The 72,089-nt window shown below is 36.3% G+C and overlaps 2 protein-coding genes across 3 annotated transcripts; one reads left to right on the forward strand and one right to left on the reverse strand.

The window, feature by feature from the left end:
- Positions 1 to 13,622: 13,622 nt before the first annotated feature.
- On the forward strand, positions 13,623 to 17,926 carry LOC113732522 (F-box protein SKIP5-like). Its single transcript, XM_027258347.2, has 5 exons — positions 13,623 to 14,046; positions 14,962 to 15,106; positions 15,197 to 15,275; positions 16,234 to 16,292; positions 17,441 to 17,926. Exons 1-5 carry the CDS (start codon positions 13,926 to 13,928, stop codon positions 17,799 to 17,801), a joined length of 765 nt encoding a protein of 254 aa, XP_027114148.1. The 5' UTR covers positions 13,623 to 13,925; the 3' UTR covers positions 17,802 to 17,926.
- Positions 17,927 to 19,017: 1,091 nt separating this feature from the next.
- LOC113732523 (uncharacterized) lies at positions 19,018 to 33,882 on the reverse strand. 2 transcript variants are annotated; one of them, XM_027258349.2, is made up of 11 exons: positions 33,710 to 33,882; positions 33,528 to 33,602; positions 33,268 to 33,422; positions 32,543 to 32,830; positions 32,166 to 32,295; positions 29,227 to 29,334; positions 29,014 to 29,116; positions 28,801 to 28,926; positions 23,011 to 23,204; positions 22,696 to 22,823; positions 19,018 to 19,438 (listed from the first exon to the last, which is right to left on the reverse strand). In XM_027258349.2, the coding sequence occupies exons 2-10, from the start codon at positions 33,578 to 33,580 to the stop codon at positions 22,733 to 22,735; spliced, it is 1,248 nt and encodes a 415-aa protein (XP_027114150.1). In that variant the 5' UTR covers positions 33,581 to 33,602; positions 33,710 to 33,882; the 3' UTR covers positions 19,018 to 19,438; positions 22,696 to 22,732. The 2 variants fall into 2 exon arrangements, with proteins under 2 accessions (XP_027114150.1, XP_027114151.1); XM_027258350.2 differs by having other exon boundaries at positions 19,266 to 19,423.
- Between the last annotated feature and the right edge of the window lie 38,207 nt (positions 33,883 to 72,089).

A 72,089-nucleotide genomic window follows, 5' to 3' on the forward strand; every position in this document is an offset into this window, starting at 1 on the left:
TGGAAGGAATCGAAGAAAGTGGAGTCTACGGTATTGGTTACTCCTTTAGCGTTGACGGAGTGTCAACTATTATTTCGATCAAGCTTCGATGATGCTAATGGGAATTTGGCTCCTGAGAGCCACCTGTATCCTTCTGATTTGAATCATTGGTTCATTTACTTTACATCTGGTATGTGTACCTGATTTGTTAAATGTGAAATGCCATGATTTTACTGCTATATGTCTGGTACCTCATTGAGCGCAAGCTCACCCCTTTCTGTTCCTTTTTGTTTTCCTTACAGGAAAATAAATACTTTTGGACTGGATGTGACAATTGGCTGCCAAATTGAGCTAGTTGATCATATCTTTTGTATAACTCATGTATTGAAACCCTAAATGTACTTTTGGGACCGTTTTACTTTTGATTTGGCAAACCAGACATGTATCCACTTTTGAATACTTTTGTATGCCACTTTGGCTTGTAAACGCTAAGTTTCAAGATGTGAATGTTTGCTTGATATTTGGTTGGGTTCTGACGGGTCGGTTACTATTCATAGCCGACTTCGGTTTCCTTTTTTTTTATTTTAACATTTTGATTTGTTTACCCGCGTTGGTAAGCTCCGGAATGTATTAGCTCGTTCTATACCGAACCGTTAGTCCTGGCGAGAGTTGGGCAGGCAGTTCGCTAACCCCTTTGGTTCGCCTTAGGGGAAGGTGGGGCTGTCACAGGTGGTATCAGAGCCACTTCGCGTGGTCTCTGCGCGGAGTGAGCTTAGGGCCAAGTGGTGTTATGGTCCTGCTTTCGTGAAAGGTATAAGTGCTCTTTTGAGTATAAGCTATGAACTGTGCATGTTATAAGAGTAAGGATCATTATCATGGGACTTGAGGAAGCTAGGTATGTATGTCGGGTAGGAATCTTTAATATGGATGATTTACTCTTGGGACCGGCCGGCTCGAGTTGTGAATTATCTTATTTGGAATTCTCGTGCCCGACTACTAACTCAATGAGAGCCTAGGTTAGAAAGGACTTAGGCGAACTAGAAAGGCGATTCTATGGAACTTCATATGGTCTGTTCGGGTGTGGTTAAGCGTGATCAACCTTGATTAAGATATAAATGGTGTTGTTCTCGTGGATGTTGGATAGAGCCCTGGGGAGGAAAGAAAGTTTTTCGTGAGTTCTTTTGTACTCGTGACCTAGTCTGTCTATAGTACTTTTGGAGGACCCTTTTGTTTTATGGGATGACTTTGTATGTACCTGACTGACTGTTCTGTATAATTGTTGATCCTGTTATGTGTTCTCTGTATATGTGTTATGTGTTTACATGTTCTACGAGGGAGTTGTTTAGTTAATTGTTCTTGTTTACTGGTTCCTGTTTAGTGCTACGAAAAGGAGGGTTAGGTGCCCTTTAACAGTATATTTATTTTGTGATCTAGATCGACTTAGATTTAATGGAAGGCACACGTAGTGGCCGGGGACGTGGGCGCGGGAATAGGCAACCTACGCCTGAAAGGGGCACTGAGGAAACCTCCTCTGGACCTAACCCTGAACCGAGAGTTGACCCCAACGTGCAGATAGCTGCCGCTATGCAGCAAATGACCAACCTGCTGGCACAAGTGGTGCAGCAACAAGGCCAAACCCCAAACCCTAATCCTGGAAATTCGGGCAATCATGTCGAAAGCGACGATAGGGCACTTGAGAGGTTCCAGAAGTTCGTACCACCGAAATTTATTGGGGAACCCGATCCGGATGTCGCCGAAAGGTGGCTCGAGAAAATGGTAGACATTTTCGCTGCCCTGCACTACACCGAAGAACGGCAGGTGACTTTCGCCGTTTTCCAGTTGGAAGGGGCGGCCCGTTCCTGGTGGAACGTCATACAACAAAACTGGGAACGGGAACAGACGCCCAGGACTTGGGTGAATTTTATGCGGGAGTTCAACGCGAAATTCTTCCCCCCTCTAGTCCAGGAGCGGAAGGAAGATGAGTTTATCCGACTTCGCCAAGGGGCCCAGTCTGTCGCGGAATACGAGAGCCAGTTCACCCGCCTATCCAAATTTGCCCCTGAACTGATCATGACCGAGCAGCGGCGAATAAGGCTTTTTATCCAGGGTTTGAACGTAGAAATTCAGAAGGACCTCGCGGTGGCCCAGATTAATGCTTTTAACGAGGCCGTAGAGAAGACGCAACGAGTAGAAAATGCTAGGCTACAGGTGAAAAACTTTCAAGCCAAGAAAAGGGGCTTTCCTGGGAGTAGCTCTGAGCAAGAAGGTACAAGTACGCCCCTAAGATGGGAAAGGGAAACGGAGGAGTACGACAACCAAGGGTGTCGCGTGATGTCCCTCAGGGAGGACCGGTCTCTGTTACTCGTGGTCCCTGTGGATATTGCGGAGGGCCAAATCATACGGAGGCAAATTGTTGGAAGAAAGAGGGAAAATGTCTGCGCTGCGGAAGTGCCGATCATCGGATTGCTGACTGCCCAATTCGATTGCGAAAAGGAAAAGGGACCCTACAACCAACTAAGACTAACCCTGGACAGTCGGAAAAGGAAGGGACTGAATCCAAGGCACCGGCTCAGGTGTATTCTTTAGAACACCATCAGGATCCTGACTCGTCTGAGGACGTAGAAGGTATGGTCCGTTGGGTACCATAGATTTTGATAGATTCCGTTGATAAGAAAATTTCGAGGGCGAAATTTCTTTAAGGGGGAGAGAGTGTGAGAACCCGTAACTTTTCCATTTTCTAGCTTTTATTATCTTTCTAGGTTTTCTTATCTTCAATGGCTTGTTTTCTGCACTTTCTGTATCCGGAAATTTTTCTAGATAATTTTTATGAGTAAATATAGTTTTTAGATGATTTTTCTAGTATCAAATAGTTTTTGAGAAATTAAGAGCGTATACCGGACGTGGGACCCACTAGTGCGAAAAGTTCGAAAAAATTCGGCCAATTAGGTTAAGTTTCGGATACTGGATTTAATTTACCGGGTGTTAAGAGATAATTAGAGGAAGCTATTTGGATTGATGTGAGAGGGAACAAAGTGATAGACTTGCATTAAATAAGTGACAAGTGTCACCATTTGATTGGAGGAACTTGTAAGACCACTATTCATTTTCTTACCATTGACCAAATAAATCAAAAATTCACCAAACATTCCTCATTTTTGTCTTCCTCTTGGCCGAACCACTTCCTACAAGAAAAGAAAGAAAAGCTTCCAAGTTTCTTGCTCCAATCTTGCCCAATCTCACAAACTAACCGTTTCATCTTGAATTCCTTCCATAAAACCTCTTCAATTAGTGTTAGTGAGTTGATTTGTGGAGTTATTTGGAAAGCTAAGAGGACCTATTGCTCTCTCTCTCTTGTTTCTAAGGTGAGTTGTGAAGAACCACCCTCCTCCCTTAATTGATGCTTAAATCATGATTAGTGGTAGTATGAGATGCAATATTATGGATTATTTCTTGATTTGTGGTTGAAGTGATGAAGTTTTATTATTTTTGGGAATTTTTCTGTTTTAATATAAGCATGGTTGTGTGGCTATCTATGATGATTGGAAATGGTATATAATGATTCTAGAAGGTGGAAAAAGTGGATAATTGCAATCAATTTCTGTTTTGGAAGAAATTTCAGAAAATTAGGTTTTGTGAAGGAACATTTTGCCCAAATTTTTAGCTCCTATTTAGAGGCCGAATTGGCCTTGTATTAAAACATGAAAGTTGTAGGGAATGACATTTTAGAGGTGCCTACAAAATTTCAGGTCAATCGGAGTAGCGTAGAGTGAGAAAAATCAAAATTACTATTGTTATTCTGGTTTTACCCGAATATAAGAATTGCACCTATAATTGGTTGTTTTGGCTGGAATTGCTTCCGAATTGGTTGTTGAGTCCTTCTGATGAAATTTATCCCTGTTTCTTAGCTTTCAGCTGGTTTTGGAATTTCTGAATTTGGACTTGGAGAGCCTGAGTTATGATGTTTCCGCTAGAATGCGTTCTGTGAATCTGTTTTTGTGATTCTGGTATGGTATCTTGCATTTTTGACCTGGTTACACTCGAAACTGGGTTGAGTGACCTTCTGTAATGTTGTAGCCCTATTTCTTAGCTTCGAAACGGTGGGTCTTGCACCTTCATCCGATAATTGTAGTGCCTTTGGCACCAATACCGTAAAATGAGGACAAAAACTATTTTTTTTCAGGGCTAAAGCTAAATCATTTCCGGATTTTTCTGGTTTTCTCTATTGTTTGTGTATGCTTAGGGAACCCTGTTTTGGTAGTATGTAGAATTGGTTTATGACTTGTAATCGAGTCTTATTGTGTTTATTTGAATAGTTTAGGGCTTGACTTTCATATCCGGTCATTTCCTAACTAAATTTTGTACTTGAATGCCTTTAAGCCTAGTGAACGGCTTTTGGGAATGAGATTAGTTTTGTACGAGATGTTGGGACTGATTTGAGGAAATAATGAAGCCATGATGGCTGGAAATTAGGTAAACACAAGGGATATGCTGCCGAAATTTTACTTGAAAGCTAGTTGGATTTACTTGTGATTTGAGCGAAGGACTTTTGGGTTGTTTGAGCCTAGGTCTTCATTTTACCTTTTCGGTTCCAAAAAATTCATGTTTTGCACCCTTGCTTTAATCATTATTTGGCGAGGCATACGACCAGTAGTCGAGCCTCACATGTGCATTCTGTATACTCGATTTTGAAAGTGGAACCTTCAATTATTTTCTTTAGATTATCTTAGGGTTTCTTGGTGATTAAAGCTCTCTTTTGGGAGGTATCTGTACTGACCCCGGTGAGTGTTCCACCACCTGCTACCCGTTATGTGAAATATCTGAATATCTGAATACTTGATTTATGACTGTTGGAGCCAAATACTGTTTTGATAAAAGGGAGGCGAGGGTGTACTTTATCACACTCGTTCTCTGGTCTGTTCATATGCCAATTTTGAACGCGTATCTGAATCTGCTATCTGTATCTGTATCTGTATCTGTATCTGTTATCTGTATCTGGATCTATATCTGTTCTGACGTCGTTTGGAAGCTTGTGTCCAATGACCTTTCTGTGACCTCTGAGCTCAACACCTGTGGCCAGTTACTCGAGTCGGGCCGGCAAGGGCCTGGTCGATTAGATAACGAACCACGGTAGTCTGTTTTGGGATCTTTGGGTATTGAGACCCTTGATTCCGGGTATACTCGAGTATTACCTTTTCTGATCTGATTGGATTTCGGGCCCGGTGGGGTATGTGAGGTGGAAGGAATCGAAGAAAGTGGAGTCTACGGTATTGGTTACTCCTTTAGCGTTGACGGAGTGTCAACTATTATTTCGATCAAGCTTCGATGATGCTAATGGGAATTTGGCTCCTGAGAGCCACCTGTATCCTTCTGATTTGAATCATTGGTTCATTTACTTTACATTTGGCATGTGTACCTGATTTGTTAAATGTGAAATGCCATGATTTTACTGCTATATGTCTGGTACCTCATTGAGCGCAAGCTCACCCCTTTCTGTTCCTTTTTGTTTTCCTTACAGGAAAATAAATACTTTTGGACTGGATGTGACAATTGGCTGCGAAATTGAGCTAGTTGATCATATCTTTTGTATAGCTCATGTATTGAAACCCTAAATGTACTTTTGGGACCGTTTTCCTTTTGATTTGGCAAACCAGACATGTATCCACTTTTGAATACTTTTGTATGCCACTTTGGCTTGTAAACGCTAAGTTTCAAGATGTGAATGTTTGCTTGATATTTGGTTGGGTTCTGACGGGTCGGTTACTATTCATAGCCGACTTCGGTTTCCTTTTTTTTTATTTTAACATTTTGATTTGTTTACCCGCGTTGGTAAGCTCCGGAATGTATTAGCTCGTTCTATACCGAACCGTTAGTCCTGGCGAGAGTTGGGCAGGCAGTTCGCTAACCCCTTTGATTCGCCTTAGGGGAAGGTGGGGCTGTCACATATATATATTATATTAATTATATATTATAATATATACATATATTATAATATATTATAATTATAATATTAGTACATTATATAAATATATATTATAATTATTTAGTTAAATATAATTATATTCATATAATATATATTATAAATTTATTAATATTATATAATAATATATTTATAATATATATGTATATTTATAAATGCATATTATATGTGTATATATAGATTCGTTTGCATGTTTAACATGGTAATTTTGACTTTATTTATTTTTATTGCTTTGATTTTAAAGTATTTCATAAATAGCGGTACATTTTCTCATTTGTTCATGTTTTGAGTGACATATAGGAGACATTGTATCTATCTTACCTCACCACCTCAAAAGAGAGGTATTCCTATAATTCCTTAAATTCCCCAAATACATACTCCTATGTGCTCCTACTTGCTTATATGCTTTACATGATTCTTGTGTCATTTATTTTGTTTACATTAGTCTTTGTTTATTTATTTTTATGATTTTTAACTTAGTTTAAGCTTTCTTTTATTTTTAGGATACTTGAATACCCAAAAGATAAGTTATATTTTCTTGCATTTAAGAAAGTTTTAGTTAGGTTTATTTTTCCCTTCAAATATATAGATAAGTTAGATAAGCTTATGCTCTTATCTTTCTGCCATTTTAGATTGTAGTTAGGTCCCCCAATATAATAGATAGATTTTGCTTGTCTTATGTGGTTTATGTGCTTATGTGCTTATGTTTCTTGACTTTTGCATTTAGATATCATGCTTATGTGATCTTATGAGTTTACATATTTTAATTCATACTTTATTTCTTTATAATTATACAAATGAATTTATGACATCACCACACTAGTCTAATACTAGTTGTAACTTTTTCCCCATTTCTTTACCAATCTAATAATATTGAGGACTTGTAGAAGTGGATTACTCCAACGTTAGACTAGTATGCCCGTTAGCGTGTTAGATTCATGTATCGCATGCCATGCATTTCATTTTCATGTATATTTTTTCTATTTTTAGAATCTTTTCTCCTTTGCATTTCCCCCCTATTTTATGTCCTATCCCATATGTGTTTCAATCATTTCACTTAGATTTGCATTTCATATAGGAATTTAGAAATTAGGCAGTTCTTTTGCTTGTTTAGGCCAGAAGAATTAGCCTTTGTGTATGAAAATGAGCGATTATGGTTAGTACTTCATTAATTTTGTATGAAAAAGGAGATGGTGTTATAAGTCTAAGTCCTTCATACCGGTTATGTTATATTCCTTTTCTTTGGTCACTTATACCTACATATAGATATTATAATGTTTATCTTTTTGAGTCTCATTTTGCATTGCTCAAAACCCTTTCAAAGGATTAACTTGGACTTTTCACAATTCATGCATTGACACCAATTAAATCTTGAAAGGATAATTCATCCTTCTCGATACTCTTAGATTTAGATTTGCAGTCATTTAGGTGACATTCAAATGTGATAAGTTCAAGGGTTATCTTAGAAAAATTAGAATAAATCTCACAACTAACTTTGGCTAACTATGAAAGGGTGCCTAGGGTTCGAACAATCGCATTTTAGTCTTCCTTTACCACAACTGACTCCCAAACCTTTTTCTTTTATTTTCAAAGACTAGGAATTCTTTAAAAAGGGTTTTTCCTTCTTTTACCTTCTCAAATTATTTTTCATGGTGATTTTGTATACCTAAAATCAGTACCAACTGACAGCTCCTTTTTTTACCTTTGAAAAACATTTTTTTTAAACTAGTTTTTTGGCCAAATTTTTACACTTTTTGAAGTTCTATTTTAGGCCTTTTTCCTTTTTTCAAAACCATTTCTCTTTCAACAAATGATTTCAAAATTTCTTCTATTCAATCGAAAAAGGGGTGCAACAATATTTATGTTAATATTACCTAAAAGATTGGTTGGAATAAATGTTATTCCATTTTTGAATTTGATAGTATGTTTTATTTTTTTTATATTTGATAAGTTGTTTTCATCTTATTGTTACCAATTTGAAAGGTTTCAAATATTATTTCCTTATTAACAATAGTCATTTGTAAGTATGGTACTGTGTTAGTGTGTTAAGTTTAGTTAATGTTTTTAGAAATGTTACTCATTGATAAATGCCTACATGTTAAGTACGTAATTTCAAATTGTGCTGATATCTTGGATGTTGTTAATCTGTTGGAAATGTAATTTGCTCATAACCACATACAACATGGTAAGTATGTAATCCAAAAATTGAAAGTTGTTTATCTAATTAAAATAAATAAAAATATAAGAAAAAGGGATAGGGAGATGGGACTTGGGAGCTCTCTAAAGGGGTCAGTACTAAAAATCCCTTTGGAATACACACGCGCACATGCACATACATAGACTCTAGCAGCGGTTTCATTAGATTTATTCTTATATTTTGTAAAACAAATTAAATAAGTAAAATAAAGTTAGATTACCAAAAAGCAAATAAGGACTTCTATACATATAATTTTAAGATTTCACCCACTGAAAGCAATTGAAAATCATGACATGTTTAAATATGGGAATTCCTAAAATCAAAGAAGTAGACCATCATTTTAGTTTTTTTACTTGAATGGGACTGTACATAATTTGTTGAAAGATTTTGTAAATTTGAAAATCAATTTTTCAAATTAATAAATTGATTGAAAGTTGATTGATAAAAAGATTTAGTAGCGCATAATTGATATGAATGTATACACAGAAATTAATAAATTAATAAAAAGTTGCTATAAATAAGGAAGTGAGAAGGGAATAGAGTTAATTGTTTAAAAAAACTGGAACAGAATTAAAAAATAAAAAAAGCAAACATTAAGAAATCCACATAGCAAAAAGATAGATAGTCCATTTGGCAAAATGTTAGATTAGTCAATTTGTGACAGCCCCACCTTCCCCTAAGGCGAACCAAAGGGGTTAGCGGACTGCCTGCCCAGCTCTCACCAGGACTACGGCACAGTTTACGTCGATCTATAACGTTCCGGAACATACCATAGCACGCAAACAAGTCAAAAGAGTCAAAATAAAAAAAACGAAAATTTGCGCCGAAGATGAATAGTGCAGGCCACGTCAGAATCCGGCCAGAATCTGGCCGGATTTCCGGCCGGATTCTCGGCCGGATACAAGGCAGAGAGCAATCCGAAATTTTTTTCAAACCCTTCACAATCCGGCCGACAATCCGGCCAGTTTCTGGCCGGATTCCTGGCCGGATTCAGTCCAGTGCCTTTTCGTTCAAAATTTTTCTTTTGCCGTTTGAAAGCCGAATCGTTCCGAAGTTCATCCAAACATCAATTTAACATATACACATTGAAATCCAACATTGTCAAGCCAAAATGGCATACCAAAATAGCTATTTAGTTCATACATAAACAAGTAGCCATTTACACACCAAACATTGGTGAATCAAAACACTTAGGGTTTTCACCCTCAAGGAGCTAAGCAAAATACATATACATGAGCTCAACTTGTCATAACCGTTTCCAATTCCTGTAAGGAAAACAAATAACACGGAATGAGCTAAAGCCCAGTGGTACACTACTACATAAGCAACCAAAGTCACATAAGGATGAACTTTTATTTAAAGTGCACAAATAAGCAGTAAAGCAAAACGGTAAAAGGATACGGTCGGCTCTCAAGAGCCCAATTCCACGCTTGCCATCTTGATCCAATCTCATTGACCCTCCGTCAATGTTAAGAGTACCAAACCGTAGACCTCACTATACTTCCATTCCTTCCACCCAACATACCCCAACCGGGCCCGCACTCCAATTCAGTAGTTTTTGGTAATACTCGAGTTTACCGGAACCAAGGGTCTCATTACCACAAGGTTCCCCAGTACAGTCCCCGTGGCAATTCAATCTTCACGACCAAGCCCTCGCCGGCTCGATCCAATTGACTACCAAACGGGGTTGAGCTCAGTAATACAGTAAGGTCGTTGGACATCGTCCAAACAACACCAAATCAGTTTCCATAAAATGGAATTCACCAACCAATATATCAAGTTCAGTAATGCAGTAAAACGGTAGCCAATCAGTGACAATATCAAAAGAGGTGAGGGCGGTCAAGTACACCCTCACCTTAATCAATTTCAATATCCAAGTAAGCCTTCAAGGCATCACTACACATAGCACAAAGCCACATTATAACAAGTAAGTGAGTAGTATACTCACCAAGCAAGAAAGTGGTGTTTCATACACCGTGGTCACCAAGACGTCATGAGCTACCGTCACGTCCTAACACATGTAACACATTCAATGAGACTCGATTCCGAGCCATATAGCAATGCCAATCATAACCCTAATAGGGTTTTACAACCATATACAAGCATGATAGCAAACCAGAAATTAAGAAAGGCTTTAATGTAAGCCTTGATAAGAAAACCGGTTTTGACGTCATAATGCGGTAATGGCACAACTCTCACTACAATTATCGGTTAGGGGTGTAAAACCCACCATTTCGAAGCTATGAAACAGGGCTACAACAATGTAGAAGGCCACTCCGTCCAGATCCTAGCACAACTAGGTCAAATACGCCAAATACTAAACCAGCATTACCAAAACAGGTTTGCAAAACACACAAAACTGTAATGAACACAACTCAGGCTATACATGTCCAAATGCCGAAATTCCAAAGGCATAAGTTAGCTAAGATATCCAGCTACATTTCATCAGAAGACACCAACTTCAAAATCCAAACCAAATCCAGTCAAAACAGGCAATTACTATCGCAGTTCGGACATTCTGTTCACCAAAAACAGCAACAGTAAAAACGGCATAACTCTCTCTATACTACTCCAAATTCCCTGAAATTTTGTAGGCATATCAAACTCATCAATACCTACAACTTTCATGTTTTAAGCAAAGTCCAATTCGGCCTCTATCTATGACCTAAAATTTCGGACAGTTTAGGGGTTCATGAACCCTAACTTCTCACATTTCATTCCAAATCCAAAATTGATTGCATTTCACAACAATTCACACCTACTAGAGCCAAAGCCCCTTATTACCAACCATCATACTAGTCCACAACATAAAAATCATATGAAACCAGAAAATTCCTCATAAAATGGAAAACTTCACCAAATCAAGCCAAACCAAGAAATAAATCATATATTCCAACACTCAAGCCACTTCTAAGCATAATATAACCATCATTAGGTGTAGTAGAGGTTCAAGCATCACTTACCAAGTATCAAGAGATGTAGAGAGGTGTTGGCCACCTTAGAGCTTCAAACAAACTTCACTAATACACTTACTATCACTAGAAGGAAAGATTGTATGGAGTAAAAACTAAGTTAAACACTTGATTTGGTGGATTGGACAAGTTGGAAGCTTGAAATGTTGAAGAACTTTCTTCCTCCTTGCAAGAGAGAGGTTCGGCCACAATGAGAAGAAAAATGGTGAATTTTGTGAAATTTTTGGAGATATTAACTAATTTTGGTCAAAAGTAAAAAATGTGAATAGTGTTTCTTAAAGTCCAACCAATGAGAAGATGACACTTGTCACCTCATTAAATGCATTCTTATCATTCTTTTCTCTCTCACATCAATCACTTCACACACACTACTTATCTCTTAACACCCGATAAAATTTTCACAGTATCCGAAACTTAACCTTATTGGCCGAATTTTCCCGAACTTATCGCACTCGTGGGTCCCACGTCCAATATATATTCTTAATTTTTTAAAAATTCACCAATACTAGAAAAATCATCTTAAAACTATAATTGCTCATAAAATCCACCAAGAAAATATTCCTAGGCCAGAAAATGCAGAAAACATGAAATTTAAGGGAAAAAAACCCTAGAAAAAAAAAATTAGGGTAAATCTGGGTTCTCACACAATTCAGCAACTTTCCAAAATAAAAATTGAATATTGTTTTATTATATATACTATGCACAAGTTCTTTTTATCTCAAGATTTTGTTTTTAGACGAGCATGAATAAAGAACTAAAATAACAAAATTATTAAATTTTGAAACACTAAACATAAGACAAACACTGAAATTAAATAATATAAAAATACATCAATGGTGATAAAGTATCATGTGGGAAAAGTAAATATATTAGAGAATATTATCAATATTTGATTAATTGTTTAGAAAATGTAAAGAAAAGAAATTAATAAGAAAAATTCTTTAAAGGAAAAAGAGCAAAAAGATGTCCACATAAGTAACATGTGATCATGACTCTAAAAAATAGGTAAATGATCTTAAGTTTTCTAATTAGAAAGAAATAGAAAATATCTTTCCTTTTTTGTATGTTGGAGAATGGGTGGAAATTAATTACAATTTTATAAATTTATAATTCATTAATTATAAGAAAAAATACATATAGTTCTTTCAATTTTACAAATTAGAGAATGAACATCCTAGATAGATTATATAAAATAAAAAATATGCAATTAATACAAAATCTTTAGATGTAATGAAAAAATAATAGAACGTAAATGCACTTAGAATTTGATGCTTTGATGAATAAATTTTTTCTAGAAGAAGAACCTAATAGATAGATGATAGTTTTAATACACTAAAGCAATAGAAATTGGAAAAGAAAAATTAATTCGGGAGGCAGTTATTTTATTTATTTTTAAAAAATCTATAAAAAAAACCATCAACTTTTTTCTAATTCGTGCTATACATCAAAATGAATTTTGGTCTATAATAAGTTGATAAGAAATTGGATCGCAATGGAGAAAACATATAATAAATAGTGAGAAAATCTCAGAAAAAGTATAACTATTTATACAACTCAAATGGATTAGTATAAGTCATATGCTAAAAATATGGAATACAGGATGATAAAAAAAATGAAATTGTCAACGTTTTTAGAAGTATTAACAAATAATCAAGCCAAATAATAGAAATAGAAAACATGATATGAGAAAATTAAGAAAATGAAAGCTATATATTGATTGATAAAAAAATAAAATAAAAAAGCAAAATCAACAATCTTAAAAAACAAGAAGTGAACAGTGTTTGAAACTATGGATCCATGGATATAAAAAATCAATGAAAATGTGTATAAAGTAGGAAATCCATATGTAGATTTAAATTTGTTAGAAAAAAAGGAAGGAATGAAGTATAGAAAAAAAATAAAAATTGTCTACATTTTGGTGATAGTTAATTCTAGAACACATAATCAAACCAAATAATAAAACTACAAAATGTGATTGTAGAGAATTAAACAATAAGAAAAACTATAAGTTTATTGATAAAAAAGATTTAGTAAGACATAATTAATAAAAACATATATAAGGCAAAAATTAATAAAATTGATTAAAAGTTGTTATAAATAGGAAGTGAAAGGGAAGAGAATTAATTGTAATGAAAAATAAAAAGAATAAAAAAGTAAGAGATCAATATGTTGATTGAAATTTGTTATAAATACGAAGGTAATGAATTATAGGAAAAAATAAAAAATTTTCAAAATTAAGTAATAGTAACTTCTAATATAAAGAAACTTCTATTATATAATCAAGCCAAATAATAAATTATAAAACATGATTAGACAGATAAAAAATTATTAGTCGATTGATAAAAAGATTTGATAAAGCATAAGAAAAACAAACGTACATGAGGTGGAAACTAATAAATTGATTAAAAGATACTATAAATAAGGGAGTGAAAAAGGGGAGGGACTAATTGTTACTGGAAAAATTAGAAAAAAACACCGAAAAGCATCAAGATTAAGTAGGGAAGAAGATCAGCAAATTGAAGGAAGGACGTTTCAGAAGAGGGGGGATGAGAGATGAATTAGGTGGTACAGAGAGAGCGACGTGAGCGAGAAGTCTCAGTTCGAACCCTTCCGCCTGCTTACACTTTGGGAAAAAAGAAAGAAAGAAAAGGAGTAAGGGCCTTTCAAAACTGGACTCCGCACTCTACGTCGAAGGCGGAAGTACTCTAACAGATAGGAAACGACACAAGTACACACAACCAACCGAGTGCGCGAAACATTCAGTGTCCATCTCCGAGCGCCGTCGTTTCATAGGGGGATAATGGAAGACGGACAAACGCGAAAATGGAAGCGATACGGAAGAGACACGACTTACTCACCTATAAACAATCTGGATGACGGCTGTCTGATGCATATCTTCAGCTTTCTTTCCCCTAAACCTGGTATATGTACCCACAATTTCAATAAATCATGTTTCTTTGCTGGATAGGAAGCCCTATTCTTATCTGATTAGCTGAATTTGTAGCTTTACTCAATTTAGCTAATATGTTGAAACCCATGTCTAAATTTTGATTCTATTTCACTTTATTCTGCAGTATATTTGCTTAATTGTTTGATTTCTACTCTTTTTTTAACGCATTAAGTTATAAAGTTTCAATTTTTAATTGAGAAATCCTTAATTGTGATTTTTAAGCTGAATTCAAGCCTTTTCCTACTGTGCTGTAGGGTTTTTTGAGTTCACTGAAGTCAAAGCTTTTACCTTTACCATAAAGGAGTTAGTTTATTTTTTGGATTTTTGTGACCATAGTTGAACCTTTTGCTGATTATCTTTTTGATAAGTTGTTTTGTATAAATCCGAATCCTGTTATTCAGATTTTAGCAAAGAGTCGACATTAAGCATTTGCACTTGATATGTTTAGTTTGGTTCATCGCTTCCGCGTTCTCCCTTAAACATGTTATTTTAAATTTTGATTGTTGCCAAACAATGCATGCAATTAAAGGGTTGTATGCATTTCTAGAATACGACGTTAGGTGGTATGCAATATACATGAATGTTATTAAAGGTGTAGCTAAAAATTATATACCAGAAAGCATTCATTTAGTTATCATTCCGCGCTGAAGCATTGGATGACTAGTCGAATAAGTGTTTTTTGTAATCACCGTGAAAGTGTTGTTGATTTAAGTCGTTGAGCGGAATGAAGCAGCCATAAAGTCACAGTTTTAAGAAAATTAAGCACAGAAAGGAAAAGGCTATTATTTTCTTATAAAAGATTAACATGGTGCCAGATAATTAGCTTGCACACATGTATGATCCATTATTATATGATCTTTGTCACAAATTGCTGTTGAGCTTGCAGATCGGTATAACACCGCCCTCGTTTGCCACAGATGGCACTTCCTTGCTTGTCATCCACGGCTTTGGCTTCGCGTAGATCGTTCTGTCAAAAATTTATCTAAGCCAGGTGTCTTCCCCAGCATTGAAACAGCTGTTGCTGCAGCAAGGTTAGTAAAAACTACATTTACCTATGCTTGTTTCCTGGGTTATGTGCTAAGATTAGTATTCACTCAGACTTGAGCCTCAATAATGTTCAGGCCTGGGGATACTATTCTGATTGCATCAGGCGGAAGTCATCTAGCATCCAACATCCAGATCAAAAAACCACTTTGCCTGGTAAGTTCAGCTGGTTTCTTGTAACATAATTTTCTTCATAAGTTTGAAAACCATGGTATAACAAAATTTTAATTCCTCTCTGTACTTATTTAGCTTGATGCGTGCATTTTAGTGTGGAGGTAGCAAATTTGTTCAAAAGTTGGAAATGTGTGTTTTAGTGTACTCGATGCCCTTTTCTATTCAGTAGACCATGCAGTTGGAGCCTTCTACTCATGTACAAGCCATTAGAATTGAAGGCTCTCATTGATTTGGTTACATTTGGTCGTCTTTGGTTTTTTTATTAGAACGGGTAGATATTCATCAGGTGAGTTGCTTTGCTTACAAGGTACTTTTGTACTCATCAGTTGTATAACTAAAAACAGGAGTAATAATGAAGGCTCCACTGTTCAGAGGTTGCCAATTACATGATTGATCTTTCTGATAGTTATTGGACAGTGTTAATTTTTTCTTTCTTATTTCCCTCTGCAAGCATCTTGAACCTTTCTTTCTTTTCGATGTCCATTTATTGATTGATCCTAAGAATATTAATGTGCCTAATGTTGAGAACATGGTTGTGTCCCCATACATACTCAAGGGATTTGTGGTGTTTCATCATGGTGAGAATGGATTGGAGAAAGAGTTCTAGTTTAGCTTCATGAAATCTGTGAGGTGTAGATAATTTTAGCGGACATTGTACATTGTTAAAAAATGGTGAAGATGATTGTTTTTTGGATCAGAAATATTCTTTTGAAACTGCGTATGGATCTTGAGATGGTAAAATCATGAAATGGCAAAAATCAGAATTTACTGAAACAAAGCTATGTTGCTAAAATTGCGGGCAGTTTGCGTGTTTCTCTTTGTCACTTATTGTATGAAAAAATTTATGTTGGTAAGGAAAATGAAAAACTTTGGGATTTGAAGAAAAAAGATAGAAAAGTAAACATTAGGATGCCATTTTCTACTTAACTTTCTTGTACAGATTGGAGCAGGGGAGCTTCCTGATGATACAACACTTGTCTGCTCACGAGGCTTTGACAGGTTCGCAAACTTCAAGTGTTTTGTTTGTTTTTTCCCTCTGTGTATTTGTTCCCGCTTAAAAGTCATGGTGAGACTCTGGAAACTGATCATAAAAGAGCATGGTACCAAAATTCAGCAGGTGATGTATCGAAGACTAACTCTTGGTTGAAGAGTAAACAAACGATTTTGTGTTAGTAAAGAAAAATAAAGTTGAGGTGAACTGTGAAATGCAGAATCAATTGCAAAAATAAATGAGAAGATTACCTTACTCTTTTTTGTTTTTGGCCCGGTAATATCTTTTCATGTTATATACGATCATGAAATAGTTATGGATTTTGCGTCTTATATGAGAGCTTTGATGCGTTTTAGAGAGAGCTTTTCTTGCATTTCTTTTGTACAGATAGTCAGTAGGAAATTTCATTGATAATATCTAGTATATGCAATGTCTTGTTTTAACTGAATGCTTGCAGTGTACATAATCCTTTAGAACCAATGCTGATAAAATTGTTGCTCTGCTATTTCATAGAACAAGATTAAATTCTTTTTGGGTCTTTGATATAAATTGATTTACCTTCCACAAGGTCATTTCCAATTATGTGGAGTATCCCCGATCTTTCTTCTTCGGTTTAAAATATATTGTTCTGAACTTTGTTGTCTGATTACAGAAAGCGGCTTCGTACTCTTTCAATTATTTAACAAATAATGGCAACCTTGGCTCCATTTTTCTTGAAACAGTTAATTATAGTAGTATTTTGAAATCGGTATCTTTTTTATTCTGATTTATTCTATGCAATTACCTCTAAAATGTTTTTGGAGTTAAAATCTTTCGTGGGTCTAAATAACATGTTATTGAGTGGCTTCACGGGTTCGTGAATTCTTTTGCCTAGAATAGAGGCATTTTCAGAAGGGTTTAGTTGGTGGTGTGGATTGGTATAGTCTGTAGTAGTGAACTAGCGATGAGCTCTAGGAAAGATGTTTGTCAGATAGCTTTATCCACTTTTGTTGTGCAATTGATTTGTGGATAGAAAAGTATGTAGCTGTTTGTTTAGCTGTTTATAATGAAATATAGCTGTCCATCTAACTTTTTAACTTTGGTCTTGAAACTGCTTCACTGTTGACCAAAAATTCTCCGTATATGCTGTTTATATTCTGTTTATGTTCTTGTGCAGTGCACTGGAGTTTTCATCCACCTGTAAACTGGCTAATTTGACAGTCCGGGCAGAGCTTGGTTGCTGCCTGCTTCATAGGAGTGGAAGGCTAATAATCGATAGCTGTATTCTTCAGTGTGAGTCAAATCCATTGGACCATCTCTCATATGCAATAGTGAGCACAGCCAGTGCCACTGAGTACGAGGTAGTGCCATCTGCTGTAAAGAGCTGCAGTGACAGTGTGTCTGTTTCCCGAACTAGAATTGAGGGAGGTGCTAAGGCTGTTTTAGCCAGTGGGGCTCTTTCATTGCAGCAAGTTCGTGTAATTTATGCACGGGCTTCTGTCTTTTTCTGGTTTGACATGGAGCATCAACAACAATAATCACTAACCATGTTGTAATTGGAGGAGTTAGATCGTGTATTTAGTCTGAAGTTGATGCTACTGGAGGCCGATTATGTTGTTCATCATTTAATTTTAATTCTCGTGGGAATTTATTATTCCATGCATCATTGGTGCTATTACTATTGCTTGATTGCTGTTGCATTTAAGACGTACAATTCATTTTCTTACTGTAATATATATTATTTTGCTCTTCAAAGAAAATTTATGAAAGGATCCAGCATAATAATGCAATTGAACAGCTTCATATTGATTTTTTGTTGAGAATATCACAGTGGTACATCGGGTTTGTTTGGATTGAGCATTATTTTTTCAATTTTATTTGCTTACATTAACATTACAATTTTTAATACATCTTTTTATCTCACATATATCATATTACAAAAAGTGCTACAGTAAAAATATCCTAAATAACTTACAATCCAAACAAACCGATCGACTATTTTCTCCTTGGGTTTCTCTAGTAATCAAAAAGGTGCAAAAACCTTTTTTGTGCAATGAATTAGCAATTTGAGGTATGCGGATTAAAATTCAGTTAATCATGCGGATTTGGATGTACAACAAACTGCCACCAATTCCGATCGAAGCATAACCGAAAATAAAGCAAGCCTTTTTGGACCATACAAATCAGGTATGGTCTTGGCCCTCGCACAAGTCGTTGGCTGGTAAGAAAACATAGATTGCCACCAAAAAACTATACATCCTTCTATCCTAGCCATACATGCTTAAATGTAAGGTGTGATACAATTTAGATTTTCTTATTCACATAGCGTCCTTGCTTAACAAGAGTGTTAACTCACTTTAGCATGCATCTGAATTGACCTATTTTTGCTCTGAATCCATTCCTCATAACATATTCGAGACATGGCAGCAATAGTGCGAAAATCCAGAGATATATAAAAACGGCTGGAACCAATCGAATTGGTTTGGATTCTAGATAAAGTACTTGAAATAAAGTAGTTGCACCGCTAAAGAGCAGGATTACTTCTGATCGTTGCCCTGCTAAACATTTTGCCTCATATTCCAAAGAGCAGCAACAATCTTTTGCTAGTGAGATGCAAACCCCTTTGCAGATGTTGATTCGGCGATCAGTCGGAATCATAGGAAGTCAATGCAACGTCACAACAGATTAAACCAAATTGCGAACAGTTACTGAAAGATTTCTTTTAACAAGTAGCTTTAAATCTTTGAAGTCTGCTGCACCACCCCAAATGATCTTTTCTTTGCTTAAATAAAAGCATGCAATTCCAAAATTTCACAGCAATTGTCCTTGAAGAAAGTTCAATTTTGCAGACAAACTTCTAGTAAAATACAACATAAAAATTTCTTAGAAGTCCAATGGCATACCGCATACAACTCCCAAACCGGTCAAAACTGCACCCCCTTATGGTTGTCACAAAAAGAATGCATCATTTCATCAAAGTCACACGCATTCTTTTACCTTCATTTTGTCTGTCCGCAGAAAATTTGCCCCTCGGGACTCATTAGAACTCCGCACCTATCCTTGTTGCATACCTGCATTTTTTGTTTCATTCATTTTTGTGGCATCCTACTGCTGTGTATTCTCGTTAATTGAACACAACTTCATCATATGATGGAACTACCTAAAACCCAAGAAACTGTAAAAATCAAACAAAATAAAAAGGGTTAAAGAAGTTAATAAAATGTAACAAACAATCTATGTTGATTTATATTCTGAAGCATTTACTTCTAAGTTGTATCCTCTGATACGGTAAAAATCCCAGTTTATATTGAAAGTTGTAAACAAAGACAGCACATAGTGACGTACTGCCATGACAGAGACTTCAATGGACCTAATTATAACCTAGTTCGCAATTGAGGAGACATGAAAAAGTATTATTGTTGGATATAACAAGGCCGATGCAATGCATCAGTGTCAAATACCGAAACAGATCCAAATATAAGCCCCGGTAAAATCCTTTAGGGTGCGTTTGGTTCTATAGAATTGGAATTGAAATTCTATAGAATTAAAATTGTATGAATTGGAATTCCTAAACATTGGAATTCTTTTGTTTGGGAAATGCATAGAATTGATACAGAATTCATTTCGAATTTCAAATTCTTTGTTTGGATGGGAGAAGAATTCATTAAGAATTAGAATTGTTTCCATCTAATATTTGCTTGCATAAAATTTTCTTTTTTTTTTTCTTTTTCCTATGTAATAATTTTTTAACATTTAGCTAATTGTTATTAAAGCTTCAATGAAAAAACCAATTAGTGCCTTTAATAATTTATTTTTTCTTGCATTTAACTAATTGTTACTAAAGCTTTAAAGGAAAAAACCAATTAGTTCCTTTTCTGCATATATATATATATATATATATATATATATAAAGCTTTAAAGGAAAAAACCAATTAGTTCCTTTTCTGCATATATATATATATATATATATATATATATATATATATATATATATATATATATATATGACTCTTGTTTCCTTTATTCTTAATTAAATTATATTAAATAAAAACTAATTATATATTCTAACTTAAAAAGTAGTTAATATTTATCAAGTTAAAACCTATTTTTTTTTAAGTTAAGAACTTTAAATTTTAGAAAATTAAAAACCTACTCTATTATATGAATTGGAGAGGGAAGTCATACCTTTTACCTACTATAAATGTTTGAGTTTTGCATCTTACAAGAAAGTCCCATATATGAATATGCAAACAAAGTGATTTAAGCAAAAAAGAAAAAGTGAAAGAAACACACAATTTTAGGAAGTTTGAAAAAAAAAAAAGACAGGAGATTGATAAGATTGCTGTTGGAACGCCCATTTGTTGACTCTTAAGAGGTGTGATTCAAAGGCGGGCAACACAGGGCTGGCAGAGGTGGATGCACAAGTCAACATAAACAAGGGAAGGAGGAGACTGACATAAATTAATTAAAACCCCAAAATTTCAACCTGAGTTATGCAATGGGCAGCGAGTGGAGCATGGAGAAGTGGAGGTGGCAACAAAAGTGATGGGTGGAGGCAGCACAATTGGAGGAGGCGGCGGCAGGAATGCTCCAACAGAGCACTAGATATGCCGATTGATAATGGAAAGAGGAGAGAGGTTTGAGTTTTTTCCATCAATTTTATAGTTGACCCATTTTTGAGATTTTACCCGTACAAGACCCGCGTGTTGACCCGATTTAGGAGTTCAGCCATGGAATTGGAATTGGAATTCTTTGGTCCAGCCAAAGAATTGGAACCATGGAATTCGATCAATTTGGAATTGCAATTCGATTCTAATTCTACAGGAACTATAGTACCCAAACACAAGAATTGAAATTGGGGCCCCAATTCCAATTCTACACTCCAATTCTATGGGGAACCAAACATACCCTTAGTTGAATTACATGAATTCAATATCCTGTAAAGTACTACTTCAATCATAACAGGAATGTAGTTATTTTGAACTTCATATCTGTGCCTGCATGATCTTAATACATGGGGCAACATTTCTTTTAGCCTACTAAAAACTGAGCAATGTGTACATAGCCAACAAAAGCTGGATGTCTTATATGCAAAGGTTCAGCTAAAAAGTCAATGGAACTAGAATCTTTATTTGTCTATATATAATTTCAAATCTTAAGCTAGCAAGAAATAACTTCCAATCGAGGTGTGTGAGATTTTAGAGAAAATCTAAAGACAGTAAATCGCATAGAACAAGAGAGACTACCTCTCTCTCGCTCTCTCCCTCTCTGTCATCTTCCTCTAGGCAATCTCCTAGTTGCAAAACTAGTGATTCTCCTTCAAACCACCTTTCGTTCTGGGAAACACACCCAATATATCAATATGGATAACCTATTATCCTCATTCCCACACAACAAATGGGTTTTCGACGTCAAATATTCTACTTGTCCTGTTAAAATGGGTGATTTGAGCAGGTTTGAAGGGGTCACAAATGGGTAACGTATATAATTGGATCAACCCATTTATACCCATATGGGTATATGGAATTACCCACTAATGACCCGCTTGAAAATTTTTTTTTTTTGTTCTTTCAAATGTTGTTTGACAAGAAATAACAACATTTATTGGCATTGGGTTGGTAAGAAATTCAAATTTATCCGCTTACATTCACCAATAATTGAGTTTAAATGTGCAATTATTTTTAAATGGGTATAAATGGTTAATGCAGATCAACCAATTACCCACCAATTAAATGGGTTTAATTGAATCACCCATCTAAACCCATTCAAAGTTCATCCATACACACATCCACTTATGAATGGGCTCGTTTGGGCGGATCAACATAATTAGGTTATGATTGACACCTGTAGCCGAGACATAATAGGATACCTGGATCTAGCAAAATTGCTTCTAGAAAGATTATAGCTCGCATTAGAAAGAGAAGCACATTAGAGGGTGCCTAGTTTCAATGTAAAATATAGAAAACCTAGGGCAAGTGGTTACACCATTCTGTCACACTTATTTACTTAATAAGTGTTAACCTAAATTTAGGCTACAGTATCTGAAATCACACCATTGTGTCACGCTTATTTACTTAATATATGTCTCCACTAACTGCTATGTTGTGTGGTTCACACTCAAGTCCTCACAATTAATGGTCTCCAAGAAGTTCTTGCATTAAACTAATCCATACTTAGATGACGCATTGCTACCAAATGCATGGGTCGAACACTGGACACAATTTAGAATCATATATCAGTTTTCTTTCATTAGCGACTAGAGAACTGCAACTGGCTTATGTGAATTCATGCAGGCAAGTCGGGCAATTCATAAAATTTGCAAGAAAGCTGCTGTTATTATAGCGTTGATTACATGTAGTGAAAGGGCAAAGTAAGATGTATAATTATCAATGGAATATGTTAAATTCACCAAGTAACAATGGGAAAGCTCACCTAATAATGTGTAGAAACAGAGGTGGCCAATATAATATCAAGAAGCTGATCTCCGTTGTAAAACCAAATCATTAGCAGAATAATAATCAGCAATAAGTCGGTACATATATGAAGGATTATGTCCCCCGCTGTCAAAAAATAAATAATGAATCAGAAAAATTCCAGGAATGAAGAAATCTAAAATAAGTGTATAGCTATTTAATCCATGAAGTTCTTAGATAAAATATTTTAGTTTAACTACTAAAAAAACACTAAAGGTAATAGGTACTGCCTAGAACTATGAAAGACATCTTATAAAGCATTAATTAAACTTACGTATCAGTAATAAATAGGCTAACAAGATTTGGAGGCACATAATCAAATGCAGGATTCACAACATGCAGGATAGGAGAACCAGAGCCACTTCCAAAATCTAGGCAATCAGAAAATTCCCCAAAGTCCAAGAGCTCGGATGGGGACCTCAATTCATTCAGTAAGACCTCTGGATTGTGAGGATAGAGAGGGCACAGCTGCAACATGAGCAGAAGGGTAGTTAGCTAACATAAACTTCCATGAGTAAGAAGTGGTGAGATACACTGACCAGCGAGCTGGAGTCTTGCACATATAGGGATAGGGGGAGTGTGTCAAATTAGACACTCAAACATAATCAAGAAGTTAGCACATACAATGTAGTCCAACTTTAGATATAATAATAGCTAACACATTGCCTTAAAGGATGGGATAGAAAAGGCCCGTGAGGTAGTGGAGCTATTTTATATATTGCACGATCAACAGATCAGTTGGAATTCAATTCAAACTGCTGAAGATTGCTTGTCAGGCATATCACTAGATCAGTGACAAGAAACTGATGCCCTTACAGCACAGACTCATTCTTTGATTCAAGAAACCACAGAAGAACAAAACCAATTTCTGGTTTATAACTTCCAATACAGTTAACAGAACAGACAAATAGTGTCAGCAAAAAGTATTCCACAACAGTAAAGTGGGGCCAAATGAATCAATCATGCAGTTGTTTTAAGCTAAGTAACATTTAGCAATAGCTCACAAACCTGCTGAAATGCATGAAAGCACAATACTAAAAGGGTTGAGATTTTTTTAATATAACTGCTACCACTGCTTTGGTTCCATAAGCCAAAATCAATAAGCAAGATGTAAAAGTGTGAAATTCTAACTGAGAGATGCAAGCCCTAAATTTGGGGCCAGTGTCTCGTCAACTATACATTTGGCAAAAGCTGATTATTCAGAAGTGACTCTAGAAGATTAGATTTCCCACAATCTCACAGATGTTCCTATTTGTTGTGAAAAAATAGATTAAAAACTAAACATGGATGTTCTTAAAAAAAAAAAAAAGACTGATATAAACATGTTCAAACCTGGATGTTCAAAGGTTGTAAAAACTTATTATTGATGAAAATGACCGAAATGCAATCAGATGCTGAATATAAGAAATTTCATGTTGAATAAGTAACTTTCTTGTATCACATATTTTATAATAAAAATTAAACCACCTAAAAGTATTTGATAGTTATACATTATAAAAACATTCTAAAAAGTTGAACATCAAACTTAAATTGTATTTCATTCTTGGTATTTTTGTAGTTTAAACAAGTTTGGAAAATAATTATTGTCCACAGAAAGTTCAGCTGTTAATCAGATTAGCTAAAGCTACACTTGCGTAGGTTGCAATTTTTAGCTTTTTCTGGTTATTAAAAATCTAAATTCTAGATGCTAAAGCAAATACAAAAAATCAGAAAAAGAAAATTTGAATTTTCACAATCAAAATGCATAATCAGCTAACATAATGAAACAAGAAATGCCCCTTCATGTAATCTGTCAAAGCAGATAACATCTAAAGATATGTTTAAGTGTGACTACAACTTCTATTCTACTCAACACCAGATAACCTGTGCCCCAGAAGGACCAATAGGCAGCTGCATGCTGGACATTGAGCTTTTTTTATATATAACTTGCTCTCTAAGCTCTAGCGTTAAAAAATATAAGACAGGCTTGAGGCCAAAGGTAATAATGTCCTCTAAATTGTTCAAGAAACAAAGAATTAGAACGTGACAAGTCAATTTAATATTGTTTTCTACTGTTCAACAATTGATTGATACGTTGACAGAAAAGCCCCCGTTGAAAGAAATGTCCTCTGAATTGTTCAAGAAACAAAGAATTAGAACGTGACAAGTCAATTTAATATTTTTTCTACTGTTCAACAGTTGATTGATACGTTGACAGAAAAGCCCCCATTCCCAAATTGAACAAACACGTGACTTCAGATATTTCTCACGAGGTGCTGAAACAGAAGTCTCTGTCTCTTGAATAAGAAACCCTTTATGCTTCAATGGTGGAAATCAGTGGTGTCCAATCAAATTGCCTTAATGGATTTCACAATGACCGTGGACCTTGCTTAAGACCACAGTATATGAACTCACTCACCATGTAGTCGTATACCTATTAAAATTTGCTATATGGTCTTTGTACAATAGCTCAAATGTATATTCGCTCTCAATATCTTGTTTGAGTATGCAAACATGTCCATGAAATCTGACCTTTTCAGGCTTTTGACATGGGATCTTGATGAACATTGTCTTCTGATCAATAGCCCAAAAAAAAAAATTGCATATTCAGAAAGGTCCAACAGTATCCTAGATTTCTACTTGACTAAGTAACGTTTTCAAATTAGAAGCAATTTTGAGTAACATACACCAAACATTCTTGAAAATCAAATTAGGGGAAGAAGATCTCAGAAAAGTTTGGGCTCATTAGCATTATATCAAAAACAGATTTTGCTATTTAAGAAGTCTGAATGTTGATCATGGTAGCCAAACAGATAAAACTAGCACTTGGACCCCAAAGACTCAAAACACTATATGTGCTCCCCCATTTGTTCCTCATTGTTTCCACTGCCAACTTTACAATGAATCTGCTTTCAGAGTTTCCAACACATAAAGGTATCCAATTGACCAAGACAATTCAGAGGAATGTAACACAATATCAACTTTCTGCAGAGGGATATAACAATTTTGTATGTTTAGCCAACTTACCTTCTGTAGACAGATTTTGATATGAAACACAAACTCTACTATCCATAACAACCCAAATATGATTTTTATTATCCATTACGTTCAAAAGCTTTTATCATTTGTTCAATTTTTTATATCTCACAGAATGGTCAGTTATGGATTACCCCTTATATGAAGGAGAAAATACTCATGATTAATAGGTGGTTCTGTAGGCAAGGACAACTTTGATCAGAGATCTCCCCCAGTTTTGATGTGTCAAACATTTTGGACTGACCTCACATAAAGAAAACTCCCCTTCATTACTTTTAACTTATATCCAAAGTTGCATCTTGCCTTCGTTTACTTAAAATAATTTCTTTAGGCTATGCATAACTTTAAGAAGCAAAATGTCATATCCACACTGGATAAACTTTCTGTTGAGTGTGGTAGCTATCCAAGAATGGTGCCACTCAGTAGGCAACAAATAGCATTTTTCCTTTCAAAAGATTCAGAATAATTCCAACAACAAGAAAAATGATTATATTCTGATAAGTGGACCTCATCCACCAAGTACAAATTCATAAAACAAGTCATTTAACTTGGTTGTCGGCTTTCTGAATGTGCTAACCAACACTTCTGCAGATGCTGTACTAGAGACAGCCCAACCATTTTAGAAAAAAATCCAATTAAACTAAGATGTTTTAAATTATCTCTTGCCTGATTCTAAAGCCAGGTCACAATTCTGAAGTTGTCTTGTAAATGCTATTCCCCAGCAAAAATAAAGGAAATATATGAAACATAGAACTGCATCTTAGTACACACTCCATTTACTCAAACAAAAAAAATAAAATTCTGCCCTGCAGCAAAACTCAATCAAATTAATGTGGTTTCCCTTGAAGAATTTTTTGCAACATGAAACTTTCTACATCATAGACATCTTAATAACTATTTCATTAAACTCTAGATAACAGAAAGTGAACCAGCATACCAGAGAAACTTCAATTTTATCACATACATACAAGTCATCTTGTTATTGCCAACAATCTTCAGAGGGGAATAGGTACCCCCTCCTACCTTTATTGCTAGAATAATAGGGCTGGAAGACATTTTTAAGCATGAAGTGTAGAACTCTATCAAATAAGCACACATGAGGAAGCAAAGAAAGAAACATGAGGTGCAGTTTTTAACTATAAAATCACTCTACCTAGAACACTTAAACTCCTCTGCCATTAGGAAATTGATGCCAGCTCAACTATGAGGTTGTTTAGATTAGTCAAGACATGAAAGGAAGCTAGAAGGTCTTTTTCAACAATTCCACCATCAATTGGTTCTCTGAAGTACTTAAATAGGTGACAATAGATAACGAAATTCGGTTTGATACTTCAGGACATAGCTTCAGCTCATTGACATATGCTTTGTGGATCACCCATTTTTTTTGTCAACCTTCTTTTCACAAAACAAGAAAACATGGTTGAGATGGTTTATCCTTAATAGACAAGGAAAACATATCATTCATAAGTGCCTCAGTCTGCACATTAGAGCTCATTGATCATAAACACACACTAACAGATTCGACATTCACATTTTTAACTTCATTTTAACATTTTACTTCTTCAATCCAAAGAAGTAAATCAGAACAATTCTCATTGGCACATTCCAAATATTCATTGCTGGTATTTTTAAGATGAAAAGGCAAAACATTCTTCATTACATAGAAACTAACTGAATTGACTCACTACTTTATTTGTAGCTCTAAAACAGGGTCCATTTGGTTTATTGGAAAAAAAAGGATAGGATTACTAATCTCATGTCATCCTTTGTTTGGTTGATTTTACCAATCCCATTTATTCTAAATTAATAATCCCAGAGGGAAGGTAGTACTATTTATCCTAGGAAGACAGCTTTATGTGATAAAATGACTTTTCAAAGTTATTTTCAGACAACCATGTTATATTAAATCATTTCCATACTTACCAGCCATAATATTGGACTTCCAAAAATGCATGAACAATATAACACTATCCAAACTCCAAACAACCATTTTACATAGATGAACAAATGAAAAATGAGTCACCTCAGGATAACTAATCCTGGTATGACTCCCTTATCCCATCCACAAAACAAGTGAGGCCACATTAGTTCAGAATGCTAACTGCACTTAAATGTAAACATATTTTCCACTTGAATTCTTTCAGAAATCACAAGAATAGAATTGTTTCATGATGAGGTCAGGGGGGAAAAAAACAATATTCAGTAAATTACACTGCATAGGAATGCTAACTGCAGATGAACCTACACACAGACGCACACACATATAGGATCTCATCATTAATCATAATAGAGACACTGTAATTCAGGTGAGAGAACATATTCTAAAGATTAAACTGCTTGAGAATGATAACTTTGGATAAAATCAAACATGCAACAGAATTCTATCATTAATCGCCTAAAATATTTCAGAAAAAGATTTTCTACGAGTTCCATGATGGAGCACTTATTATCAATCTAATCAATAAATCATGTCAACTAAGAGCCTTTAAAATTCCCAAAGAGTCAATTTGATTATAAGCACTAGCAGCAATCAGATTTCAATTATAGCAACCTGGAGATGCATTTGAACAATCGCCAATGAAGGGATTTCCAGAGCTTCAGATGTGGTTGTTGGAAACTCCATATAACCTACAATCATTTCTAAATAATTGTCCAAGGTTATTTGTTCTTTCATCCTTTTCCATCCACTGGGGTAAATAAACAATTAGACTTCTCGGGCATCCCGAAGAAGCACCTGTTGAATTTTTACTACTCTCATTACATGTCTTCGAATTTAGCTTTTTAGCCATTTACTTAACACGCTTACTGCATCACAGCTCAAATCTTCTTTTTCATTTAAATTCCATGACCTCAATATTAGTATTCTGTCACAAGAAAAATCTACAAGCTCTTCCTTATTACTTTTCATGTATCAAAAGTAATATCCAAAACTTCAAGTTCATTCGCTCTGAAACGAACTACAAGCTGTAGTAACTACATCCATTCTCTGCAAATTAAACAAGTTGATCTTGTAATTTATTGCTTGAGCTGAGTTTTGACACCAACAAACCTTATGAATTCCTGCAAGTACAACGAAAGGGACTGCATGCCTTTGAGCTGCTAAAGCCACCATATTCAATCCAACAGGTGCTATAACCCCACCATTAGCCATCACAGCATGAGCTCCAACAATAACCTTAAAAAAGGAAAAAAAAATAATCAAGTGAAAAGCATGATGGAATTTAAAAAAGAAAATAATCAATAAGCCACAATCACTGCATACCATATTCACACGGGAAATCATTGCAAAGACAGCAGAATCAGTAATTACTGTGGTTTGAAGCCCCCTTGTAACCAGCTCTTTTGCGAGGGTATGTCCCTGATATCTGATTTTAGCGGAAGATGAATCAATTAAAAGAGTGGGAAATACTGGAAACCTAAACATACTAGAAGCTGTATTTTGGTATCTGACAAAGTAATTAGCCTCTTGTCTCACCTCGGAGCACCCTCTGCAACAAATACACGAAATGATCTCTTTTTCTCTTTTGCAGCGCACAGAAATTCCACTACCGTCCTTGAACTGCCCAAAGTCAATATTACCTCACTGAAACAAAAGAGACATAACAACCAACAGATAATCAGATTAAAATCAACTAGTATCATATCAAATACACTAACATACTAATTAAAAGGTTCAAAGGGGTAGCACCACATAAACTTCGACATATTGAAAGACAAACAAAATGTAAATACTGGACCTCAATTGAATCAATTCTTGACTAGCATTTATTGAGCTAGACTTAAGCTCAAGCTACTACAAACATTTTCCAATTAGATCTCAGGCTGCAAAAACGTGAACCAACACACTCCTTTGCCTATATTCATATTTGGTTCTATTTCATTCTAGTTTCAATCACATATCCATACACTCTAGCAAATGGTCTGAACCATACTTTTATGCAATGGTAAGAGATGATTATCTCTATGGAGGTTTGAATTTTCAGTATTTATAGGGATTGAAATGGACATGCAAAGTAAGCTCGAAGAAAAAACAGAGACAAGAGTGAAGAAGATACTGAGAAGCAATGACGGCAAGCTGGCCAATGTGACCTAACAGTTACCCATAGAAAGGTAAGCAGCCGAAATCACTACTTGCTCAAAATGTAGTGTGCTAGGCGTAGGATACTAACCAAGCCGTCATACAGTTGAACCACATGTTGCAATAAACATATGGGATCTTAGATCACCCAATTCAGTGATACAGAAATAGCTAATATACCATATTTGGCAAGAGTGCAAGATCATACTGATAGGCCATTTGCTGAGCCATTAGCTTTCCCTTTAACTGAGAGCAAGATCCATACCATGTCTATGAGCACACAAGCTATCACTGAGATTTCTATAAAATCATAGCTGAAGAAGGCTCTACTGCTGATGTGCAGAATGCGAAGAAAAAATCTATTACTGTTTGGACAATTCCAGAAAGCAACAGTCTGGAGCTCCTTGCTTTTTTTTCAATTGATTCCATGTGCTTGCCTTTATTTTAATCAACTAGAGGTAGCATACGTATTATCTGAAATTAGAGTTTCTAGAAGTCTAAGTGTTGGACATAAGAACTCAAATTTGGTGGTCGCCCCCTACGGGTGGCAAATCTAATTGGGGATGTACATCTTTTCACTGAGTGCTTTCTTAGTTGTTAAATTTTCTTAGCTACAATGTTCCCTTGGTGCTTAAAACGTCTCTGCACAGAAGGCTAGCTCTTTCTCTATATATGTCAGTTGTAATAGCTTAGGAAGGTTGAAATGGAAAGAAATTGTGTTTTATTGAGCATTTTGACAACAACTTTGCTTTCTTTCAGAGATGAAGGCAACCTACGCTCATATGCTTAATACAAAAGGAAGTCTAGGTGGAACTCCTAGAGCTTCTTACTTCTCCTTCTCTCACTCTCTTGCTTCCTGCTGAACTCCAACTTCTACACTCTTATTCTCGGATTTTGATAGCTTAAAATGCTGAAACTATCTTCTAACCTTAAAGATTCTTTGTGCTGCATCAATTTATATAACCTGGCTAATGTAAATTTCTCCTCGAGCTGGTAGTTCGAAAATACTAATCATTATAATAAGCTCAGCTAAAAAGACACCACCATTACCCGCTTGAGTTTTATAATTAGGATGTTGCCACACTTTCCTTAAACAAGCAGATAAGCCAAGATTAGTTAGTCCAAAGTCTGTACGAGCTCACTGGGATCGCCAATACCTTTGTTGACCTTTTATTGTAGACATTTTCAATGATAATCAATTCAACTCTGACAACATGGGAAAATTCCTAATATTGATTATTCTCTTCTTTCGGGACAATACCTTAATGTTTCCCATATCTTTCCAATCATATGGAGGCTAATTGTTTATGCATATTAATCAATTTTAACAGGCCTAGCAAGGCTGAAAAGAACTCCAAAGGAACACAAGCTTACATATATTGCATCTAAATAATCAATTCTAAAGGTTTTCTAACCAAATCCAGCTTGACAGAGGATGTGAAACCTGGCACTCAAGTCCAATCATTTGAATTCAGCTTCAGAAAAGCTTATTCACTTAAAACTCAACTAAGATCAATTGCTCCCATAATTCCAAGCAAGCACTACCAAACAAAACTTTTGGGAAAAGAAATAAATGAACACAATGAAAAACAATCAAGAAACACAAGATAATGAAAAAACAAAGCCCTCAGTTCAATGACTATAAAAATTACATGGTAAGACATTCATCAACTCTCTTGAGAAAAAGCACACTACAACCTACTTATTCATAAAGCTGAGTTGTTATTATCCTCCTTCACAGCAAAATGTCATTAAGTTATGACAAACTTACAGTGACATACTTTACCTAATTTTACAAAAATTAAGATAGAACTCAAAGCTAGATTTGTCAATAGTAACTTAATGAAGTTAGCAGTCTTGAGGAAAATTGCAAAGATCAATCTAGTACTCCCAAAGAAAATGGATTTAATCAAAGATGTAAGTGATAATTTCCTATTGTCTTCAGAAAAGCAAAGGCAACTTCAGTTCAATGAAGTTCTATCAAACCAATAAAAGGAAAACAAATTATCTAGAGAATATATAATCCAATTCCCACAATGCATTTTTAGCTAGTGTGGGTAGCCAACATGAAGGCAATATTTCAGCCATATCCCACAGAATCTTGTAACTGGACTTCTGCAATAGCATGTATTGAACTTAGTTCCACAGCCAGCCAACCAAACAAACATGCTAGTATGACAAAGGTAACTTTAATTGATCATACTCAATCATTTGAGAATATGATAAATAACATGAGCACATATTTCCTGTTCCCACTATGATTGATGACGTAAAACAAACTTAAGTGGTATTTAGAAGTATAAAAGAACTTTCACAAAAGCATTAAAGAAAGATACTTTTGATGTATATGCTCCACAGCTTGCTCGGCAATCTGTTCATGGCAAGTGACTATGTCTTGAATCAGTTCATTAACTGCCTCAATGACATTATGCTTTAGCCTTTTTGTGCTTGAATTCTTATCAGCAGCTGAGAACAAATATTAGCAGCACACGTCAAATGCAGAGACACTTAAAAGCAACACCAACATATTAAATTATGGTTTATAAGTACACAAGGTGACCAGCATAGGTAAACTACTGAATAATCACTAGCCATGATGGCTACCGCAGAGAAACCAAGGTGCTTGGATCTATAATCACCAAGAATTCACATTCAACCGTCTAGAAACCAATAATGGGATTATTTATATAAATGGAGAAAATGGTATACTTACATTTGCTTTTTCCCTCAGAATCGCCTCCTGAAGAAGATGTATGAGGAACAGCTGCTGTATGTGGTACATCCTCAAGAAGCGTTTGCAAGGAGGGAGGCCTCAAAGTGCTTCTGGCAGCAGCAGCAACAGCTGCTGCTGATAAAGCGGGATGTTCATCATGCCCAACATCATCTTCATCGTCACTTCCAGCAGACAGACTCAGCCCGCCAATTGCAGCTGCAGTGAGAGAGAGATCCTCCTCTCTAATGATATGTAAAACACGCCTTACAACATTACCAACAGCAAGCTCTGCAACCAGTCATATCCAATATCGTGAAAAAGCAAGCAACAAATTACTGTAAGCAAATTATGGTATAAGTGCCACAATTATGTATAAAATTATGTATCACTTTTCTCCACCCTATTCAATTATTTTCGAGATGAAAACGTACAATTACAGCACAACGGATTTTTATACATATACATTTCATTTCAGTTAATTCTTTTCTGTTTTGCACCATCTTTTTTTCCTTTTCCGTTTAAGCTCAGCCAGAAATAATTACTCTTTATCCTTGCATCATTGATAAATAAAATACCCTGAACAGTTTTATCAGTGATAAATAAAATACCTAACCAGTTTTTAAACTAACATAGAATTGAAAAACCGCAAACTACAATTATTATATTAAAAATTACAAAAAAAAAGAAAGAAAAACAGAAAACAAATAATGTTTCATTTTACATACCAACAGGATTAGCAGCTATTAGCTGCTCTCCAACAGCTTTAACAGCGTCAATTAGTGCTCCGGCCTGGTTTGTATTGGGAAGCCTCTGCTGCGAAATGAATGACCTCAGCACTTCCGCGGTTACCTTCGCCGTGGCCTTTGAGCCTTCAATTTTACTAGTTTAATCACAAACAAAATGGAAACCAGAAAATGAACAAACAAATAAACAAACAGAATTCATATTCTGGAAAAATTCGAGGGAATAATCTCATATGGATTACCGTCTTTTGAGCTTGATTAGAAAGTCGTTCACGAGAGCATGCACGTCAGGCATGATTTTCAGCAGACAAATTCACCTGAATTAAGCGAAAACTATATGAATACATAATTGAAAAGAAAGATGTGTACAAAATTGAAAAATTGAAGTAACTTTTGTACAGAGATTGCATAGATTGAATATTACAGATGAAGGGAGGCAATCGAAGAAGCTCAAAAGTGATAACTTCTTTGTTGTAGTTGGGTTCTGGTGGGGGATTAGCGAGGGCTTAGGAGGGAATTTGATTCGTGGCTTTTGAGCTGGGAAGGTTTTCTAATTTGTGGTGATTGTGTTTGGATATCAAAATATTTTTTGTTTGTATCGTAAATATATCATTCAACCCATCTTTTTATATTTTTAATCACCTTTTTATTTCACATACATTATATCACAAAAAGTATTACAGTAATTATTTTAAATAATACTCTATCCAAACAAGGGCTTTCAAGATTTGTAAGGCCTGTGATTTTTTTTTTTGTTTTTAGTTTTATCTACCTTCTAATAGGTAGGGGGAAATTTTTATGAAAAGTTTTATGAGGGACTTAGTGGCAAAAAAAATTAGGATGGGAATTACTAAAATTTATTTAGTTATTAAGTATATCTTTTAGAGGTTATTTTAAGACTTTTAATATGACCCATATTATCAAGGGTAAAAAACAAAAAAATTACTTGTAATTAAACGAGCATGCAGAAAAATCTCACGTAATTTCAAAATTTATAATCCAATCCCTCGTGGTTTGAACTAAATTGAAAAACATTACAAAAGTCGTCAAAACTAACGTGTTTGATGTAACAGTCCCACCTTTTCTTAGGGCCTACCACCCCAAAGGTTAGCGGACTGTCTGTCTAGCTCTCGCTAGGATTACTAAATCAAAATTCACATAAAGTACTAAAACGCGCAATTTAACTTCCATTCATCAACCAAAACTATATACAATGGAGTCGCTAAAGATTCAACTTAAAATACAAGCCAAAGTATCTAAACTTATACAAATACATGTGAAGTATACAAATACAGAGGAGGTTAAACAAAACAAAACAAAACTAAAACTAACTCAACTCTTTCCCCAAAATCACGTTTTCAAAACTTTGTCCCTTGTAAGGAAAACAAAGAGTAATAGGGTAAGCTTTCTCACAATGAGGTGCCAAAAGGTCACACAGTCACAAATCACATAATTAAACTTTTAATCGATCAAATATAAGTATCAAATAATGAAATAAGTAAACACCACAACTCATACAGAGCATTCAAGTAAAATGATACAGATGATTCTCAAAAGCCAATTTCCCCGTTTCATTAACTTGTTCCAAACCCGTTGACACTCCGTCAACGTTTAAAGAGAGAAAACAATGACCGTAGATCTCCACTTTACATCAGTTTTTCGTCCACCAAACATACCCCTCACCAGACCCGAACACCAAACAGAAACAGTGGTGGGAATACTCGAGTATATCCAAGCAAGAACAAGGATGGTCGATGAGATAACTCTCCAATCGACTTAATCAAGATAGAGCTACTGAGACGGGAATGAGAGGCACCTCCCACTCGAATTGAGTGTGATACATGCTGTCGCTCAACAGTAGAGTCGATGAGATAATTTTCCAATCGACTTAATCAAGATAAAGTATTGAGACGGGAATGAGAGGCACCTCCCACTCGAATTTAGTGCGGTACATGCTGCTGCTCAACACTTACAAGTCAAGCACAAGCACAAACACAAGTACATGTCAATTAAATTTAAACAAGTACAAGATCATTCAAGAAGGGGAGAATAAGTGTGATAAAGTACACCCTCGCCTTATCAAGTTCAATATTCAACACATAACCCGAGGTATCATTCATATCAAAATATCAAGAAACATGCACTTGATACTCATCAGTTTAAACAAAATAACGTCAAAAGTTTGCCTCCGGGTTATACCCTTGATCACCAACAAACCCTAAGAATAACCAAGATAGAGTATTATGGTTCAATCATTCAAAACTTAGGTGAACCAAAGAAAATCCAAGTAACTACTAGTGCAAAAGTGTAAATATGCCAAGGGACATGAGTAACCAAGGAGTTCCTCATTCCAATTCATGGCTGTAATTTTCAGCAACAAATAGCTAAAAAGACAACCAACCTCGAGGTTAAAGTGAAACAAATACAATTAGAAAGCATACTAGAAGAAACCATCACTTTTCCTCTTATTTTACACATGATTTTGTCAAAATTTCAGCTTTTACACTACCATCAAAGTGCACTCAAGAAATCACATATAACCTAAGTCCAAACCAATCAACAGGTTACATGTAAGTGGATTGCTAACCAAAAACTCAACTTTTTTTCATGGTTCAAGTACAAATCATGCAATGCCTCATAGTGTGAATATAAGGCATGAAACTCTTTGAAAAACTACAACAAAATGGAAGTTATAAGCTGGAAAACTTAGGATGTAGTTCACGGTTTAAGCAAGCAAATTCCAGCGAGCCTCACCTCATTTTTGTCACCAAAACAACCCCTCTCATACTTATTTCAATCATAAATCACATAAAATAGGCTTGTTGTGACAGCCCCACCTCACCCTAAGGCGAACCAAAGGGTTCGGCGGACCGCCTGCCCAACTCTCGCCAGGACTACGGAGTCGATTCACACAAATCCAATATAGTACGCGCGGTAGGACCCAAAGAAAACGAACAATCGGAACCTATTAAGGTGAGAACATGCTTACCGAACCATAAAATCATAGTTTCAACGGAATATATTTTATAGAAAAGGTTAAACACTTATACATATATTTACATTGGAGTCTTGAACAAATTAACATACATGGCAATCCGGGGTATACATACTACACAAAATACAATTAGGGTTTCGTTTTCAAAAGAGTTTAACAACATGACATATATGCTAACTTGACCCATTTCGTCCAAAACCGTGATTTCCAAGTTTGTCCCCTGTAAGGAAAACAAAGGTAACAGAAAGGGGTGAGGTTACGATCAATGAGGTACCAAACATATAGGGTAAAATCATGGCCTTTCAAATATACCAAATATATATAGAGGAAAGCAGATACATATACCAGATATAGAGGAAAGCAGTTAGACACAGTGATTCAAAGGGAAAGGATACAAGTGGCTCTCAGGAGCCAGATTTCCATTTGCAGTACTTGATCCGAACCTGTTGACTCTCCGTTAACGTAAATAGAACCAACATATCCGTAGACCCCACTTTACACCAATTTCCGTCCACCAAACATACCCCTACCGGGTCCGAACGCCGAACAGGAACAGTAATGGTAATTCTCGAGTATACCGGAATCAAGAGTCTCAATACCCAAAGATTCCCAAAACAGACTACCGTGGTTCGTTATCTAATCGACCAGATCTTTGCCGGCCCGACTTGAATAACTAGCCACATGTGTCGAGTTCAGAGGTCACAGAAAGGTCGTTGGATACCAGCCTCCAAACGACGTCCGAACAGACTCAGATACAGTTAACAGATTATACACAGTAAATAGGCATATGGACAGACAAGAGAACGAGTGTGATAAAATACACCCTCATCTCAAACAGAATAAACAGATAGTGCAGTCATTTAAATCGCAGATTGCAGGGGCAAAAACCAAGTTAAGTAACAAATGAGAGGAGTGGTACACTCACCGGTTCCAGTACAGATACTTCAAAAATTTTTTTACCCAAAGTGGCCTTAATCGCCAAGAAACCCTAAAATAATCAAGATAAAACAATTATAGTTCGCACATCCACAAACCCAGTAAATGGAATGCATAAAAGAGACTCGACAACATGTCGTACGCCTTTTCAGGTTAAATACTAATACAAAATAATATAAATATGACTTTTGAGCAAAAAGATAACAGTTGGTCCTAGGGTTACAAACAACCCTCAAAACCTTTCATTTTTACTAAGATCAACTCAACTTGAAGGAATCGCGTAGCTCTAAAATTTTGGGCAGCATGCCCTCTGTATTTTGCTATATTCCAGCCATTTATGGCTTCATTATTTTTCCTCAAGTCAGTCCAATTCAACACATAAGAAATCTCAATACAATAGCCCTTCAACTAGGCTCAAATTCATCCAAATACAAAGCAAGTCTAGGAATGCAACTAGAAATCAAGTTTTAAGAATAAAAGCTAAATAGCAGGTTTGACGTCTCTTAACGGAACAAACACAATCGAAGCTACGCTTATCAGATTGGGGTGAAATTTATATCGTTTCGAAGCTAAGATAAAGGCCTACAAATTTGATGAAGACCACTTAGTCCAGTTCATAGTGTATCTAGGTCAAAATGTCAAATTACAGAACCAGCATCTCACAATCAGACTAGTTAACCGCACTATGATTAAACGACAATAACTCAGGCTACCGAAGTCCGATTGAGGTGTATCTTCTGGCGTTTCAAAGCCAAGACATATAACTACATTTTCTATGAAAACCTCCAAAGCTAACTCATGCATTTTCAGAGTCAAAAATTGAAATCTCCACGAAGACAGAAAACTGTCCGCGAAAATAGGGTTTATGGGTAGTCAAGGATATTACAGTCATTTCACATGCTACGGTGCTCCAATCGAGCTGAAATTTTACAGGCATCTATAAAACATAATTTTCTACAACTTTTATGTTTTGTGCTAAGGCCAATTCGGCCTCTAACTAGATCTAACAGTACCGGGCAGAACATGAGAAATTTACAACCCTAAACTGTCATTTTCTGCGCTAACCAGAAATTTCCGCAACCAATCGTATCCAACATATATTAGCTCCATATTACACTATAATAAGCCCTCAATCAATGACCAAACCATGATTATCATACAAAACATAAAAATAACAATAATAAATCAAAATCCATCATAACTTCACTTCCAACCATAAACAAACCATAATCACACCATATGTCATCATATTAAGCCACTAAAGTTACCAATTGAACATTATCAAAGTTAAAGGGAAAAGTTCTTAACAACTCACCTTGTAATCTCGAAAAAACAAACAACTTAGCACCTCCTCTTTTCAAACCACTCCACCAACTTAGTCACTACCACCTAACAAAGGATTTCTACGGAGTGAATCCGAGAGTTTTCGGTTGAATCACAAGATTTGTGCAAGAAATTGGATCAACTAGTTGAAGGTTTTTTTTTTCTTTTCTCTCCAAGAAGTCTCGGCCAAGAGGATGAGTATGGTGATGATTTTGTGGTGAATTTTTAATATGTAGGAAAGGTAAAGTAAAGGTAGAGTAAAAGGTCAAAGTCCAAGGGTGAATTGAATGGTGACACTTGTCACCTTTTGGCTTAAAACTTATCCTTTTGTCTCTCCAATGATAATCCATCTAGGTAACCTTTAATTGTCTCTTAACACCTGATAAATTAAACCCGGTATACACAACTTAACCTAATTGGCCGAATTTTATCGAACTTACCGCACTAGTTGGTCCCACATCCAGTATACACTCTTAAAATCTTAAAAACTAACTTATACTAGAAAAATGATTTTAAAACTATATTTACTTAACAAAATCTCGAAAAAGCAATATAATAGGGTTTCATGAAGAAAAGGCATGCAAGAAAAGAAAATAACATATTATGAGATAAAGAAAATTTACGGGTCCTCACACTCTCTCCCCCTTAAAGAAATTTCGTTCTCGAAATTTTCTTATCAACGGAATCTATCAAAATTTAAGGTACCCAACGGATCGTACCTTCTACGTTCTCAGACGAGTCAGGGACCTGATGGTGTTCTAAAGAATATACTCGAGCCGGTACCTTCAATCCAATCCCTTCCTTTTCGACTGTCCACGGTTAGTCTTAGTGGGTTGCGGGGTCCCTTTTCCTTTTCGCAATCGAACTGGGCAGTCAGCAATCCGATGATCGGCACTTCCGCAGCGCAGACATTTTCCCTCTTTCTTCCAACAATTTGCCTCCGTATGATTTGGCCCTCCGCAATATCCACAGGGACCACGAGTAGCAGAGACCGGTCCCTCCTGAGAGACATCACGTGACACCCTCGGTTGTCGTACTCCCCGTTTCCCTTTCCAATTTTAGGGGGTGTACTTGTACCTGCTTGCTCAGAGCTACTCCCCGGAAAGCCCCTTTTCTTGGTTTGGAAGTTTTTCACCTGCAGCCTAGCATTCTCTACTCGTTGCACCTTCTCTACGGTATCGCCGAAGGCGTTAATTTGGGCTACGGCTAGATCTTTCTGGATCTCCACGTTCAGACTCTGGACGAATCGCCGTATTCTTCGTTGCTCGGTCACGATGAGTTCGGGCCCGAATTTGGACAGCCGAGTGAATTGGCTCTCGTACTCGGCCATTGTCTGGGTCCCTTGACGAAGCCAGATAAATTCATCCTCCTTTCGTTCCTGAACTAGAGGAGGGAAGAATTTAGCGTTGAACTCCCGCATAAAGTTCACCCAAGTCTTGGGCGTTTGCTCTCGGTCCCACTTTTGTCGTATTATGTTCTACCAGGAACGGGCCACCCCTTCCAGTTGAAAAACAGCAAAAGTCACCTGCCGTTCCTTCTTGTAGTGCAGGGCATCAAAGATATCCACCATTTTCTCTAGCCACCTTTCGGCTACATCTGGATCGGATCCCCCAATAAACTTTGGTGGGACAAACTTCTGGAAGCTCTCGAGGGCCCGGTCCTCGCTCTCCACATGATTACCAGGGTTCCCAGGGTTGGGGTTAGGGTTGTGACCCTGTTGGTGCACAACTTGGGCTAGCAAATCAGTCATTTGCTGCATGGCAGCAGCTATTTGGACGTTGGGGTCAACCCTAGATTCAGGGTTTGGTCCAAACGAGGTTTCCCCAGTGCCCCTTTCAGACGTGGGTTGCCTAATTCCACGCCCACGGCCTCGTCCTCTACGAGTGCCCTCCATTGATCTAAGTCAATCTAAGGTCGAGGTGCAAAGATAATATTAAAGATAATTATAGGCATAAGCAAGTAACAAGAGGTACACACAGATCAAAAGCATATATACACACAACTGTACCGAACCAGTCACACAGTAGCAGTCAGCTAGATACAACCAAAAGAGGTCCATAAAGGTAGCGGGGTCATCCAAAAGTATTATAGACGAACTAGATTAAAAGCACAAAAGCAACTAACGAAAAGTTATTTCCTTTCTAGGCCTCCATTCCTAATCTACGAGAATGCCACAATTTATATCTTAATCCAAGTTAATCATACTTATGAACACCCGAACAACCCACATGAAGTTCCATAGAATCAAATTTCTAGTTCGCCTAAGTCCTTTCTAACCTAGACTCTCATCGATTTAGTAACCGGGCACAAGAATCCCAAATAAGATAATTCACAACTCGAGCCGGCCGGTCCCAAGAGTAAATCATCCGTATTAAAGATTCCTACCCGACATACATACCTAACTTCCTCAAGTCCCATGGTAAAGAGCTTTACACTTATGACATGCACGGTTCATAGCTTATGCTCCAACAAGCACTTAGACACATTCACGAAATCAGGACCATAACACCACTTGGTCCAAACTCACTCCGCGCAGAGACCGCGCGAAGCTGCTCTGATACCACCTGTGACAGCCCCACCTCACCCTAAGGCGAACCAAAGGGTTCGGCGGACCGCCTGCCCAACTCTCGCCAGGACTACGGAGTCGATTTACACAAATCCAATAAAGTACGCGCGGTAGGACCCAAAGAAAATGAACAATCGGAACCTACTAAGGTGAGAACATGCTTACCAAACCATAAAATCATAGTCTCAATGGAATATATTTTATAGATAAGGTTAAACACTTATACATATATTTACATTGGAGTCTTGAACAAATTAACATACAGGGCAATCCGGGGTATACATACTACACAAAATACAATTAGGGTTTCGTTTTCAAAAGAGTTTAACAACATGACATATATACTAGCTTGACCCATTTCGTCCAAAACCGTGATTTTCAAGTTTGTCCCCCGTAAGGAAAACAAAGGTATCAGAAAGGGGTGAGTTTACGCTCAATGAGGTACCAAACATATAGGATAAAATCATGGCCTTTCACGTTTAACCAATCAGACACATATACCAGATATAGATGAAAGCAGTTAGACACAGTGATTCAAAGGGAAAGGATACAAGTGGCTCTCAGGAGCCAGATTTTCATTTGCAGTACTTGATCCGAACCTGTTGACTCTCCGTCAACGTAAATAGAACCAACATATCCGTAGACCCCACTTTACACCAATTTTCATCCACCAAACATACCCCTACCCGGCCCGAACGCCGAACAGGAACAGTAATGGTAATACTCGAGTATACCGGAATCAAGAGTCTCAATACCCAAAGATTCCCAAAACAGACTACCGTGGTTCGTTATCTAATCAACCAGACCCTTGCCGGCTTGACTTGAATAACTAGCCACAGGTGTTGAGTTCAGAGGTCACAGAAAGGTCGTTAGATACCAGCCTCCAAACGATGTCCGAACAGACTCAGATACAGTTAACAGATTATACACAGTAAATAGGCATATGGACAGACAAGAGAACGAGTGTGATAAAGTACACCCTCGTCTCAAACAGAATAAACAGATAGTGCAGTCATTTAAATCGCAGATTGCAGGGGCAAAAATCAAGTTAAGCAACAAATGAGGGGAGTGGTACACTCACCGGTTCCAGTACGGATACTTCAAAAGTTTTTTTACCCAAAGTGGCCTTAATCGCCAAGAAACCCTAAAATAATCAAGATAAAACAATTATAGTTCGCATATCCACAAACCCAGTAAATGGAATGCATAAAAGAGGCTCGACTACATGTCGTACGCCTTTCCAGGTTAAGTACTAGTACAGAAGAATAAAAATATGACTTTTGAGTAAAAAGATAATAGTTAGTCCTAGGGTTACAAACAACCCTCAAAACCCTTCATTTTTACTAAGATCAACTCAACTTGAAGGAATCGCGTAGCCCTAAAATTTTGGGCAGCATGCCCTCTGTATTTTGCTATATTCCAGCCATTTATGGCTTCATTATTTTTCCTCAAGTCAGTCCAATTCAACACATAAGAAATCTCAATACAATAGCCCTTCAACTAGGCTCAAATTCATCCAAATACAAAGCAAGTCTAGGAATGCAACTAGAAATCAAGTTTTAAGAATAAAAGCTAAATAGCAGGTTTGATGTCTCTTAACGGAACAGACACAATCGAAGCTACGCTTATCAGATTGGGGTGAAATTTATATCGTTTCAAAGCTAAGATAAAGGCCTACAAATTTGATGAAGACCACTTAGTCCAGTTCATAGTGTATCTAGGTCAAAATGTCAAATTACAGAACCAGCATCTCACAATCAGACTAGTTAACCGCACTATGATTAAACGACAATAACTCAGGCTACCGAAGTCCGATTGAGGTGTATCTTCTGGCGTTTCAAAGCCAAGACATATAACTACATTTCCTATGAAAACCTCCAAAGCTAACTCATGCATTTTCAGAGTCAAAAATTGAAATCTCCACGAAGACAGAAAACTGTCCGCGAAAATAGGGTTTATGGGTAGTCAAGGGTATTTCAGTCATTTCACATGCTACTGTACTCCGATCGAGTTAAAATTTTATAGACATCTATAAAACATCATTTCCTACAACTTTCATGTTTTGTGCTAAGGCCAATTCGGCCTCTAACTAGATCTAACAGTACCGGGCAGAACAGGAGAAATTTACAACCCTAAACTGTCATTTTCTTCGCTAACCAGAAATTTCCGCAACCAATCGTATCCAACATATATTAGCTCCATATTACACTATAATAAGCCCTCAATCCATGACCAAACCATGATTATCATACAAAGCAGAAAAATAACAATAATAAATCAAAATCCATCATAACTTCACTTCCAACCATAATCACACCATATGTCATCATATTAAGCCACTAAAACTACCATTTGAACATTATCAAAGCTAAAGGGAAAAGTTCTTAACAACTCACCTTGTAACCTCAAGAAAACAAACAACTTAGCACCTCTTCTTTCCAAACCACTCCACCAACTTAGTCACTACCACCTAAAAAAGGATTTCTACGGAGTGAATCCGAGAGTTTTCGGTTGAATCACAAGATTTGTGCAAGAAATTGGATCAACTAGTTGAAGGTTTTTTTTTTCTTTTCTCTCCAAGAAGTCTCGGCCAAGAGGATGAGTATGGTGATGATTTTGTGGTGAATTTTTAATATGTAGGAAAGGTAAAGTAAAGGTAGAGTAAAAGGTCAAAGTCCAAGGGTGAATTGAATGGTGACACTTGTCACTTTTTGGCTTAAAGCTTATCCTTTTGTCTCTCCAATGATAATCCATCTAGGTAACCTCTAATTGTCTCTTAACACCTGATAAATTAAACCCGGTATATACAACTTAACCTAATTGGCCGAAATTTATCGAACTTACCGCACTAGTGGGTCCCACATCCAGTATACACTCTTAAAATCTTAAAAACTAACTTATACTAGAAAAATGATTTTAAAATTATATTTACTTATCAAAATCTCGAAAAAGCAATATAATAGGGTTTCATGAAGAAAATGCATGCAAGAAAAGAAAATAACATATTATGAGATAAAGAAAATTTACGGGTCCTCACACTTGTTCCAAGAGAGGTGGTGCTACTCATGGATTCCAGTAAAACTCAACAAGAAAATTTGCATTAAGCACAAGAAGTTAAAGTTTTCTCTATGGCTCAAAACTGGATAATTTTCTAGTAAGAAAACAGTTTGCTAAGGGAGCTTTTCTTCAATAAAACTCTTTGTTTATCACGTAAACTCAACATGCATATGAAAATAATATGTTATAAGGGTTATTGAACAACAACCAAAAAGTTTTGCAGCCCCAAAAGTCGTGTACAAACTAGAAATGTTCCCTCCTTCCTCACTCGTCCATTCAAGTAGATTTCCAACAGTTTTTTAAAGTTGCTCTCCAGTCAAGTTATCAAGTTTCCGTTAAATTCAACGGTGAACATACCATAAGTATCATACGAATAGAAATAAAACATGTCTCAACCAAAATTTGCAAATAAGAGCTGCACTTACACAGTTTACTCTTTCGACAAAGCTAGAGAAATTCCAATAAGAATCACAGACTTAAAACTCAAGTTTCTTCTTAGAACCCACATACATGTCACTATTATTGTATTATAAAGAGAGATTAACAGCATGCATGCAGTTTTACAGCCAAAAGTTATAGAAAAGTTGAAAAAAAAATTATCATCTCTCTCTCTTGGTCCAAGCTGGAAAAATTCTAGCAAGCAGCACTTGTTTGGAAAAATCATAACTTGAGTTATAAATGTTAGAAAATCATAAAAATTAGCCCATTAAAAACTAGACTCAAAGCACTAACAATCGTTAGAAGATACCTCAAAGAGATTCAGTTCATAAGTTAGTCCAAATTGAGCCACAAGTTACTACAACATTCCAGCTTCACCCGAAGTTCAAGGTTTCTTAGACAAATTTTCAGCCAAATCAATGAACATACAACTATGATTCAGCCATATCAACATACCAGCTTCTATATACACGGTTGTCATGATATAAAACATGAAATTCTAGCAAAAATTCACTCCAAATTCAAAGTAAAACTGATATATCCAGCTTTATGCAATCGGTCAGTCCACATTCATTAACTGAACAGATTTTCCAGCAAAGTTTCTTCACAAATCAAGTCTTATTTCTCCTGAAGGTAAACAATACAATATGTGTAGGTCCTAGGAAGAGAAATAGGAGATATATACGGTACATTTAAATAAATTGCAGCAAGATTTCTTGGGAGAAAGGAACCAAACTTGCAGCTTCACTCCATTAGTTTCATAGGAGTTATTCAACTTTGGTGCTGCCAATTTTCTCACACCTAAAGCCACCAATTTGCTACCAAAATCAAAGACAGCATGCTATATATCATACTAAACAAGAAATATAACACTTATAGCATGACTTTTGAGTGGAAACTCCTCAAAAGGTCGAAATAAGAGGCTGTAAATTGAGCTCATGTACCCCTCGGTCAAATCTAGAAATTTTCAGCATATAAATCAATTTCTAATGAGATTACTTTCCCACAAAATATCCATTTTCGTGGCTAGAACTAATATGCATCAATCATCTTGGTGTGTCTTGAGAAAAATGGAAAGTTTGGCTAGCAAGTTTACCTTTGATCTTACAAGAATGGAAGCTGGAATGAAACTTATAGCTTCAACTTCTTTCCCCACGGTTTTTGAGCTGGAAATTTCTGCCTTTCTTCGCCAATTCTCTTGGCTAGGATGAGCTGTAAGTTTCTTGTTTCTTGATTGAGGCTCAAGATTGAAGAAAAGGAAAAGAGGACCGGTTGGAGTTTTCTTTGGGTTTCTCTCAGCTCTTCTCTCTCAGCTGGAAGAAGGAAGGGAAAGGAGCTATCCTTATCATTTCTCTCTTGGTTGGTGTAAAAAAAAAAAATAGGGGACCAGTCTTGTTTTTTTCTCTCTCTCTCGGTTGAACTAAAGAAAAGAAACAAGAGGGAATAAATTTAACTTGGACAACTTTTGCATGCTACTTGGACTTGGTCAAAAATGGAGGCAAGGAGCAAAATGTTTTGTTGAGCAATATATCCTTCTCTCGGTTGGAATGGTCAAGCAAGAAAGGGTTGGTTTGGGAACTTTGGTCTTAGTCAAAGTCTTGATCAAGCTTGGAGGGATAATTGACAAATGACATAACTACAAATTAAGTCTATCCCTTTGTCACTAATTCATCTTAATATCTCCATGAACTCTTAACACCTTGTAGCACAATAACTCTTTTGTACAAAACTCCCTCTAGTTTACAAAATTTATCGCATCACCCCAAGAAAACCAGCATGCAATAAATTGAATGAGACAATAGGAATAAAATTATGATTCAACCATTGGATTAACCAAAAATTCAAGGCAAATATATTAGAATATAAAACAGATAATTTTTTTTGAGAATATAAAATATAAAAATAAATTTTCAGATTCTCATATTTGAAGCACACACGCTTGTTTTACAACTAGTTTTTATCTGAAAACAGTTTTTATAATTAATTTTCATTTAATATACCCATTCTGCCCCTTACAGAAAAGCCTCCTATGATTAACTTAACCTACAAAAAGGCCCTTTGTAGTTTTGAAACATATAAGGTGGATTTAATCCGAAACTGTTAGAAAATATATTGAAAAGAGAGTAAAGCTTCTTGAGAGAAATCAACCACCAATCTTACGCTCATTACTTTTGGGATGTGGTAAAAGTTTTAAAGTTGGATTTGTGCTATTATAATATTATCTTAGAGGGTCTTTTTTAAAAAGTTGAAGTGAGAATTTCAATACTTTTTCTTTGTACAAAGTGAAGAAAAATTTTGCAAAATAGTTACTTATATCTTTCTTAAGCTCTCGAGTGGGCAATAGAACTACACCTAATGATACCAGTATAAAATTTGTGAGTGTTCACAAAAAGCAAAAGTAAAAGTTGACAAGATAAAAAAAACCCTTAAAAGAGATGTTGCATTTTACATGTACAATGGATGATTGTGGGGGGTTTTTTTTGTGATCATGGTGTTATCCCATATATAGATATTAACCAAAGTATAACAACTATTTATGTGTGAAAGGAATGAATACTATATATTTTTTTGAAACCATAGGGGACTCTCTTGTAAGTTGGTTTAACCACAAGGGGCTTTTCTGCATTTTACCCTTTTATATATTATGGTATTTTTGTCATTTCGTCTACCCATGTTAGTTTTGATGATTTCCATCATGTTTTCAATTTAGTTCAAATCATAAGATGTTGGACTATATGTTTTGAAAATACAGGGAGTTTTCTCGAATATTCACTTAACCACAGGTAATTTTTTTATTTTTAACCCTATTATTAAAGTAGAGAGAATGCCTAGTTTTCTTTGTTGATACATTCTTTAAACCAACAAAATAAAATAGACGACGATTCTCAAATAGCTTCAAGCAATTCTCAAGAAGACGCAAGGGCTTGCAGAGTCGAGAGGCGACACACACTAATTCTTTGGGGGATTCTAATTTTAATTGCAATAAGTTTTCAAGCCACCTTTCAGTTCAAGTTACATAGAGAAAAACAATATAGAAATCGTGAGTCTTGTAATCATGTGGAAGCAATAGTCCATATGGTACTTTAATAGAAGTCTTGAAATTTGGGCTGATTAATTGCATACCATGGCTACCAAGCATTGGTATAGACTTATATTTGGTTATCATTAGATTGATAGAGCATCGGCTGATCAAGGAATAATGATTGTCCATGCAATCATAATTATCTCTTGCACATGATTGTTAGTGATGCAAACATAAAGATCTGGATCCCCTTTCAATTCCAAGTAGATTGAGTTTTCTTAATTTCAAGGCTTACCATGAATCAACAAGTTTCAATCATGTCAAGTTCCAATGAGTTTCATGTTGTTTCAAGTGTAGCACGTGGTCGAGCTCAATAGTTTTAGTATGAACCGAAGTGTTGAGCTTGATTGTCCTTAGCTTTAATTTATTTATTGCTGTCTTTTATTCCAGCCTCGTTATTTTGGTTAACTAAAAGGCTAGGTCATATTGACCATAGTTGAGCCTTAAGTCAAGTTAGTTTCCTAGTTCTAGCCAAGTTAGGTTTAGTTAAGTGTTTTCTAGTTGAATTAGGTTTTTCAGTTTTTATAAAGGCTATAAATAAGCCTTAAGTTTGACGTTTTTCAATAAGACATGATGAATTAAAGAAAATTTCAGCTAAACACTTTGTGTTTAGCGATTCTCTTGTCTAAGAGACCCAGACTTAAATACTTGAGAGGATTTTTAAGTTTTCAATTGATTTATCAATTCAAAACCACATTGAATTGTGCCGTCATACTATCCCTCTAATTACTCTCGAGCGGTCCTTAATTGGATTAGAATCCATCCAATTTTGGCCATAGTCTAATCAAGATAGATCTTTCCGCTGCTTGATCAATTTGGTTCTTCAAGACAGGTTCTTGCTGGGTCGAGTTCACATCAGTTAGGATCGAGAGATGGATGGTCTGGCAATACCTTTGGCAACTTGAGATTTAGTTAAACAATGAATGAATTCGCAATTTGAAGGATTTGAGTCATGACTAGTAATGGTATAAGCATAGCTACGGATAAGTGTTCTAATTGGCCAATCCGTTTCTTGATGTAGCATCTTTATTCATGAAATATATAGGTCGGAGTTGATCAATTGGAATTTTTTTGAAGATTTCTTTGTGTTTAGGAATAAGAGGTAAGTGGCCCTATTCCTAACCAGTGTTTTCTTAAATGTATGAATTATTTTTTCTAAAGCTGTTATTGGATTATGTCCTCTATAAAATATATTTTTACCTGTGTTTTTCTTGAAAATGGATCAAGTATGTAATTATTGATTGTATGACTTATTTGGAGTTGTCAATTCCTGTGGTTTTTTTTCTGTTGTAACATGTATTTTGTGGTTGGTTAATTAATTGGTGATTGTTGAATTGTGTATATTGGTTAACTTGAATATGGGTCATTCTGGAACTGGCTTTGGCAACCGAGCTATACCGGGGTTAATTGTATAGTTGTGACCCAGGTTGGACAGGTGAATTCCAACCCGTGACCCAAGTCAAGGAGGTTAAGTTTGACTCGTGACCCAGGTTGCTAGTGGTTTTTGTTGGATGAATTGTTAGTTGGACTATTGTTACGTGTTTAGTTAATTATTGTTGTATTCAATTGTTAAATTGTAACTTTGGTCTACGTATTATTTTAACATACTAGGTGTGTAGTACTTGATCCAATTGGTCAAAGGTTTGATAGCTTACTGAGCTGTGAGCTCATCCCACACTTTTCACATTTTGCTTTTCAGATTTCCAAGAGTAATTCGTTAGATGCACTAGAGTTAAGTAGAATAGCATATAAGCAGTTTAATTATTTATTGCAACTTATTTAGATAAGTAGTGGTTGAAATAAATGTAATTGCTATTGCTTAGGAAATAGTGGCTCTGTGAGAACTCGAAAATTTTCACATTTTCTAAGCATTATTTTATTTTTGCTTACATTTTTAAACTTGCCTTTAAAATATTAATGTTTCTATGCATTTTTATAAGCAAGTACAGTGTTAAATCATTTTCCTAGTATAAGTTAGTATACGTTAAATTTGAAATGCATTATAGACGTGGGATCCGCTAGTGCGATAAAATTTTGGTGATTAAGTGATTTTTGTGCTAAGTGTTATTATTTTACAAGATGCTAGGAGATTGTTAGAGGTTAGCTAGATAGATTAACCATTGGTAGACAAAAGGATGAGATTTGAACCCTAAGGTGCCATTTGTTACAAAACTATTGGAAGTTGGACTTTTGACCAAGGTTATTAACTTTACTAAAATTAGATTTTTGACCAAAATTCCTTCACTTTCTTGTCTTCTTTGGTTGAAAATATTGAGAGAAAAGCCAAGAGAGTTCTTCATCTTCCACTTCAATTTCTTGTCCAAATCTTGAGTTCCAACCGATTAAATCGCAAACTACTCCATAAAAGTGCTAGTTAAGATAGTTTCCAAGGTGTTTGTGGAGTCAATTTGGGAGGAAAGATACTAAGCTACCATTTTTCTTGAGTTTTCAAGGTATTTTGCCAAGAACTTCCTCTTTACTTCAATTAATTGTTAATTAGTGGCTTATAGTTGTTATAGATGTTGTTTTGTGGAAGATTTCATGGGTTGAGCTAGAGTTATGTTAAATTTCAGTTTTAGGGTTTTCATCTTACCCTGTTCTGACTGGTTCTGTTCGGCCATGATGGAGGCCGAATTGGGCTTAACTCAAAACATGAAAGTTGTAGGAAATGATGTTTTATAGCTACCTGTAAAATTTCAGCTCAATCAGAGTACTGGATCTTGTGAAATGACCGAAATACCCTTGACTGCCATAGGTAGAGCTCTGTGGACCATTTTGACATTTCACCATTCTAGCTGCATTTTTTCACCTTGATACGTATTGAATTAGCATTTGGCCAAAACATGAAAGTTGTAGTGCTATGTTTTAGCTTTCCAATGCCACTGAAAACACCTCAATCGGACTTTTTTAACCTGAATTATTGTCAGATGAACGCAGTGCTATTAGCCAGCCTGACGGTGAAATTCTGGTTCTGTAAACGATGCATTTGACTTGGATACACTATGAACTGGATTGAGTAGTCTTCATCAAAGTTGTAGCCCTTTACCTTAGATTTGAAATGATATAAATTGCACCCCAATCCGATAAGCATAGCTTCGGTTATGACCGATACGCTAAGAGACGTCGAACCTATCTTTTCTTTTTTGCCTTAAACCTTATTTCCGGTCATTTCTTTAGCATGGTTTTGTAATTGTATGACGTTGAGTCTATTGAACGGCTATTGTAATGAGACTATTTGCATGTGATTTTGGGACTGATTGAGGAAAAGAATGAAGTCATAAATGGCTAAAAAATAGGTAAATACAAAGGGCGTGCTGGCCAAATTTGCGCTCCAGGGTTAGGTAGATATACTCGCGATTTGCGTAAGGATTGGAGAACGAATACCACTTGAACCATCTAGGAAATTTGCGTCTTCTTTTATCGAGGTATATAAGTTAGAACTTGGCCGAAACTTGTACCCTTGGAAAAATAAAATTTACGACTAATAGAAATACGTTTTCTTTGTCACTTTGACTCAAATGGAGATTTTAAAGTTTTACGAGTGAGCATAAGTTTTACAAATATTTTACTTATGTCCTTTGATTTAAATGTACTCTTTTCACTTCCAAAACCATATTTATACTTTGTACTAGTAGTTATTCGAATTTTCTTTGGTTCACCTAAACTTTGGATGGTTTAACCGTAATATTTTTCCTTGGTTATTATTAGGGTTCCTTGGTGATTGAGGGTATTATCCGGAAAGATACCTTGGACGTTATTTTGCTTAAATAGGTGAGTGTTCTTTATTTGTTATGTTTCCATGAACTATATGATTTGCTGTGGATATTTGATTAAATGATAAATGTTTGTTACAAATGAATTTTGTTAGGCGAGTGTGTACTTTATCGCACTCGACCTAAATGAAATATGAAATTTTCAATGTTTAAGTGATTAAATGTTAGTTGTGCATGAATGTAAGCCTTTTGGCTGAACTGAGCCCTTGCCCTTTGTTGCCGGTCGACTCGAGCCAGAAGCGGACTCGGTCGGGCGATTTGGTGATCTTGGGTGAAAGTTTGGTATACTCGAGTATTACCACGTTGTCGGGTAGAGCCTGGCCAATGTCCAGAAGGGGGAAGAATGAAATGAATGAACGAGTGACAATGTCAATGGAGGGATTTTCACTTACAAATTACATTTTAAAATAATTGGAGGAATAAGGAAATGAAAGGCTCATGAAAGAACGAAAGGCTCCATGTGAGCATGTATCCTTTTAATGAATGTATTATCATTGTTTTATATTGTCAATATTTTCTGGATTACTTGTTGTTACATGATTAATGTCCTTGGTTAAGTTGATTGTGTGTCCGGAACCTCACTGAGCTTTTAGCTCATTCCGTTAGTTTTGTTTTCCTTAACAGGAGATGCGAGTAAGGACGACAGATCTGTACAGACTAGCCTAGTCTAGTTCTTTTGAATTTTTGTAATGGTTCTCGCCCTAGTGCTTGAATATGGTTGGATGTATTAAGAACTGAGAACTTTCGTTTTATTTGGGATTGTATATTATTTTGAGATAGAAATGAATGTAACTATGCGTTTCAAGTTTGGGAATTGTTTTTTTTTTCCTCGAACTGTGACGACCCCACCTCCTCCTAAGGCGAACCAAAGGGTTCGGCGGACCGCCTGCCCAACTCTCGCCAGGACTCACTCACTCACTACAGTCCTCAAATAAATTACAATATACATCTCAAATATTACATCAAATCCTCCATGAATTACATATCTCAAGCGAATCGAATACTAGTTCCAAGCGTGGAACGTATACATACATTCGTTCAATTCCAAACATTCATACAAACCCAACTATTACACCAGATAAAACTAAATTCAAACTGTACAGGAGATATTTCATCTAGTCACATGAAGAACTTAATACAAGAGCTTCCTTTGCCTCGAGCCCTGTGGGGAGAAAACATATTTTTGGGCTGAGCTAGAAACTCAGCGAGTGTCCAATAAAATCAATAATCAAATAAGCTTCACAATAGTGCATTTAAATGAGATTATGAATCAGTGATCAAATGTATATATATTACTCTTGTGAGCCAGTGAAGTCATTGTACTTAGAACTCCAACGCTCAAACGGATCCAGTCAGTCAAACAGTACAAGGGAGCCATTTGCTCCAGATAATCAGGGGTGGAGACGTTGGTTCTAAGCACACGGATTCCAAGTACTCATTTGAGCCAAAATATGTCATGGTCCACATGCAAGCACTCATGATATGCAAGAGAGTAAACAGTGCAAGAAACAGTTCATAAGTAACTTTGGAAATAGTTTGGGGATCACTCACCAATCATAGCTCAGGAACCATCCATCACAGACATTGCCTTGCTCAAGTCCAAACCCTAGATCACAATTATCATGTCAAACAAAAGCAATTCTAAAAGCATCAAGTTCCTATCACATTTTGGCATTTCAATCACAATTGAAGCTACACTTATCCGATTGAAACGAATCTTATGGAGTTACAAAACTAAGACATATACCAACATTTCTTATGAAGACCTCCAAAGCCAAATTATACATATTCATGGTCAAAATCGAAATCTTAGAGAAAAATGGAAACTGTCCACGAAACAGGGCTTAAGGGCAGTCAAGGGTATTTCGGTCAATACACAAGCTACAGTACTCCAATCGATCTGAAATTTTACAGGTAGATAGCTAACTCATATTTCTACAACTTTCATGTTTTGTCCAAAAGCCGGTTCGGTCTAAAACATGGAGAATTGTGCAGTCCAAGGTGAGTCCAGAAACAAGGTAAAAACTGAAAGTACCCTTCTAAACTAACCTTTGTATAGAACCACAATTACACATACGAAGCATAAGATATACCACATATCTAATTAGGCCACAATTCCCCTTCAATATGAGCCAATAGACAATTCCAAAACCAATCACAATTAAGCCCTAATTTTGAAACCCTAAAGCTTAAATTTTCCGCACCAATTCTGAAATTTTTCGCAAACAACCACAATTAGCACACAAAGGCGCCATATCAAGCTATCATTCCATGACCAACTAACAATCATCATATAAAATCAGAAAATTCACTAATAAATCGAAAAATTGTCAAACTCTACTTAAAATCATGAAATCATCCCCAAAATCACTCATTTCCACTCAAAGCAAGCCAAAACCAAGAAATCACATAGACTTAAAATTTGGGATAGCACTTCCCCTTAATTTCCTTATTTTCCATCCTACAATACATTACCAATCACATCTCAATTCAATCACAATTACACATACAAATCATAGACTATAAAACACACCTAATTAGGGCCACAATACCCTTAAATCTTAACCAATTAAGAGTTCAATAACCAACCATAAGAAAGCCCCAAATTTGAAACCCTAAAACTGAAATTTTTCTCTAAAAGCTGAAATTTTCCACAACAGCCCACAATTAGCCCATGATAACCTCAACTAGGCCAATATAAGACCATCATTCCATAACCAACCATAATATACCATATAAAACAGAAAAATCACCAATAATTTGAAAATTGGACAAGCCCAACCATAACTCATGAACTGTGCCATAAATTAGCATATTCAACCACTATAAACTACTAATTCCACATTAGTAGGAACAAAGAGAGGATTTCTTGATAACTTACCTTTTAACTCAAGAAATATGGTAGCTTAGAGTTTTTCCCCTTCCAAACAACTCCACTAACTCCTTTATTTCTCCTTAGTGTACACTTGTACGGAGTAGTTTGTGATTTCACCGGTTAAAACTCAAGATTTGCGCAAAGATTGAAGCTAGAAAATGAAGACCTTTTCTCTCTTTTCCTCTCTATGATGCACGGCCAAGAATGAGCAAGAATGGAAGATATTTCAGCCAAGAAACAAGATAAGAATGAAGGAAAAACAGCCAGTCAAACCTGGCTGCGAAATTGCCACGTCACAATCCGGCTAGAATCTGGCCGGATTGCCGGCCGGATTCCAGGCCGGATTTAGGGCAGTGGTGAAACACTTTTTTTTTCAAAATCCACCAGCAATCCGGCCAAAAATTCGGCCAAGAACTGTGACGCCCCCACTTCTCCCAAGGGCGTACCCAAGGGTATCAGCGGGGCGCCTGCCTAGCTCTCGCCAGGATTCAGGTCCATTTATACTTAAACTAACGAGCAATTAATGGCTAAAAGGGCAAATTAAATAAAATTCGTTTCCTTCGATATATTCAAACTTACAACACAAGAATCCAATATATATACATTCAGATTTCCAAAATACAAGTCCATAACCAGCCCTTAAATTTCATTTCCAAAGTTCTAAAATATCAAAAACACGTCGATCTCTTCAAAACATCTCCGATCTAGATTCCTGTTAAGGAAAACAACTAATGGGGTGAGCAATCGCTCAGTGAGGCCAGGAAAAAAATACTTATATATAACATGCGCACGTAGTTCAAGTGATCAAAAGTAATTGTCATGTAGTTTCAAGTATCGGCAAGTACTCATAAACACAAACAATTCAAGGATACTGGAGCCCTCCGGAGCTCATTTACAGATTATTTGCCATAGTCCCGATCCACGAACCAGGGGTTGACACTCCGTCAACCGAATAAATATCCAATCTGTAGATCTCCACTTACTTCCCTCCATCCATCATTTCACCCTCTCGGATCCGTAACCAACAGGCATGTAAAGGCGATACTATACAATTATGCCAAGCAAGGTCTCAAAAGATCAAGCTTCAGGTCCCAAGGTTTACCAAGTTTTCCCGACCAAGACCTCACGATTGGCTGCGAGATTACGAGGTTTAACCATTGGATTTGGGCATCCCCACAGGTCAGGTTTTCAAAAACAAATCAAGTTTTAGTCGATGAGATTTTCTCTGCATTCGACTTCAGGTCATGTACATGTAAAATCTAGTAATTTCATGTAATTCATGTCGCAAGTCATGTATTGATCCAAGTAAAGGAGATGAAGTGCGGTAAAGTACACACTTCCCTCAACAAGTATAGTTCATGTAACAACAAGTTCAAGTAGAGTTCATGTAGGCAACAAGTCTCAAGTGAAGTACAAGTAAACATGCACTTGACACTCACCAAGTATCAAAAGTCAAAGTTTGAGAAATTAGCTCTAAGACGCTTCGCCGGGAGTTCCCTCGAAGTCCTCTTGAGATCCTGAAGGTATGCAATAATGCATTGTATATCAAATTCCAGGCCATACAGTATTCGTGTAAAGAAAAGAAACAGTCAATTTTGACTCCAAAATTCCAGTTTCCAAAGTATTTCAGTTCATAAGGAACCGATTTTCAAATGAGGTCTCAAGTGATAGGTGAACTCAAGTTCACCATGAAAATAAGTTTGAAATGCTCTAAGAGTTGTAAAAATGTAACCTAGGCCCTTAAAAGAACATTTAGGTCCAAATTGGAAATTTTCACTTTTCGAGTCATTCTTGGAAAAATCAGTCCGGAAGTTCGGAAAGTCTAAAAATGGAAAATTTTACACCGTCAAAAACTTCATTCGAAGCATAACAACTTTGTAGAAGGTCACTTTCCAAGAATCAAATCAGAAACAAGTCAATTTCTCCAAGAAAGTTTACTATTCATTGAAGATAGGTCAAAACAGTCCAAGTTTTTCCAATAACTTTGGAATTTTTGCCAAAATCATAGAATCAAAAACAGCCTTTGAAATTTGATATGCAGGTAAAGTTCCAATCGATGTTTCAAATAAAAAAAACGGAACTCGATTCCGATGTTCCTAGCTCAAAAAATAAAAGTTGAAGTTTCGCTAAAATTCCTGGACTGTTGGCCTTTCCAGAAATTTTCCAGATTTAATGCCCTTCGCTACTTAGGCCGTATCTCACTCGATTCTCAGTGAAATTGAAAATGGTTGGTAGATTTAGAAACTAGGTTTACAAGGGTATATTTGTGTAGAAGAAATCATTTCCAAAATCCAGACATAAGTGGTTCAAAATCAAGCAACAAAATGGATTTTCTGGACAGTCTCGGATGAACAGTAATAAACAGGCAGCCAACTTTCAAGACTCGCCACGAATCGCTCGGGACGAACTAGAAAATGAGCTTGGTACCATTTTAAATTTCTAAGAGTCTACTTTCAAATGCCACAAACGGAACTCAATTTTGATCATCGAGAAAAACGTTATGATCTCAACAAAATCACTGGTCAGAAAATTTCTGGACCTAGTCCAGTTTTGCCTCTTTGCTCATAACTCAAAATTTATCCAACCAAATTGGCTAATTTTTTTGTAGCCAACCACCACACACATAACACAACATATATCACTCACATTTGTAGCCAAATTATGCACGAAAATATCAAAGCAAAACAGGGCAGGAAGTCCTTGAAATTTCGGACAGTACCTTCTCCAAATTTCTAACTTTCTTCCAACTTCATTCCATCAATCATTCTATATACATGTAACATAGCACAATATCAGCAACCACAACATGTTAATTCATCAAATCAGCTACCAATAAGCATCCTCAAGCCCTCAAGCACGTCATGAAATTGCAAGACAATAATTACTCAACCAATCAACCCAAATTCTACCATAGGTTGCAAACCCATGCTACCTTTGCTCCATTTGAGCTATAATTTGCAAGATTGAAGTGTGGGTGAGTGAGTTACCTCAAGAACTTAGTTGGACAGCTTTAGGGCAGAAATTTTGACCGAAATTCCTCCAAGAAAACCGATGAACAGCCCCCTCTTCCAAGCTAGGATCAAAGCCCTCTAATGGATGATGAAATTTGGAAGTGGATTGAAGCAAGTCTGTGAGGATTTTGGCTAGATTTTTTTCTTCCCCTTTTTTTCTTCCTATTTTTGGCCAAATAGAGAGTGAAGAGAGGAGAGAGAGTGAAATCATATTTTGTAATGAAAGTGGAGAGAATTGGTGACTTAATGGTTAACTCTAAGTGTCAAGTCATGCTAGGTCCGTTTAGGGTCTTCGCGTGTCCAATTTTCGCGCTCGTTTGCAACTTTTGTGCACTAAACCTCTGGGGTAATTTCCCTAGTACATTAATAGTACATTACTAGTAGTCTCATGTTCTTAAAATCTCCAATTAATCAAATTAATGTGCCTGTCGGGGCCTTTTCGGCACGCTCGCGCATAAAGGTCAAACTTAAGGGTTTTCTCGTTTGAACTTGGAAATTCAACTTATTCGATTCTAAAACTCTACAATATGATAATCCAAGTATATATAACAATAAAAATCATGATAAGAAATTCATCTTGAATAAATTTGGGTATTAAAATAATGTGCGCTTAAAGAACCAATCGGTAAAATTTATTTTCGAGAAATTCATGTACTTTAGTAAATTTTTTTTTTTTTGGGGTAACTCGAGTACGAAATATTTTTAAAATGACCAATTTAATAATATTTTGATAATAAAATTATGAGTCCTCACATCCTCTCCCCCTTAAGAGAATTTCGTCCTCGAAATTCATACCTTAACTCGAAACTCCAGATGTCTCTTTTGCATCCCGCTCTTACGAATTGTAAAACTTATTCCGCATTAAATATCACGTAAGTCTTATAGTCTTAATCTGTTCACGACGAGCGAGATAACAATTCTTTCATGCAGTTCACAGATTCAATTACCTTAAGAAATTTGTCAATTCAAGAACAAATGATGTAATAACCCTTTAAATTGGTATACGCAATGCACTTTACATATCTCGCAGATCAAATTCGATAAGATCTTAATAGCACACAAGTTTTGTCCTACTGGACCTTAACCCTAGTAATGTTTCAAAATAGATAGTAAGAGCCCTCAAGAATCAATAACTTCAAAAATCATATCCGGTTCCGTATACATGTATGCAAATATCGAAGTACGAAATGAAACCTTACATTCAATAATATCTTATTGTAGTCCCCAAGTCATTTATGAGTATTATCACCAATTTTTAACCCAAATACGAGTTAAAGACCCAAATCCATCAATGCTACTGGTGTATTAATTACTCCCAATGGCATAATTGAATTTCAAAGTGCTTACTTTTCTGATGAACTAGCCTTAATCACATCTTCCTCTAGAATCCTCAATTAGTTGTAGTCCTGTATTAAATCTAACTTGGAAAATACTACTGTCTCTTGTAGATACTCAAATGATTCATTTATGCAAGGTAAAAGATATTTAATCCTAATACCCACTTGATTCCAGCCTCGATATTATAGACATGGCCTTCTCACAAGGTTATAAGCGTAACAAAATTTAGATATACGAATAAGTCATGAAATTGATTAAATGCAAAGTAAACTTTCATTTGCTATAAAAGACCATAATAGTTTCATCAAGTTAGGATAAGTTTATCAAATCATTTCAAAAGAAAAGGGAATAAACAAGATTGTAGCAAAACATGCCAAGTCATCCATGTTCAAAGCAACAAAAAGATTTCATCCATTTGCTTAATCCTGACTATCAGCCTATCAACAACTCAAAGCATCTAAATGAGTAGAAAATCAAAATTTAAAACTTAACTATTCACAACTTATAAATTCTCACGCATCTAAGTCATCCAGGTATATTTACTCTTACCTCTCCACGAATTTGATACTTAAGGAAATCCACACACACGAATAAAGTAATACCCCTTGATATAAGGATATGTACTTCCATTCTAAGGTCTTACTCACGTATGTAGTGAAACCATAAATTATACGCCATATGAAACAAGTTCCAAACCCTGACTAAAAACTGTCACGCACTAGTAGGACCAGAATCCATTTCCTCAAAAAGTTTGTCTAAATCAAACCAATCATGACCTACAAGATAAAGTCGAGACTTTTGATGTATTTTGAATGTATCTGTGGCAAAATGCGATTCAAAATTTTCAAAATTAGCGTTAAAGATACAAATTTTCTTCATGATCCAAAACTAAATTTTCTTAGTAAGAGATTTCAAATAATGTTTAACCACAATCATCAATACATTTTTTCAAATCTCTCAAATAGGTTTAAGAAGATTAATCATGCAACTTAATGCATGAATTTTAAAACATGTACATAATAATCATAACATATACATGGAGGGTGTTCCAACACTTTTCCTCAAAGTTTCGAGTTAAAAATATGTTCGGGTAAAGCGTATATTTTAGAAAATACCTTTAAGAAAGATAAATAGACATGTAGGTTCATATTCGCATAACCTGTGATCCAACACCTTTACCACCCTTTTATATCCAAACCAAGAGCTAACTCTACTAGTACATAAAGCCTGATCATTTCTAATCTCTAATTCATAACAAATAGGCATTCATGTTCCTAAGAAAGATTCGAACTTGAACTCTATCTGATCTCGATTCTCAAACGAGTTCAAAATATATATACATATATATATATTTTACTTATGTCCTTTGGTTTAAATGTACTCTTTTCACTTCCAAAACCATATTTATACTTCGTACTAGTAGTTATTCGGATTTTCTTTGGTTCACCTAAACTTTGGATGGTTTAACCGTAATATTTTCTCTTGGTTATTATTAGGGTTCCTTGGTGATTGAGGGTATTATCCGGAAGGATACTTTGGACGTTATTTTGCTTAAATAGGTGAGTGTTCTTTATTTGTTATGTTTCCATAAACTGTCGCGCCCCATTTTTTATAAGAAAAATAAATGGTTTAAAAGGTGAATTTTTTATTCGAAAAATGAATGAAAAACATGGGTCTAAATGGGACTTTGAAATGCGACGATTTTGACCCAAAATGAGTTTAAAAAGGGTTTTGAAATAAAAATCAGAGTCGCCACTTGGTATTGAGTTAAGGTGTACCAAGTCACCAAAAATGAGTTTTCAAAGGAAAAAAAGTAGAAATACCCCTTTTAAACGACTCCTAGTCTACGTAAACCAACGAAAAGGTTCGGGAGTCACATTTGACGAAGGGGAAGGCAAGGATAAAATCCAAGGCACCCCTTCGACCTAGCCAAGGCTAGTTGCGCGATTTAGCCAAGGATTTTCTTATTTTAACCTAAAAATTTATTACATTTGGATGTATTATATGAATGCAAAACCTAGATCTAATGATGAATCAAGTGGGACAAATATCTCTTAGAGGTTCGATTGGACTAAATCACATAAGTTGTGATAGCCAAGGATGAGCCCTCCAAGAGGTCACGAATAATGCTAATGACGTAAGAATGAGTGGAATGAATGTATGTAATGTGAAAACACGAGCTTGTGTGAAGTAAAAAAAGTAATAAAAGATAATGGTGTATAAGTGGGAGTATGCAAATGAGTGTGCAATGTGAGGTATGTAAAGTGATAGTGTGAAATGTATGTGTGATAGCATAAAGTGCATGTGTGCAAGTGATAGTATATAAAGTGCGAGTGGTAGAGTGAGAATGTACAAAATAAGAGTTGTGTGAAATGATAGGGGGTAAATGAAATGCATGAACCCTAGAGGAATGCAAGCAAGATGGGTACGGGGAGACCCTAAATCGTGACTTTTGCTTTTCCTTTTGGTTAGAAGGGAAAACTAGCGTGCTAAGGCTATGTGTAGCCATACTCGCTCGTTTCCCTTACCAGAAGGGTGACTACCTAACCTACACAAGCAAATGAGCTAATCTAAATGAAAATGTAATCCTAAACGTGTAAGGGAAAGGGAGTGAAGGGTCATGCAAAAATGCAAAAACTAAAAGGAAAGATGAATGAAGATGTAATGAAGGCATGCAAGTATGTGCTAGCGCGGGGACGGCCCTAATTGGTCTAGCATTGGACTAGCCCTTCACTAACGCTTTTTCACAAGCATTGGACTTGCGAGAGCTCGAGGAGACAACCATGACTAGCATTGGACTAGCCACGGTTACATGCATTTGCATCCATCATACACATATATAAGTAATGTACATAATTAAAGCAAGTAGACATGTGAGCACGTAATTCACTTAACACATAACACATAAGCATGCATATCTAGATGCCAAATCCTAAGAAAGCGATTAAACACATAGCACCCAAGCATGCAAAACACATAAGGCAATTAAGGCCCTAACTATTACATTTTTAGGGGGGAAGGCCTACTACAATCTAACGGGGGAAATGGAAATAAATGAAATAAACCTAACTATTACAACTTGGCATTCGAGTGCCTCCCAAATGATCAAAAATTAAAATATACTAAATTAAAACAAATGAAGCGAATAAATAAATAAATAAAATGAAAATACTTAAAAGGCATGCAATTAAGCACATAAAGTCATATAATGCACATAGGGTCAAATAAAGTGGAAATAGGGAATAGAGTGTACCTTCCTTGAATTGGAGCCCTAATGAAGTGGAATCACTTATTTATCCTCCAAAATGAAAGAAAAGGTCAAGGTACCAATTTATTTGAGAAAATTAAAGAAAATAGGCAAACACAAGCTCACTTGGACACAAAGTTCTTAAACTCATGCATTAAGTGCAATCTAAACAAAGCGCGGTAATTAATTGAAGCAAACAAGCAATTGAGTTGAAAAATTAAAGCTGTCAAGGACTAAATTGCACATATCAGAAAGTTTTTAGGGTCTAATCACAATTTCCAGAAACTTTTGGGGTAACAATTGAAGGAAAGATAAAGCTCAAGGACCAATTTGCAAATCGTAGCAGGGACCCAATTGAAGCCTTTATAAAAGTCCTGGGGTCAATTACGAAGTTCTGGAACTTCAAAGGTAAAATCACAGAGAAATGGGAAATGGAGGGGCTAAAATTGTAAATCAGAAAATAATCATCTTCTCCAAACGGCTCAACATCAGACTACCATTTTCGTTTGTTTTTTGCGATCAGAGCAAACCACGGAAATTCGTTTTCTACTCTAGCCATTCCCAATCAAAACGAAAATCACACAAGCCCCTTCTCATACCCTTTCAATTTGAATTTATACAACAACAAGCACGTCAGGGCCACTCGGAACATAAGAAAAGAAAACAACAGCAAGCATATCAGAGTCACTCGAAACTCTGCTTTCTACCATGAATTCTTATTCGTTTTTCTTCACGCAAAGACACAGATAGATCATCTTTCCAATACAACACCTAGTTAGGCGTTTCGTCGAACAGGTTGGGGGCATTAAAATTTCACCAGATGTTTTGCTCGAATTGAAGTGTAACTAGCCCCAAAATTTTGTCAGAAAACCAAGGATTTCAATTCCAATCATCATGTATAACGTACATACTCCAAATTCACCAATAGTCGACAGAAAATTGCTACAAACCAAGGCATGAAAAAAAAACAGGTTCCGGGAGCTTGAAGAAAAAACTGAAACGTTCTGGGAGCTTGAAGAAAAACTGAAATATGAAAGAAAAGGACGACTTACCGTATTCCCCTTCAACGTGAAAGCTTTGCGATGGTGAAGCTGGATATTTGGTGAAGTGGTAGCAGCTCCTCGCGAGTGCGGCAATTTGATGGCAGGGATAGTGTCGTACTAGTGGCTTAAATGATTGCCATCTCCGCTTGCTCCAGTAACCACCAGATAGTCTTGCCGTCGGACTTGTGGCCCGGCTCCCGTGTCAATTGGAAGATCCTGGCAGCACAGGCGGCAGGCGTACAGATTTTCCCGCCGCGCCTCTCCACCTCGGTGTGGCGGTCCTTGGAGGAGAGTAGCCCGACCCGGATGTTTTGTTCCGGGTTAGGATGTTGTACGGGATCCAAGCTGCCTCTGGGGTTTCGTTATGGAGATTAAGGAGAGGGACGGGGAGGCGGGCACAAGAGGGAGATGATGCGGTGCAGCTGAAAAAGGGTGGCTGATGTGCGCCAGGCGGCGAAAAGCGCCATGGCCGCCGCTGCTGATTTGGAGACCAGGCCTTCCTTCCCTTGCTCCTTTTCTGCCATTTTCCAACCTTGCCGAAGCAATTTTCTTCCTCCTCCCTTGACCGAACTCTCTGTTTTCCTGAAATTTTATTTCTTTTCCTTCCCCAGCCGTTGCTTCGCCCAGCTCACTCTCTCCCTCCCCTAGTTTTCTTAGCTTCTCCTCTGTTTTCTTCTGCCGCCTCCTTTTTGTCCCTGTTGCTCTGTTTCTTTCTTTTCTTCTATTTTTCCTCTCAGACGAAGCTCTCCACTCTTTAATTGTTCCCCTATTTTTTACTCTTTTCTGAGCCGAAACCTCTCTCGGCCTTTTTTCCTGCCCTTTCTGTTTTCCTGTCCATCCGACCTCTCTACACTTTTCTGGTTTCTAGTTCCTCTTCCTCCACAACCCCATAGCCTCTCTCAGATTTTTCTCGTTTGGCTCTCTCTCGGTTCTCTCTCTCGCCTCCGCTTCTCTTATTCTTTTCTCCCTAGCCGCCCCCTGTTTCTTTCTTTTCTTCTGTTTCCTCCAACCTCAAACGAAGCTCCCCTCTCTAATTGTTTTTTCCCTTTTGGGTTGCGGCTGTTTTGCCTTTTAAAGGCACCTCCCAAGACTAAACCTAATATGAAAGGCCAAGATTTCAAACCCCAAAGTAGGCTTATGTGTCTTATTCTTGTCCCTTCGATTGACTTTTTCTTTTTTTCTTTTTCTTTTCCCTTTTTTTTTTGAAAACTTAGTGCAAAAAACTCTTAATTCAATTAAAATAAGACAAGAGACATGAATCAAAAATAAAATCAAATAAAATAAAGACCTAAAATAAAAACAAATAAAATAAAATGATAAAATGATTAAAGTTTAATTAAATGATAAAATGACTTAAAAATAAAGGACTAAAAGTAAATGAAATTAATCAAAATAAAAATACCAGTAAACAAAAATACCTTAAAATTTTGGTGTCTACATAAACTATATGATTTGTTGTGGATATTTGATTAAATGATAAATGTTTGTTACAAATGAATTTTGTTAGGCGAGTGTGTACTTTATCACACTCGACCTAAATGAAATGTGAAATTTTCAATGTTTAAGTGATTGAATGTCAGTTGTGCATGAATGTAAGCCTTTTGGCTAAATTGGGCCCTTGCCCTTTGTTGCCGGTCGACTCGAGCCAGAAGCGGACTCGGTCGGGCGATTTGGTGACCTTGGGTGAAAGTTTGGTATACTCGAGTATTACCACGTTGTCAGGTGGAGTCTGGCCAATGTCCAGAAGGGGGAAGAATGAAATGAATGAATGAGTGACAATGTCAATGGAGGGGTTTTCACTTACAAATTGCATTTTAAAATGATTGGAGGAATAAGGAAATGAAAGGTGAATGAAAGAACGAAAGGCTCCATGTGAGCATGTATCCTTTTAATGAATGTATTATCATTGTTTTATATTGTCAATGTTTTCTGGATTACTTGTTGTTACATGATTAATGTCCTTGGTTAAGTTGATTGTGTGTCCGGAACCTCACTGAGCTTTTAGCTCATTCCGTTAGTTTTATTTTCCTTAACAGGGGATACGAGTAAGGACGAGAGATCTGTACAGACTAGCCTAGTCTAGTTCTTTTGAATTTTTGTAATGGTTCTCGCCCTAGTGCTTGAATATGGTTGGATGTATTAAGAACTGAGAACTTTCATTTTATTTGGGATTGTATATTATTTTGAGATAGAAATGAATGTAAGTATGCGTTTCAAGTTTGGGAATTGTTTTTTTTTTCTCGAGGTTATTTTTTTTATTTCTTTTGAAGAGTTTGAGTGAGTCCTGGCGAGAGTTGGGTAGGCGGTCCGCCGAACCCTTTGGTTCGCTTTAGGGGGAAGTGGGGCTGTCACAGGCTCCGTTTAGATTAGTTGTTTTTAGGGGTGTTTTTGAAATATTTTACTGTAGCTATATATACGTAAAACTTTGGCTCCGTCTAGATATGAGAAATATATGAATAACTGTATATGTATTTAACAAAGCACGTCCAAGCAGAGGAAAAATAGGAAAGTGCACAGTACTGATTTTTTTATATGCTGTATTTTCTGTTTACAAACACCATTAACCTATTTTTTGACCCAATGTTCCTTTATTTGTTTCTCCAATTGAATCCTTTGTCCTTGGAAACCCTTTGCACACACTTCCCCTACTAAGGTGCCAGCCGAGACAAGAGAAATCGGGCATTGTTCATGCCGCTAATTATCCAATCCACCTTCCAATTGCTCCTTCCGAACCAAGTGTTGCATAGTGCCTCCAAATCTGAAGTGGCATAGAGTTTTCGAAGAGGGGAATTGTCTTCCAAGTTGAGTTCAAGCCATCGAATTGCAGACCTGCAAAGCTCTGCATCTTCTTAATAGGTTCCATTCAGCCTCTTCCCCCCAGTCTCGGGTTTGACGTTCTAGTTCTGGTGCTTGAAAAGAGGCTATAAGAGCTTAGGTCTACAAAATATCAGTGGCAAGTTCGGGTTTTTGGAAGGATAGTGTACGGCTGCGATTTGGTTCTCGAGTTGCTCGGCGTGAATTCAACTACCATCGGCACTAACAGCAATGGCAGCAGCCTGTGATAGGTGGGAAGCATTGGTCGACCAACTTTCTCAACTCCTGCTAGGGACCCTAATCCGTATCATCAGTAACCATAGTCTGCTATCGGTGAGGACAGTGCGCTATAGCAGGCGGCAACGGTAGTATAGCATCCTACGCTGCACTAGCAAGTATTACATTTCACTTGTTCTCTTTTTTGTTTCACTTGTTCTCCTATATTAAAAATGCATGATCTTCGATGGCCAACTTGTTGCATGTATCTCTTCTGGGGGAAAACTCATTATTATTGCTTCTAGCTTCATATTTGACCTAGTAACTCTTTGGGACATTCCCGCAATGTGCTTAATAATGACATGAGCTGAGTTGCAAAATTTGAGATGATCAATTTATAAATTCATAGTTTATACAGAAAAATCTTCGGTTATTATATTTTCCATTGAAGTGAGTCACAACATACATGTAGAATGCGAAGTTTGTTCATAAGGCCCTGCAATATATTTAGGATTCCTAAAGGTGTTTTTACTATTTCACGCAAATAAAATTCGAGGAAAGGACCGCTAACCATATATTTGCTCAAACGTTTATGACTATTACACTCTTAACAATATCACATCCACAAGAATAAACTGAAACATTCCATTCAACAATCTAGCTTGTTTCATTCCATACCAATTTTGCATTTCAATAGGCTTTTACTATTACCAATGTTATTTATACCCTCAAGTAGAATATCTCTTATCTATATAGTAATTGGAGCACATATATACCGTTACTAGTCATTTTTTTCTTCCCTTTTGGTTTTCTTTCCACACTATCACATGAATGGGCTTACATTTCATTCGAATCGAAGCAAAGTTATCGAAGCTCGGGATAACTACATACTGCCTGTTACAAGGGGTGCTTCAAAGGGTATGATATAGTGCATTGCTTCAAAACTTATTTTTGGTTTAGGGGAAAATAGTCACAGTTGTTCTACTTTGACTATGTTCACAGCCTTAAGAGAAACCAGTTTACTGAGTTCTTGTACTACACAATCCGATTATGGGGAAAATGATCTAAAATTATGCATTACCAATTACTTTAAGGTAAACTTTTCCCTCCTGTCTACTACTTTATTCCAAATATTGGTATGTGTTTTTCTGTATTTCATATTTTAAACTTTGAAATGCAATTCATTCTCCCAATTAAGATGTCTAAATCAAGAAAGCTGTATATGGAGCATTCGCACTTCAGTAAGGAGCATGAAATTGTTTTCGCCCAAGATCTTATCAACATGCACATAAATGGCGAGATTACCCCCCCCACAACATCTCCAGCTATGTTGTTCCTGAAATTTAGAGTCGCCTGAACGGTTTTTATAGGACCTCCTTCTGTAAGGACACAATTCGAATTAAATACTATACTCTAAAGAATCTCACTAAATTGTACATGACGTTCAAGAGGAGAGGCATTGGTATGGGTTGCGATAATGAGAAATACATCTTCGTGCAGGACAATGCTAGGTGGACTGACTTGTAGCACGTATGGCTGTAAATGCGAGCATACATTTAACCTTTTCCTTTATTACTTCAGGACTATGGATAGGACTAACTAAGTAAATAGTCACATTGCCTTGAAATATGTTTGAATTTGCGCTGCGTTTATTTAGGTTAATAGGCACTTTGCACAATTTAGAGACAAATCCTGCTTCATCTATCACATACTCGAGCCAGTATTTGTGAATAGCAGTGCTAGTTGGGACTTTAGTGCTGAATTTGAAGATTCACATCCTAATTCAGCTAGGAAAGGAAATGGAAAACGCCACGAGAGATACGAGGGGCAAGGGTCTGGTTGACTACGACACATCTGAAGATGAAGTCCAGGTGATTTCCCTGAAGAAAGTGAAATCCAAAAAGGGAAAGGGTAAACGCAAATCCAGGGACACATCAAATGAAAACCCCATCTTTGGCGCATCCAAGCTTTCACAAAATAGAGTTGATCACATTCTGAACGGACTGTAGAGCCTTGTTAGCTGGAAAAAGAGCTGTAGCACAATGTCGGTGAGTTCCCCTTCCAAAAATGCTCCTCCCCATATTAGATGCACCGTTTGCCTATGAAGTTGTCCTCCAGGAGCTATCTCCTCTAAACTTCCCATGGAAAGTTCATGTCAAGGTGACCGATATCTTACGAGATCTAGAGGAGTATGCCATTTGGTTCATCGCCAGATCCGATAAGGATATACTTGAGTTTGCCTGACTTCGAGGGTGTCTATCTCCCCAACCAAATAAAGATTTGTAGGATTGCATTGCTACCTTGATGGTTTATAGTTCCTATATAACACGCTGCTTTTTAGAATGCTTAGTAGAATTGGAACATGCACACTAAGCAATGGTTATTTACTCTACCTTGTTATTTTTTGAGTTATTGTACTTGTCAGCTATTTGTATTTGAAGATTTTTTTTCAATTTGCATTGTTTTCGCTCGATTGGATTGGCTATTTATTATGACGGTCATTTGTACTTCATTTTTTTTTGAATTTTTTCTAACACTATTTGGCCATCTGTGTTATTGAAACTATCTTTAAATGCAAATGCAGCAAAATATCGACACAATCGGTTTTTATTCGAGCTTAATATTACATAGCATATGATTGGCACATTTCTTTTTTTGCTTTCCTTTGGGGCAATTTCTTTCCATCTAGGTGGGATCTCGTGGACACTGAATGGATAATTTCATTAACTTGCCGGGGTTTGATAAACAAGATAGGAGCGATAATGATGATGTTGTGTTGGCATATGTTCTATTTGTGATATTTTTGTTGGCTCTATTTGACCCTAATTCCAGTGGTCTGGGGAGATGAAGGATTCAAGGCAGTGCTTTAAGCGGCAAGCAATGGGTAATCGAGCTCATAAATGGCCTCAGGGATAGGATATTCGAGAAAATGCGCATAGAGGTTCCACAGTTCCTGGCCTTATATGATATATTGCTATAGCGAGATTATTGGCAACTACACCCTACATAGAGGGTTGGTATTCATGATTCAGTTGTCATTGCCATTGTGTGCCTAAGTCATGATAAGCGGCATCAGGTTTTGGCCAAACACTTTCAAGATTCCTTGGAAACGCTGGCCGAGGAATTTCTATGCAATTCATCCATGGATTATGAATAGTGGGAAGTATTGCTCGTGGTTTAAGTTAACCTTGTTCTCAGCAATGAATAATATAAGTTTGTACATATATTATTCATAATTTCTTAATTTGAAATTGGATTGTGTCAAGACATTAGATGGTACTCACATCTCGGCCTGGTGCAATGCAAGAGATAGAGAGTGATATTAGAATAGACACAACAGCTTATTTCAAAATGTGTTAGTGGCCTGCAACCATGACATAAGGTTTGTATATGTCTGGGTAGGTTGGGAGAGCAATGTGCATGATTCACGAGTACTACAAAGCACCTTACTTGACCAAAATGCAACATTTCCTATGCCACTGGCGGGTATGTTCCCAAAATATCTTACCATGAATGAGGTCCGGTGGTTGATGGAAAAAGGGGACCTGAATTTGAATCCCAAAAATGCAAATAAAACTCAAAAATGTAATGCTTTAGTATTAGAGTTGGGAAAGCAAATCATGTTTTTTTGTGTATTTGAAATTGTTGGACTTGACTGAATTGGTAATGTGAAGGTAAGTATTATGTGGTAGGCGCTGCATATACAAATATGCTTGGATTCATGGTTCCATTTTGAGCTGCTCGGGGATTGGCACAGAAGCGTGCAACAAAAGCCTGTTCAACAAGCAACATGCATCAGTTAGGAGCATTATAGAACGAACGTTCGGAGTTCTGAAGAAGTGCTTCCCAATACTTAAGGGGCTAATGCAGAATTACCTGATGGCCACATAGAATAATATTTTCCTTGCCTATTGTACATTGCATAATTTCATGTAAGATCAGGTACCGAACGATCAATATTTCGAGGAAAGATATGTCGTCAGAGCCGATTAAGATAGTTTCGAGGAAGGGAACCAAGTCCATGCTCCTTAGCCAGTTGATATGTCACGACAAGGAATTATTGATTGGAACGAAGATCGGCGGGCAATTGCCAATCATATGTATCTTAATCGCTGCGAGATGGACTAGGTAAAGTCCATGGAGCAGGCCATGTTATTTTTTCCTTATTCAATAGAAGTGGACATGGGAAGATGGACAATTGTCACGGAATTGTACAAGTGTAGCTAAAAAGTCCATGCTGCAGTACCTAAGTTTGTGAAGATGTACTTGGATTGGAACCTTAGTGTATGGTCGAATTGTGTTAAATTATTGGAATTGGTTTCAGCACTGGGTGGTAGGTCCTACACTTCAGTATGGAAATGTTAACGGGAGTGGCATTAGTATACGTGTTTTGACAATCTGTTGTCAAAAGTGATACAATGCACAATTTGGTCATGTGCACCGTTGTTCTAATGATTAGCCATAAAATGCCTTGGGCTTGTGGCGTTTGTCAAATGAAAAAAATAGCCATAAATAGTTTGACAACTGATTGCAGATGAAAAAATTTTTGTCGTAGCAGCTGTTTTTCAAATACAGAGAAATCGAAGCGAAGGTTTTTTAAACAAAACTATGAGTTTTTCACATACAACAATCCAAATGACATTGTCTGTTTTTTAATGACTGGTACAGTAATGTTTTTTAAAAACAACCTAAAAAACAACTAATTCAAATGAAGTCAACTGTAGATTTTTTGGTGATGTTTTTGGAGGTGTTTTTGGGATATATTTTCATATATTTTTAAAGTATAAAATTTTTTATGATATTTTTTAAAAATTAATATTACTATTCACCATCCATCACCCACCACCCCTCTCTTTCCTTCTTCCTTTCCTCTTCTCTCCTCCGTTCTCCTTCCCAACCACACCCCGCCCCTTCCTTCCTCCCTTAGATCTAGTGTGACCAAATGGTCGCTATCTGACCACGACCAGATCGTGGCTTCTAGTGCCAACTAAAGGTCTCGATTTGGTCGAGGCCAGATCAAGGGAGAGAGAGGTGTGGTGGGGAAGGGGAAGGGAGAAGGGGAGAGGAAGGCGAGTGTCGCGCCCCTTTTTTGAAAAATAAAATTTAGGCATTTACAAAAGAAATGAATTTTTATTAAAAGGTGAGTGAGAAAAATGCGTTTTTAATTTTGGAGAATAAATAAAGATAAAGGGCCTAAAATGGGACTTTAAAGAATGCGACAGTTTGGGTCCAAAAATTAGTCTAAAAAGAGTTTTAAGAAAATAGGAATCGCCACTTGGTATTGAGTTTGGGAGTACCAAGTCACCCAAAATGTTTTTCTAACAAAATTTAAATAAAATAAAATTTAAAAATAGAATAAAATAAAACCCTTTTCGACAACTTCAGGTCTTTGAAAATAAGAGAAAATGAGTTCGAGAATCACGGTTGAAGAAAGGAAAGGCAAATGTTCGATTAACTCAAACCTAAGGTGTGAGGACCTGAATTTTCTTATTTTATTTTATTTTTCTGGCTTAATTAATTATTTACTCACCTGTTTTCTCTGAATGATTTATTTCAATCATTTTAAACTTATTTACATGGAATAATGTCTCAATTATATTTTTAATATGTCTCGTTAGTAAAATTAATTTTTCTAGGGCTCGTTTAGCGAGAAATAAGGAGTACACATTTTTCGAGGCTATGTTCGATCCGAGAGTACATTACTCTTGGAGAATTAAGAATGGTCAATAGTAGACTAAGAAAACTAATTGAGAAATTAGATGTGAGTGAATTAAAGTTTAAGCTTATACCGTGCGCGCGCGTCGAAAGTTTTCCGAAAGACGCGTTAGTACAAATTAATTGGAGATTTGAGGAATTAATACTAGGCTCATGTGAGAACTCATGTTTTTGTTTCTAAAATAGTTATTTGTATGATTATTTACCTTAGTATTAGTTAGTTATATCATCGTTACAAGAATTTCTTTTGAATTGCACTTTATCGCGCATAAGTAGGAAGTTCGCGTTTTCGCGCGCGCGACTAATTGAGGGACTTTAGACATTTATTTTTAAACTACTAAGAGTGAATAATAATAGTGATAAATGAAGTGCATT

The sequence above is a fragment of the Coffea arabica genome, chromosome 2e (genome assembly GCF_036785885.1).
Source record: "Coffea arabica cultivar ET-39 chromosome 2e, Coffea Arabica ET-39 HiFi, whole genome shotgun sequence".
Classification (NCBI taxonomy): Eukaryota; Viridiplantae; Streptophyta; class Magnoliopsida; order Gentianales; family Rubiaceae; genus Coffea; species Coffea arabica.

Coding starts and splice junctions, on each gene's coding strand:
- LOC113732522 (XM_027258347.2), top strand. CDS start 13,926: ATGGAAGACGGACAAACGCGAAAATGGAAGCGATACGGAAGAGACACG. Junction 14,047..14,961: donor CTTTCTTTCCCCTAAACCTG/GTATATGTACCC, acceptor TTGAGCTTGCAG/ATCGGTATAACACCGCCCTC. Junction 16,293..17,440: donor TGCTCACGAGGCTTTGACAG/GTTCGCAAACTT, acceptor GTTCTTGTGCAG/TGCACTGGAGTTTTCATCCA.
- LOC113732523 (XM_027258349.2), bottom strand. CDS start 33,580: ATGCCTGACGTGCATGCTCTCGTGAACGACTTTCTAATCAAGCTCAAA. Junction 33,423..33,527: donor CTAATCAAGCTCAAAAGACG/GTAATCCATATG, acceptor TGATTAAACTAG/TAAAATTGAAGGCTCAAAGG. Junction 22,824..23,010: donor AGCCTATTTATTACTGATAC/GTAAGTTTAATT, acceptor ATTTTTTGACAG/CGGGGGACATAATCCTTCAT.